The sequence below is a fragment of the Schistocerca serialis genome, chromosome 6, assembly GCF_023864345.2.
Source record: "Schistocerca serialis cubense isolate TAMUIC-IGC-003099 chromosome 6, iqSchSeri2.2, whole genome shotgun sequence".
In the NCBI taxonomy this organism is placed as follows: domain Eukaryota; kingdom Metazoa; phylum Arthropoda; class Insecta; order Orthoptera; family Acrididae; genus Schistocerca; species Schistocerca serialis.
This window is the reverse complement of record NC_064643.1, coordinates 565600858-565672946: the sequence shown is the minus strand read 5'-3', so window position 1 is coordinate 565672946 and position 72089 is coordinate 565600858.

The window sequence follows — 72089 nt, the reverse complement described above, 5'->3', positions numbered from 1 at the left end:
ACACAATACCACAGTTCATCAAGAGTAGTGACTGGCGTCTTGTGACGAGCCAGTTGCTTGGCCACCATTGACCAGACGTTTTCAATTGGTGAGAGATCTGGAGAATGTGCTGGCTATGGCAGCAGTTGAACATTTTCTGTATCCAGAAAAGCCCGTACAGGACTTGCAACATGCGGTCGTGCATCATCCTGCTGAAATGTAGGGTCTCGCAGGGATCGAATGAAGGGTAGAGCCACGGGTCGTAACACATCTGAAATGTAACTTCCACTGTTCAAAGTGCCGTCAATGCGAACAAGAGGTGACCGAGACGTGTAACCAATGGCACCCCATACCGTCACGCCGGGTGACGCGCCAGTATGGCGATGACGAATACACGCTTCCAATGAGCGTTCACCGTGATGTCGACAAACACGGATGCGACCATCATGATGCTGTAAACAGGACCTGGATTCATCCGAAAAAATGACGTTTTGCCATTCGTGCACCCAGGTTCGTCGTTGAGTACACCATCGCAGGCGCTCCTGTCTGTGATGCAGCGTCAAGGGTAACCGCAGCCATGGTCTCCGAGCTGATAGTTCATGCTGCTGCAAACGTCGTCGAAGTGTTCGTGCAGACGGTTGTTGTCTTGCAAACGTCCCCATATGTTGACTCAGGGATCGAGACGTGGCTGCAAGATCCGTTACAGCCATGCGGATAAGATGCCTGTCATCTCGACTGCTAGTGATACGAGGCCGTTGGGATCCAGCACGGCGTTCCGTATTACCCTCCTGAACCCACCGATTCCATATTCTACTAACAGTCGTTGGATCTCGACCAACGCGGGCAGCAATGTCGCGATACGATAAACCGCAATCGCGGTAGGATATAACCCTACCTTTATCAAAGTTGGAAACGTGATGGTACGCATTTCTCCTCCTTACACGAGGCATCACAACAACGTTTCACCAGGCAACGCCAGTCAGCTGCTGTTTGTGTATGAGAAATCGGTTGGAATCTTCAGCACGTTGTAGGTGTCGCAACCGGCGCCAACCTTGTGTGCATGCTGTGAAAAGCTAATCATTTGCATATCACAGCATCTTCTTCCTGTCGGTTAAATTTCGCGTCTGTAGCACGTCATCTTCGTGGTGTAGCAATTTTAATGGCCAGTAGTGTATAAATCACTTACAAACTATGAGAAAAAAATTGAGTTACATTACGGAATTGGTAGGTCGCATCCTGCCTTGCCTCCAACTGAGGCAGCTGGCGGAAGAGCCATCGGTGCGCACCGTTTCTCGCTGGGAAGACCGAAATCTGATTCTGACCGGACCGGAAAGTGGAAGCTGCCGTCGCGAGCAATTACGCGACACGTCCAGTGAAGCCGACGAGCGGCTCTTCCCGAAACTTTCCAACCTGGTTACTGAGGTAACGACGCTCAATTTAGCTCTGGGCGCGCCCTCGAATCGATTGCTCAACGTCTGCGGCCGCTCCGGAGCTCGTAATTCGGCGTGTGCCTGGGGGTGTCGTGCGGGGGCGGAAGCGTCCGTGGGGTTGGGTGGGTGGGGGTGGACGGGGGAGAGAGGGAGATTTACGGGCCTCCATTACTGCAGCTTGTTTATACTCTGTCCGGAGCAAGCCCCAGTTTAGGGACCATCACGCCCCAGACGCGGTCCCGCGTCATGCATATGCACGCGTTATGGCTATTTCGATAAATCGATGGAATAGTTTGCAACGCGATGCCCTCGAGTGGTCGGAGGCCGCCGTAAACATTTCTCGCCCGAGTGCGATTACGCTTCGACAGTTTCCTGGCCCCGCCATAAAGCTGTTGTCCTGCTCGTCAGCGTCGTATCCGCGCTGAACAATGCAGTTTGCTCGCACTTAAAAACGCCCGGCTCCTGACTGCTACCTTCTGCTGTTAACAACATAGATAGCTGAAAATTATATACGTAGGAGCCCAGTTGATAGCGTAGCCAATGAAGTAGCTGCAGCGTAGGGAACTGGGCGCAGGTGCAGATCTGGGAACTGAAATCAGCTTTATCCGGACAGTTGTGACACACTAAATCAGCAACATAGTGTGTAGTTCTCCTTTACGCTGAAAAATTCTCGCTAAACATGTTCTGGGAAACAGGGTGCTAAACCAACAAAATACGCGAACTGGGATGATATGAAGGCTGAGAAACATAGTGGTGTGAGACGCTATAGCAACTTGTCCAATAACGGAGGTTTTGTGTTTGACGCTATAGAAAAATCAGTGGAACATGAAGAATAACTTTACTGAAAGTTTTTAATAGTCTAAATACTAGATTTACGTTTCAAGCTAAACAAGAACATCGTTTTGTACCTATGTATTTTGTACGTATTTTCTTTTGGGGAAAAACAGTTACACTACCGGCAATGTACCGAAATTATTTAAACCACATTGAGGTTGGGTATTAAACAGGGTATTTTCAAAGAGATATTTACGTTTAATAAAAAAAATGGCTCCTAGCACTATGGGACTTAACATCTGAGGTCATCAGTCCTCCAGAACTTATAACTACTTAAACCTAACTAACCTAAGGACATCACACACATCTATGCCCGAGGCAGGATTCGAACCTGCGACCGTAGCGGTCGCGCGATTGCAGACTGTAGCGCCTAGAACCGCTCGGCCACACCGGTCGGCTTATGTTTAATAAGACAATCCTGTTATAATATTAATATACATCTTACGTTTGTAACCTCCCCGCAGAAATAAAAGACAATGATAATGAGCCATGTGTAACCTCCCCACAAAAATTAATGAATAAAAAATGCAAAATGGAACCAAGGTTAAACTCCCCACAAAAATTAAGGAGTGATGATTGATCATAAATCCACAATAACATAACATTAATTAGATAATGAACCATGAACTGAATGTAACATCTGAACAGAAATAATTAAACCTGATAAATTTTATAAGGACAGCAGCGCTGACCTTCGGCCCTGTATTCTGAATAAAAAAGCAAAAATTCTTACCTCAATAAAAACTGCATCTATATCTGCTCTTATTTATCGACACAGCTTCGTGGAATGCTGACGTATATTTAATTTTGATTCTTGGAGGAAATGCATAGGAAATATTCTTTAAATTGAAATGAATGTTTTTCTTTAAAAGAGTTACTTTATAAAAAAAAATTATTATTGGGGCATTTTTTGAACAAATTAATTACAATTAACACACATTACTAGATGTGCGCAATGCTGCTTCATTACCTTCTACAACAATACTCATCGTCCACCACAATCCTGACCAGGGTCGCAAGAAGAGCACGCCGCCGACGCATGCCGACTTCTACTCGGTACAACTGTCCACTCGCTACCACTGACGACTGGCTACACGCAACTGCTTACTCCCTCTGCCGACTCGCCACACACTACTGTACCAGACTGCTACTACTATCCAACTGTCGACTCGCGCGGTCAAGCGCAGACTAGCAACGATAAATAACTCTCTGGTCAGAGATTCTGTCATGCCTCGCCATCGCTGGTAATGAATACATACGTCTTTCAAGTTCAAATCTTTCCTTCGCTCTCCTTGGAGGTCACATCAGGAGATGGGCCGCCGTCTTGTTGGTTATGATTGTTTCTTAAGTTTCTAAAAAAAAGTGTGGTTCACTGCGGGGACATATTTTAGCAAATACAACATAACCCTTTTATTAAGAATTGACATAGCTCATGGACCGCTGTAAAGTTTCTCTTGTTCAATCATTACAAGGCTAAGAGGTAGATCCTGCTGGACAGGTTTTACACCAAGATCTTCAAACGTCATGTCTTCTTTCGGTGTGTGCTTGTACAAGGTCCCCAGCTCGTGGTCTTGCGGTAGCGTTCTCGCGTAAGTGGTCCCGGGTTCGGTTCCCGGCGGGACCATAGATTGTTCCTGCCTCGAGGTGACTGGGCGTTGTTTTGTCGTCGTCATCATTAATCCCCATTACTGTCGGAGGAAGGCAATTGCAAACCACCTCCACTAGGACCTTCCCTAGTACAGCGGTGCGGGTCTCCTGCATCGTCCCCTACCCGTACGCTCCTCGGAGTATGGCACCTCATCCTCATCATCATCATCATCATCATCATCATCACTTGTACAGAGTAGACTACTCCAATTACTTAGAAAAGCGAATCAACTGTATTTTCAACCATTTCATTTTGTCTTAATTTTCTTTCTTTCATTTTTTAATGTCTTTGTCAAGTTTTTAACGGTCGGAAACTCGTCACCTTCAGTTCTTACTAAGAATAATTTGCATTTTCTTCCTTCGTAGTCAGTATTATCATGTAGCTGTCATCCGGGGTGAAGACAATTTGATTTCTTTTTGCTTGCTTTGTGTGACCAAAGTCTGCATCATTAGGCATATATAAGTGCCTTGCCACACCATGACATTTAGGCCAATGATGTTTACAATCCTTTGTTGTGTCAATTTCATTAGGGTTAAAGCTACATTAGCATTATGTTTTTGTCTCGGCAAGTGTCACTGAAAATTATTATCTGTTTACAAGGAATGTGTTCTATGTGATTGTTAAAACAAGCACAGATTTCTTGTGATCTTCTGCTTACTAAGGTCTCATCACATACATACATTTACCCTAAATGTTTTCCCGTATCATGTACCAGGGACCAATGACCTCAGCAGTTACCACAAATTTGCAATATCATGTACCTCCAGGTTATAACATAAATGTTTCTACGGGAGTATGCCTCACTGTTAGCTTAGTAAACGCTAGGGTTTTCTGTAAATCGATAGTTATGGTGCATCATCTTAATTTTTTTTGCCAGTTGCAATCAGCTTTCAATGTAGCATGTGCTTTTGTAGCTCTTGCTAAATGGAGAATATATACCCTTCCTATTTCTGCCCTTGTTTCTGGATATTGCCCCTACCGCAGTTTTTACGTGTATCTTTTCTAGGCAAGTGAAACTCTAAGTTCATAACTATTACAAAGTATACAAAGTATTTCACCACTGTTGGTGTCCATGGTGCTAGTGTGTAGAGGTGCAAATCAGACTCACTTGACTTGAGAAAATGGCTCTGAGCACTATGGGACTTAACATCTGAGCCGTAGTGGCCGAGAGGTTCTAGGCACTACAGCCTGGAACCGCGCGACCGCTACGGTCGCAGGTTCGAATCCTGTCTCGGGCATGGATGTGTGTGATGTCCTTAGGTTAGTTAGGTTTAAGTAGTTCTAAGTTCTAGGGGACTGATGGCCTCAGATGTTAAGTCCCATAGTGCTCAGAGCGATTTGAACCATCATCCGTCCCCTAGAACTTAGAACTACTTAAACATAACTAACCTAAGGACGTCACACACATCCATGCTCGAGACAGGATTCGAACTTGCGACTGTAGCGGTCACGCGGTTCCGGACTGAAGCGCCTAGAACCGCTCGGCCACAGCGGCCGACACTTCACTTGACATTCTGTTGAGATCTCCGAGGAGGTGCTGCTACCTATCGGCTAAAAGTCTAAGACTGATGTACACCACTCTGCTTCCGCAACAGACTTTTTGTTTAGATGTCGGACATGTGAATATCTCAAGACTGATTTTTATTGACTTCCATTACTATGTTCCTAAGGCATTCATATATACTTACTGACATTTTGAGAACTTAGTCGGTGGGTTACAGAGAATGATCATAATGTCAAAAGAATAAAAACATTCATCTGAAAGTTGTCGAACAACTATCGTTTACTATCACTTACGGACTGAATCTCTTCCTTGCCCTATACACAAATTTGTTGGCTTTACTGCCTGTCTGAAGCATACTAAATACATCGTCCAGCCATATTAACGTGACCATCCCCTATGGTCGACGTCAATATGCAGTAACCACTCACGGACAGCAGGTGGCAGTGCTAGCAATAGAGGGTGCGCAAAACGTGTTGGGGCAAGGAGGGGGGGGGGGGGGGGAAGACGCGGAAACAGTGTAGACGTCAGTCGTTATCATAATGCGGAAACATAGTGATTTATCTGACTCGCAAAAGGGCTTGATCATTGCCTTCTTGGCAGAATGTAGAAGCATTTCCGAAACGGCCAAGTTTGTGAACTGGTTAAAGTATACCGTGAATGGCAAAATGCACTATCCAAACCCGATGACAAGGCAGCTGTGTTGCACCATGGGATGGCAGGTGTTGGTTGATTGATTTGAGGGGAGAGGACCAAACAGATAGATCATCGGTCCCGTCGGATTAGGCAAGAATGGGGAAGGAAGCCGGCTGTGCCCTTTCAGAGGAACCATCCTGGAATTTGATTTAGGGAAATCACGGAAAACCTAAATCAGAATGGCCGGACGCGGGTTTGAACCGTCTTCCTCCCAAATGCGAGTCCAGTGTGCTAACAACTGAGCCACCTCGCTCGGCTGATGACAGAGGTGAACGAAGCCTGCAGAGAGCTCTTTGCGGTGTGGGGGAGTAGCCATGTATGTGAAAAACGGTATCCCATTTGAGTCAATTGATGTTTCAAAGTACTGCACTGAAAAGGTGTTTGAATGTTGTGCAGGTGTGGTTAAATTTAGTGGAGCTAAACTTCTTATTGTTGTTATTTATAGATCCCCAGACTCCGATTTCACAACATTTTTGCTAAAGCTAGAGGAGGTTCTTGGTTCACTTTATAGGAAATACAAAAAGTTAGTTATATGTGGTGACTTCAATATTAATTGTATAAGTGATTGTGCAAGGAAAAGGATGCTGGTAGACCTCCTTAATTCATATAATCTTATGCAAACCGTATTCTTTCCAACGAGAGTGCAAGGGAACAGTAGAACAACCATAGACAATATTTTTGTTCATTCGTCATTATTAGAAGGGCATTCTGTTAGCAAAAAAGTGAATGGCCTTTCAGATCATGATGCACAAATTTTAAGTCTAAAAGATTTTTGTGCTTCAACACATGTTAAATATAGTTACCAACTTTTTAGGAAAGCTGATCCAGTTGCTGTACAGACTTTTGTAAACCTTATCAAGGAACAAGATTGGCAAGATGTTTATAGTGCTGATACAGTAGACGATAAATATAATGCTTTCCTCAAGACTTTTCTCGTGCTCTTTGAAAGTTGCTTTCCGTTAGAACGTTTAAAACAGGGTACTAGCACAAACAGGCAGCCTGGGTGGCTGACTAAAGGGATAAGAATATCTTGTAGAACAAAGTGGCAATTATATCAAAACGTTAGAAACAGTCAAAATCTAAATGCAGCAGCCCATTACAAACAGTATTGTAAGGTGCTTAAAAAAGTTATTAGGAAGGCAAAAAGTATGTGGTATGCAGATAGAATAGCTAAGTCTCAGGATAAAATTAAAACCATATGGTCAGTCGTAAAGGAAGTGGCTGGTCTGCAGAGACAGGTCGAGGATATAGAATCAGTGCGTAGTGGGGATGTCCGTGTTGCTGATAAGTCGCATATATGTACAGTACTTAATAATCACTTTCTGAATATAGCAGGTGAGCTAAATAGAAACCTAGTCCCAACAGGGAATCATATAGCGCTCTTAGAAAAAAGTGTTCCGAGACTGTTACCTGAAATGCTCCTCCATGATACTGACAAGAGGGAGATTGAGTTAATAATTAAATCACTAAAGACCAAGAACTCTAATGGATATGACGGGGTATCTAGCAGAATACTGAAGTATTGTTCCACGTATATTAGCTCAGTACTTAGCCATATCTGTAACTTTTCCTTTAGCAGTGGTCGGTTTCCTGACCGATTAAAGTACTCGGTAGTGAAGCCACTTTATAAAAAGGGAGACAGGGATAATGTTGACAATTATAGACCTATTTCCATGCCATCGGTGTTTGCTAAAGTTATCGAGAGGCTTGTATATACAAGGTTACTGCAGCATTTAAATTCACATAATTTGCTGTCAAATGTACAGTTTGGTTTTAGAAATGGCTTAACAACTGAAAATGCTATATTCTCTTTTCTCTGTGAGGTTTTGGACGGATTAAATAAAAGGTTGAGAACGTTAGGTGTTTTCTTTGATTTAACGAAGGCTTTTGACTGTGTTGACCACAAAATATTACTGCAGAAGTTGGAACATTATGGTGTAAGGGGAGTAGCTTACAATTGGTTCGCCTCCTACTTTAAGAACAGAAAGCAGAAGGTAATCCTCCGCAATATTGAGAGTGGTAATGATGTTCAGTCCCAATGGGGCACTGTTAAATGGGGCGTTCCCCAAGGGTCGGTGCTGGGGCCACTGCTGTTCCTTATTTATGTAAATGATATGCCTTCTAGTATTACAGGTGATTCAAAAATATTTCTGTTTGCTGATGACACCACCTTGGTAGTGAAGGATCTTGTGTGTAATATTGAAACATTATCAAATAATGTAGTTCATGAAGTAAGTTCGTGGCTTGTGGAAAATAATTTGATGCTAAATCACAGTAAGACTCAGTTTTTACAGTTTCTAACCCACAATTCAACAAGAACTGACATTTTAATCAGACAGAATGGGCATGTTATAAGCGAGACGGAACAGTTCAAGTTCCTAGGAGTACGGATAGATAGTAAGCTGTTGTGGAAAGCCCATGTTCAGGATCTTGTTCAGAAACTAAATGCCGCTTTATTTACCATTAGAACAGTATCTGAAATAAGTGACATTTCAACACGAAAAGTAGTATACTTCGCATATTTTCATACGCTTATGTCATATGGTATTATTTTTTGGGGTAATTCTTCTGATTCAAAAAGGGTATTTTTGGCTCAAAAACGGGCTGTTCGAGCTATGTATGGTGTAAGTTCGAAAACCTCTTGTCGACCCCTATTCAATAGTCTGGGAATTTTGACATTGCCCTCACAGTATGTATTTTCTTTAATGTCGTTTGTTGTTAGCAATATTAGCTTATTCCCAAGAGTTAGCAGCTTTCACTCAGTTAATACTAGGCAGAAATCAAATCTGCATGTGGAATGCACTTCCTTGACTCTTGTGCAGAAAGGAGTGCAGTATTCTGCTGCATCCATTTTCAATAAGCTACCACAAGAACTCAAAAATCTTAGCAGTAGCCCAAACACTTTTAAGTCTAAACTGAAGAGTTTCCTCATGGCTCACTCCTTCTATTCTGTCGAGGAGCTCCTGGAAGAGATAAAAAATTAAGCAAATTCCAGTGTTACATTCTTGATTTTCTTTATTTAAACTAACGACTTGTTTCATTTTATCTGTTTCTACAATCGTGTTATAATTTCATGTATTGACTCGTTCCATGACCATGGAGACTTCTCCTAAATGTGGTCCCACGGAACAATAAATAAATAAATAAATAAATAAATAAATGTGTGCGGGCGAATAGACGTGCAACTGTTGAGGAACGGGCCTCCCAGATGAACCAAGGGGCCTCTCAACGACCGTTCAGTGAACGTCGCTGCTTATGAGACTACGCCGCAGTTGCCTGGTACATTCGCCCGTGCTGACTGCTGTCCATCGGTGACGAAGTTTGGAATTTTGCACGCCAGTACTGCAAATGGCATCCACCGAGTGGCGACTGGCCTTTCCAGATAAATCACGTTTTATGCTTCGTGGGACAGATGTGTACGGCGTGAAACGTGTGGGTGTCGAGAATCTGTTTCTTTCTTTGTTCTCTCAGTCTCTGCTGCCACCTGCCTTCTCATCTTGGATGAGGCAATTCCACGTGTGGGAGCAAACACCCTGTAACAACCTTCGGAGCGTTACGGTGTGGGAAATGTCTTCGTCGCATTCTCTGGGTGATCCCATCGTCCTGGAAGGCACAGTGGGTCAACAAAAGTATACATCTATCCTTGGGGACCATGTCCACCCCTTAATAACGTTTCTTTTCCCTTTACTTTACTTTTACTTTTCCGTGTCCAGATCAAATTTTATTTTTCCAATACTTAGCCACCGCTACGGCTTTGTCGTTCGCTTGTAGCAGGTCACTAAAACTGCAGGGCTCCGGCAGTAGTCGGCACATGAGCAGATGTGCCTCGTCTTGTACCTCTCCGCATCCGCAAAGAACGTCAATTCCAGCAAGTAGGTACAAATTACCCGTTGGTGTGGGTCTGAGACAGCCTGTAACAATTCGCATTGTCTCATTTACACTTACATCAACCTGTTTAGCATCTGCAGATGCTTCCCACACTGGCGCTGCATAGTCTGCTGCAGAAACACACAGAGCAAGTGCTGATGTTCTCAATGCTGATGGTTGAGCTCCCCATTCATAGTTTGTCAGCCTGCGGATGATGTTATTCCTGGAGCAGTTTTCAAAATGTCAGTAAGAATATATGAATGCCTTAGGAACATAGTAATGGAAGTCAATGAAAATCAGTCTTGAGATATTCAGTTGTCCGACGTAACACAAAACATCTGTTACGGAACCAGAGTGGTCTAAATCGAACTTAGACTTCTAGGCGTTAGGTGGCAGCACCTCCTCGGAGAACTCAACAAAATGTCAAGTGAAGTGCCGGCAGTTGTGGCCGAGCGGTTCTAGGCGCTTTAGTCGGGAACCGCGTGACCTCTACGGTCGCAGGTTCGAATCCTGCCTCGGGCATGGATGTGTGTGATGTCCTTAGATTAGTCAGGTTTAAGTAGTTCTAAGTTCTAGGGGACTCATGATGGTTCAAATGGCTCTGAGCACTATGGGACTTAACAGAGAATGATCATAATGTCAAAAGAATAAAAACATTCATCTGAAAGTTGTCGAACACTTTCCTTCAAGCAGCATTGCCCAAACACCATGTAACGTCGAGCTCAACTCCAGCATCTCTATTGCGCAGATGGAAAGCCCATACTTGGGTTTTGTCAGGGTTTGGCTTGAGGTGGTTGGCGTCGTGGTATTGAGCCAGTTCTTCAAGCGCTCTAGAGAGATTTCCAGGTGTTGCATCAAAATTGGACCCCTGGACCACAGCTGTGTCATCAGCATATACGAACAGTCTTGCATCTTGAGGTATAGGTTGGTCATTAGTGTACACGTTATAAAGGATGGCAGAAAGTACACTTCCTTGTGGTAAGCCATTCTTCTGCAGTCGCCATCTACTGTTCTTACCGTTTAGGGAGACATAAAATCTTCGATTCTGCAGAAGACTACCAATAACCATCGTCAACCTACAGTTCCCTGTGAGGTGATGTAATTTGCGCAATAGCTTTCTGTGGTTTACCGTGTCGTATGCAGCAGTAAGGTCTATGAAAGCTGCTCCAGTTATTAATTTTTTTTCAAACCCATCTTCTGTATGTTGCGTCAGATTAAGTATTTGCCCACAACAAGATCTTCCTGGTCGGAAACCGGCCTGTTCCTTTATGAGCTTTCCATCTATAGTTTCTGCCACCCGGTTGAGAATCATCCGCTCTTGTATCTTATAGAGATGGCATACAAGTGATACTGGTCTGTAACTTTTGGGGTCCTTTATCTCCTTGCCAGGTTTTAATAAAGCCACCACTCTCGCCTGCCGCCATAGTTTTGGAATATTCAGCTCTTTAATACAGGTGTTCATCATTTGTAGTAACCAGTTTCGAGCTTTGGGCCCAAACTGTTTTATCTGCTCCGTTCTAAGCTCATCAGTTCCAGCGGCCTTATTCAGTTTCATTGAATGGCGTCTTCCAGTTCGGTTGCTGTGAATGAAGCATTGAGGAGTCCGTAATATTTTTGTTCTTGGGGTATAACTCTTTCCCTTTCTCTTTTCCCTTTGGTTTTCCCCATTCTTCAGAAGTTGGCTAGCAATCTGATTTGCTGTTACCCCGTTGTTCTTCTGCTGGTGGTCAGTTGGGTCCCCGCTTAAGTTTTTCAGTAATTTCCATGCACGCCTGCTGTTTTGTTTCATGTCAAGATTCTCGACTAGTTTGCACCACCATGATCTCTTATCCTCAGAAATAGCCTGCATTAGTTCCTCCCCAGCCTCCATCGTATCATCGCTGAAGGGGTCCTGAGTGAACAGTTTTTGGTACCTGTCAAGTAAGACCTTGCTGCTGCCGGTCAGACCCTGGATGTACTGGGTACGGCAACCCCATGGGATGTTTTTCCTTGAGATCCCTTCCACAAGATCGATAAATCTACCATATTCATCTGGTCGAGGAGGGATTTTCTCAATCTCTTCTTCCAATTGCTCTTTAAATTTCTGCCAGTCTGCCTTTTTGAAATTAAACCGTCTTCGGAATGGCACCTCCACTGGTTTAACCATGGCATTCACAACACAAATGACGGGTCTTTGTTGTGTACTTGGGATAGGTTCTTCAACAAGCTTCATGCACTGTGCTGCCAACATCCGACTCACAAAGATGTTTTCAGGATTATATCCCCTTCTCCATCTTCTGCTGTTGAACTATGCTGGCTGTTTTGGGTCATGAATGAGTTGTAGGTCATTAGTGTCAGCCCAGGATTCAAGCTGTACACCATTATCATCAGTCTCATTATATCCCCATGCTTCACCATGGCAGTTGAAATCGCCCATGACAAAATTAATATGGTCATATGTAAAATTGTTTGGTTCATGGAAAACGAAGTCCACATCTGGTGGTTTGTACACAGACGTCACAGAGAACTTCTGGGCGCGAATGGTAAGTACTTCAATATTATTTACTTCTATCATTGCGGCTGATGTTACGCTGAGTCCGGGTCTGATGAAAATCGCACTCCCATACTTGTCGTGAGGTCTTTCAATGGCCAAATCCATTCCTGCTATTTTAGGTCTGTGGCTGGTGGCTCCCCGGTGTGTTTCCTGCACCAACAATACGTCTCATTTATGCTTATAGCACATGTCTCCTAATAAAACACTCTTATGACTAGAGAATCCCTCAATATTTATCGAGAACGTCACAAGGGCTGGTCTTGATAAAGGCCGTTGCGTCTTGATTTTAATTTGGTTTTGGACTTTAACTTGATCTGGTGTTAGAAGGGCTAGCCGGTGAAATCTTTCACCGTTTCCAGGGTACGCCCGATTGTGTCTGTCTTCAGTCTTTAGGCTCACAATCTTCTAGGAGGCTCCTTCTTTGTACCCTTGACACCATGGCATCTACCAACAGAATAGTGCCACGGGTCACGCAGCTCGCCGTGTACGAGCGTGGTTGGAAGAGCAACTGGACGAGTTTGCCGTACTACCCCACCAAACTCCACGGATTAACAACCGAATGAGAATCTGTGGGACCATCTCGAGCACGCTGTTCGCCTCACATATCCTCAGCCAATAAACGTAGTGCAGCTTGCCATGGCAGTGGAATCAGAATGGCTCCATGTCCCTGTCGGTATCTTCCAGGACCTCACTGACTCTCTTCTCTCTTCCTGCACATCTGGCAGGGGTCCGCACTGCAGAAGGTGGTAATTCAGACTTTTGACGGGTGGTCACATTATTGTGACTTGACAGTGTATAAACATTTAAATACAGAGGGTGGTCAGAAACCATCTGAAAAGCTTCTAGGGTAAAGAAATAATTATTAAGAAAAAAACTGATATGTTTCGCAGTTTCTGAGTTAATTAGCACTGAATTGAACCAATCAGGCCCTCGCACGCGCAGATTCAAGGAGCCCCCCGTAGACGCCGTCGTCAAACTTATTCTTCATTTGATTTCCCAAAATGACACTAATTGAGTTTGACGGGTATAATTCTTCTTTCACTTTAGTAAAAGCACTAAAAGTTAATTATTTACTTACTAGCAACAAACGAAAGTGCAATTATCTCAATGATGTGAGCTAAAGAAGAATTCGGCGTAATTAGTGATGGCTGATTCGGTGCTGATAGGATGATGCATCACGGTGAATCCCTATTTTAATGCCTGTATGCACTTTCAAATTCAGTGATTGTTTATATGGTATAGGGACTTCGTGTGATAAATTTAAAAAAAATGAAGTTTCTATTAGTGACCATACCATGTTCATTTAGGCCTGTTGTAATGGCGGCCTGTCAATGGCATCACCTTATTAGCACTGCCCAGGTTAACTTGTTGCTTACCGTCACAAAAGGTTGCAAAAGTATTTAAAATCTATGTTAGGACAAGGAATAATGATATCAAATAAGGAAAACACCATCTCTCCTAAAATATGTTATTGATCTGAGAATTACAGAAACTAGGATGTAACCGCCAAATATTAGCCGCTGTGATAGGAGACGCAGGAAAAAAAGGGAGCCATACAGGAAGCATCACTTCTCTCTTAAACAAAATCTCAACGGTTAACTCGGAAACGAAAGAACGTACCAAATTTTTCGTAAATAGTGTTTCTCAGCACAAACTACCCTGTAATATCCTTACAAGCTTTCCAGCTGTTTCTGACCAACATTTGTACATGATTACGGAACAGTCAGGGAGTCACACCTAGTGATACGTGGCTGGCGACCACGGGGCCCCGAGTTGAGTCCTGGCATTGCTTCCACTTACTTATGCCAGGCTCCTCACTCTTATCTTTCCTATCTGGCCACCCTCGGCCAGCTCTTGTTCTTTTCCGACCCTGACGCTATTCGGTTTCGAGGGCTAGGGGTCTTTCATTTTCCAACCTATACTTCTCATGCAGCGTCTGACCCGGAGCGGGCGGCTGCAAAAGGCGTCTGTATCCCATGTTAGGAGCGGCCTCCAGAATTGCGGAAGGTTAGGTTAGGTTAGTGTTTAACGTCCCGTCGACAACGAGGTCATTAGAGACGGAGCGCAAACTCGGGTTAGGGAAGGATTGGGAAGGAAGTCGGCCGTGCCCTTTCAAAGGAACCATACCGGCATTTGCCTGAAACGATTTAGGGAAATCACGGAAAACCTAAATCAGGATGGCTGGAGACGGGATTGAACCGTCGTCCTCCCGAATGCGAGTCCAGTGTGCTACCACTGCGCCACCTCGCTCGGTAACTGCGGAAGGCAACGGAATACCACCGCAGATGATCTTCCCTGCATAATGCAGTCTCCATTTTATGCACAAAAAATGGCTTCCTCTCATGTTAAATCAGTGTCCGGAGGTAAAATAGTCCCCCATTCGGATCTCCGGGGGGGGGGGGGGGGGGGGGGACAACTTGAAAGGAGGCAAAAAATCAAAACGAGAATTGGTACCTGGAATGTCAGAACTCTGCTACAAGCAGGAAAACTAGAAAACCTTAAAAGAGAGATGGAAAAGAATGATATGGACCTCGTAGGGGTTGCTGAGGTAAGATGGAATGGACATGGAGAGTTGCAGTCAGATGAATATGTATTCTACTACTCAGGAGGAGAAGTAAAAGGAATTAATGGAGTAGGAATGATTATGACAAAGGAATTGGCTAAATGTGTGGAATATGTAGACTATGCAAATGACCGGGTTACTGGTGTAAGGCTGAAAGGAGCACAAAAAGATTTACTGATTGTCCAGGTGTATATGACAACTTCAGAACATGATGACCAAATTGTAGAGGAAACGTACAATGTAATAGAGAGAATAATGGACGAAAATAAAAAATGCTGCAAAATAGTAATGGGAGACTGGAACGCCATTGTGGGAGAAGGGAAAGAGGGAAACATAGTAGGCAGTCATGGTCTTGGAAAGAGAAATGACAGAGGTGAATGATTAATTGACTTCTGCAGGGAAAGGCAGCTGATAGTGGCAAACACATGGTTCAAGAACCATAAGAGGAGGCTCTACACTTGGAAATCACCAGGGGATAAATATAGAAACCAAATCGATTTTATACTGGTAGAAGAAAGATACAGGAATGGAATCAAGAAGGTGCACACATTACCAGGTGCAGATATTAATAGTGACCACAACTTACTTATGGCAGAAATAGAAATAAGAATGAAAAAACTTAAAAAGGCGACAATGGTGAAGAAATGGGATCTAGAGAAGATAAGGTCCAACAAAGAACAAATTACAGAAATGCTGTCTCGGGACTTTCTAAACACATTACGAGACAAAGAAGCACCTGATAATGCCAACGAGTACTGGAATATGCTGAAAGAAGGAATCATTAAAGCAGGACAGCAAAATATAGGATATGTAAAAGGGAAAAGGTCAAAAAAACCATGGGTCACACAAGAAATGATTTCCAAGATGGAGGAGAGAAGAAAATTGAAAAACAAGAACACTGAAGACGCAAGAAAGATATACCGAAGGTTAAATAACGAACTGCGAAGAGAAACAGAGCAGGCTAGGAAAAAATTGCTAAAAGAGGAATGTGATGAAATTGAAGAACTGCACTGGAAGGGAAGATACGACTTACTATACAACAGAGTAAAGAGTATGACATGGGAACAAAACAGAGCAGGAAGTGCTACTATGGAAATTTTGAGTAAAGACGAAGAGGTAGTGTATAAAGATCGTGACGATGTCCTCCAGAAATGGGAAGAATATATAAAAGAGCTATATGACTCAAATAGCAAACCAGAAACTCTGGAACTTGAATCACACAACAGTGTAAGTGATGAAGAGAAAGGATCGACCATCATAATGGAAGAAGTAAAGTCTGCCATTGCTGCAATGAAAAATGGCAAAGCAGTAGGTACAGATACAATACCGGGAGAAATACTAAAATGCTTGAACCACAATGGAATAAGAGAAATATTGAGGTTATGTAATAAAATATATGACAGTGGTGAATGGCCTGAGGACTTTTTGACAACAGTAATGATTCCATTACCGAAAAAACAAGGAACCAAGAAATGCAGCGAGCACAGGACAATCAGCCTCATTTCACATGCAGCCAAAATGATGTTAAGAATAATTAATAAAAGACTTGAAAAAGTAATAGAGGAGAATCTCGGCGAGGAGCAGTTTGGCTTTAGACGGAATACGGGCATCAGAGATGCAATAGGGCTCCTACGAATCTTGGGAGAAAGGTTTATTGAAAAAGGAAGAGACCTATATATGTGCTTCATCGATTTAGAAAAGGCATTTGACAATGTGGTTTGGGACAAGCTGGCGACTATTATGAGGGAAAAGAGAGTGGACTGGAAAACCAGAAGACTTATAAACTCATTGTACCTTAATCAAAAAGTTTCAGTTAAAGTGAGAGGAGAAAGTACAAACTGGATCAGACTAGGGAAAGGAGTAAGACAAGGATGCTGTTTATCACCTACTCTTTTCAACCTGTACTTGGAAAATATGATTGACCAATGCTCATTAGATGACAATGGAGTAGAAATTGGAGGAAGAAGAGTAGGGTGCTTGAGATTTGCTGATGACATGGTCCTTCTAGCCGCAGGGGAAAAAGAATTACAGGATTTGGTGGACACCATTGCAACTAACGGAAAAAAATATGGAATGAAAATTAACACAAATAAAACAAAAGTATTGGCAATAGGAGGAAATAAGGAAATAAAAATTGTGCTGAATGGAGAAACACTAGAACAGGTGCAAAATTTTAAGTATCTTGGAAGCAGGATAGACACCGACTGGAAGTGCACCACAGAAATTAAAACAAGGATAGCAATGGCAAAAGAGGCGTTTTATAAGAAAAGGAGAATCTTCTGCAGCGGTATGGACAGAGAACTCAGAAAGAGACTCATAAAATGTCTTGTATGGAGTGTTCTTCTATATGGCGCTGAAACATGGACTATGAGGAAAAAAGACAGAGAAAGGCTGGAGGCTTTTGAGATCTGGACATGGCGGAAGATGGAAAGAATAAGTTGGATGGACAGAGTAAAAAATGAAGAGGTACTGAGAAGAGTGGGAGAGAAAAGGCAGTTACTAGATGTAATAAAGAGAAGAAAAAGAAATTGGATTGGGCATATATTAAGAAAGAATGACGGACTGATAAAAACAGTTTTAGAAGGTTATGTAGAAGGTAAAAAGAAGCGAGGAAGGAAGAGATTCTAGATACTGGATGACATGATGGACGGTACAACATACAGCAGCCTTAAGAAGGAAGCAATGGATCGCAGAAAATGGAGAGGCAAAGGACCTGCTAATATAGCAGATAACTGATGATGATGATGATGACGGAACAGTCATATATATGTACATGACATACAAAAATAAATTAACAAAATTAGGATTAATCGTCAAATGTTCCATGGAACACGAACCTAACTAACAAGAGAAAAGAATTCAGATAGCATTTCTCCAAACCTCACTACATATAAGGAAGTGTCATTGACACGATATAAATAATGTTGTTAGCGTGAAAATGGACAGAGAGAACATTGGCGCGTATGGATGGCTATTTATTCTTGGCCATATTCGCAGTTGCTGTCCTCTAATGTGCTGGTATACGTTCGCGACTTTATGTTATTCTACACATTTCTTTATGATGAGTTTCGCCATAATTACCGTTGGCTCTATTTACAACTGGAACACACAGGAGGCACAAATTTGACAGTGATAAACAGCGTTTGACAACGTTGGGAAATGAATACGTACCATTAACAAAGAGACACAAAAATAAAAACAGATACAATGTTTTTCTTCAAAATGTACGATCTGGTACTGGCGAGCACGTCTTACGTTACTTCCTATTCCAGATGGCCTTTTCTACTTGCCTCTTCCTCATCTTTTGACTTCCTTGATTCAGTTAATTAACTGTATTGATTTTATGATAATATGTATAAGTAAGCTGTTCGTTTGTTAGCCTGTATGTGCAATAATTCGGCTTTGGTCACTTATAAGGAAAGTTTCTTCATAAATTATTTTAATAAAACCTATATTGAAATTTATCTTTACGTGCACGCACAAAATAATTTATCTTTTATTCTCACAAATAATCCAAATAAACACAATCCCATTATCCTATTATCATTTCTGGACTTCTTTCTTTTTAAAAGTGCAGGTTATTAATTACAAAAAAATGAAGAAATACTAATTCCGCTGTACTATTCTAACGTAACGCCATTATATTACTATTTCAATTCTTATATCAACTCTGAGCGTTCACAAGGGGTTTTTTAATGACCGTCGTGCAACAGTGGGTTTCACATTGAACGAGGCCTATCTGGATCACGTCACTAGGTATTGCTTTTGTGTGTAGTTGTCTGCTTGTTTGCGATTCATCCCTGTTTTTACACAGATGTGAAGTCGTACATCACAGAACGAATTAAACTATCTGGACATTTAAAGAAATTATGAGGAAAATATTAGAAATAAAGTAGTTTGAGAAGACATATAAAAGAAAGGACAAAGTAAATCTTGCAATTATAATTATTCTCTATTCACACAGCTGGATTTAAGAAATGACTTATGGAACTTAGTTCAAAGGAGGGGGAAATGGAACCGCGCTTTCTTTATGTTCAGATTAAATAATATGGTGATAGGATGCAAACCCCTCTCATTCCATTCAAAATTACTGCTTCCCTTTCGTGTGCTTTTCATGACCCTTGTAAGTACAGAGTCGGGTTCCTGAACATGTCTTAGCCAACCTTTCGGTCTTTGTATTTTAACCTTGATAAGAATTTCATAGTTCATTCAAATCATCATAGTCAAAAAACTTTTTCTTGCGTTTACAAATTCTACAAATGTGGGTTTGTGTGTCTGTAGTCTATATTCCAAAATAAGTCGTAGAGTCAGTATTGCTTCTCGAATTTGCACACTTCTCTGAAATCCAAACTCGCTTGCCTCCTCGTTGGCCATTCCATTTCTGTGTAGAAAATTGGTATTAGTGTTTTGCGTTCAGGACTTATTAAATTAATGGTCAGTACAATCCTTCTTCAGTATGTGGTTTATTACATCATTATTGAAGCGGGAAGGCATTCAGTCTATCTTGTAAATCCTACATACCGACTGAAACAGTTTTGGCTCGGTTACTGCTCCCAAGAATATTAGTACCAGTAATCTCAGTCCCAGCTCTTTAAAGAATCGAAATACGATAAGTAATTCAAATTTCGATTTCTGTACAAATGTGTTAAATATTTGACGTTTAGCGTATAATAACTTTATGGTCCAATACCCAAAACCATAATTGTCTTGCCGGCCGGAGCTGCCGTGCGGTTCTAGGCGCTACAGTCTGGAGCCGAGCGACCGCTACGGTCGCAGGTTCGAATCCTGCCTCGGGCATGGATGTGTGTGATGTCCTTAGGTTAGTTAGGTTTAATTAGTTCTAAGTTCTAGGCGACTGATGACCTCAGAAGTTAAGTCGCATAGTGCTCAGAGCCATTTGAACCATAATTGTCTTGGTTTTGTTAATTTCGGATTATTCATACATAGAGAGATGAAAAGTCGAATCGAATAGTGGTATGCTTGATGCTGACGTTTCACGTGTGAAGAATGAGCATTTAGTTAGCGATAAATCGTTTTCCCTTTAATAATTTATTGGGCTGTAAGGCAGAAATGATTAGAAAACTCTGAAATTACGTTTAGAGTTAAGAAAAGCTAGTTTTTCTTGCATCTCAATGTTTGACATCGTATCTCCTGAACCATATTTTGTATAGTGACATAATTTTGCAGGTACATTCACTTGTATATGTGGATACTATCTTCAAAATTTGTTATGAACGGAATCAGTAGTAATGAAGTAATAAATTAAAACGACACCCCTTTGGCTGAAGTTTTAATGCATGAACAGCGAAAATGGAATAAGAGACAAACATTTTTCCTTTTGGAGTTAAAATCTTCTGGGTTAAGAGACCGCGTCATGTGTCTTCTAAAATGTTCGACGTTTCGACCCCTCTGCTGGGATCTTCCTCAGGATCTTTTAGTGTTCACTACTGCTAGAACACTCCTTTTATTATCTTGTGCGGGGTGTCAGCGATAGAAAGTTCCCAGAAGATTTGTAATTGAGTCTAAGGCCACTAACTGCTCTTATTCTCAAATACTGGTTGAATATACACTCCTGGAAATTGAAATAAGAACACCGTGAATTCATTGTCCCAGGAAGGGGAAACTTTATTGACACATTCCTGGGGTCAGATACATCACATGATCACACTGACAGAACCACAGGCACATAGACACAGGCAACAGAGCATGCACAATGTCGGCACTAGTACAGTGTATATCCACCTTTCGCAGCAATGCAGGCTGCTATTCTCCCATGGAGACGATCGTAGAGATGCTGGATGTAGTCCTGTGGAACGGCTTGCCATGCCATTTCCACCTGGCGCCTCAGTTGGACCAGCGTTCGTGCTGGACGTGCAGACCGCGTGAGACGACGCTTCATCCAGTCCCAAACATGCTCAATGGGGGACAGATCCGGAGATCTTGCTGGCCAGGGTAGTTGACTTACACCTTCTAGAGCACGTTGGGTGGCACTGGATACATGCGGACGTGCATTGTCCTGTTGGAACAGCAAGTTCCTTGCCGGTCTAGGAATGGTAGAACGATGGGTTCGATGACGGTTTGGATGTACCGTGCACTATTCAGTGTCCCCTCGACGATCACCAGTGGTGTACGGCCAGTGTAGGAGATCGCTCCCCACACCATGATGCCGGGTGTTGGCCCTGTGTGCCTCGGTCGTATGCAGTCCTGATTGTGGCGCTCACCTGCACGGCGCCAAACACGCATACGACCATCATTGGCACCAAGGCAGAAGCGACTCTCATCGCTGAAGACGACACGTCTCCATTCGTCCCTCCATTCACGCCTGTCGCGACACCACTGGAGGCGGGCTGCACGATGTTGGGGCGTGAGCGGAAGACGGCCTAACGGTGTGCGGGACCGTAGCCCAGCTTCATGGAGACGGTTGCGAATGGTCCTCGCCGATACCCCAGGAGCAACAGTGTCCCTAATTTGCTGGGAAGTGGCGGTGCGGTCCCCTACGGCACTGCGTAGGATCCTACGGTCTTGGCGTGCATCCGTGCGTCGCTGCGGTCCTGTCCCAGGTCGACGGGCACGTGCACCTTCCGCCGACCACTGGCGACAACATCGATGTACTGTGGAGACCTCACGCCCCACGTGTTGAGCAATTCGGCGGTACGTCCACCCGGCCTCCCGCATGCCCACTATACGCCCTCGCTCAAAGTCCGCCAACTGCACATACGGTTCACGTAAACGCTGTCGCGGCATGCTACCAGTGTTAAAGACTGCAATGGAGCTCCGTATGCCACGGCAAACTGGCTGACACTGACGGCGGCGGTGCACAAATGCTGCGCAGCTAGCGCCATTCGACGGCCAACACCGCGGTTCCTGGTGTGTCCGCTGTGCCGTGCGTGTGATCATTGCTTGTACAGCCTTCTCGCAGTGTCCGGAGCAAGTATGGTGGGTCTGACACACCGGTGTCAATGTGTTCTTTTTTCCATTTCCAGGAGTGTAGTCTGGATTGTTTGCGCGTCGTGAGTCTAACTTCGACAAGACATACACACAGTTTCTAACTGCAGTACTTGACTTTTAACGTAAGATCATACTTCTTAAAGAGTAGATTATCACAGTATCCTAATTTTTTGAATTACGTCAATAATTATGTGAAATACGGTCGTTCATTTTTGGTTTCTCGTAGAAGCCGACAGATAGGCTACGTCCAACTGGAACCGGCTGACTAGGTGACCAGTTCAGCCCTTTAATAATATAGAAGCTGAAGGATTGTCGTTTGTTTCAGTAGCCTTGAGTGAAGTCTTTCAGTGCTTTGTCAAATACTTCTTGTAGTATCCCCCATCTCATCTTTACCCACCCCTTCTTCACTTTCCACAGTATCGTCTGTAAATCGCTTTTTATAGCCCTACTACGTATTCCTTGCACCTGTGAACCTTATTCTCTTTACTTGCCAACAGCTCATCATCTAAAGTTTTGATATTCAAAGAGCTACTTCTTTTTTCTCCAAAAGTACGTACAGTGTTCCAAAGTGTTATTTTTAAAACACGGTAGGATAGTCCCTCGACGCCGATTCATCTCCCAATAAGTGATTTGACTTAATTCAGGGGTTAATCAAATCCTGCTTGAGTAATGCTCGTTATATCGAGTCCTTTAAATTTTATTAATACGTATGGGAGAGACGCTTGCCGCAATAATAACATCTTGATTGACACACTATTCGTCTTAATTTAGTATTGGATTCTTACTGCTCACTAATCCTGGTATTCTGGTGTGCCCTGGGCTAAAGTCACTAGATAGACTGTAGACCTGTTCGGCGGCTTGGCCAGGGGCATCATAGGAACCGGCTTAGCTGACCAGAGGACAATGCCGGGTTGTTTGACGTATCTTCTCGCTTTTGTCAAAGTACGATTCGGTATTCTTGCTACTTGTGAAAGCTAGTGAACGTGTCAATATGATCTCTGAATGTTTGACTTAGGAACGCAGTCTACAATTTCGCACGCCATCCTGGGCGCAGTGCGGAATGCAACCGGCCGTAGCACAAGGCAGACACAGTTAAGCTGCACGAACTGCTGATAAACATGTTAGACAACTCGTGACAATGTTACCCTGCAGTGGCCTCTTAAATGTCTGATGTTTCCCGACGCGCATGTTTCTCATGAAGTCTGGAAAATATACTTCACACCGGGGTAAACTGAGAGCTCAGCAGCTATCGACCAGCAATATAAAATATTGACTGGTGGCAGAGCAGGCCAGTGGTCTTCCGTTTGTGGGTAGGCCTAGTAATATTGCAAATAATTGACAGTTTAACAAGAATTTGCCCATATTCTTTAACTCGATGAAGGGCAACTTCAATTTAGGAAGGAAGAGGGTAGCGAGCCTTTGAGGTGAGTTGGAAAGAAGTGAGTTGGCATTCTGGTACAGTTTCAGGATGTGTCCGGCAGTATTCTGGGTCAAGTATCCATATGCGAGCTTTCGTATTTCGGCTTCGGACCTAAGTTCTGCAGATTTCGATTTTGATTGGTAAGATTACGCTGTCCAATCCAGAGCGGTTGGAGTGCTTGATTCATTCATTAGGCGCGTTTGACTTTTGGTTTCAGGAAATGAAACAGAGGTTCAGTTCAATAGCGATTGGCTTTGGCTCAGTACAGGTATACAGTTCCTTTCCACATTAGTAGCATTAAGTAATGCGTGCGGCAACTATCACTCTTATTAAAGAACTGATATTTTTCTTACAGTGGTCATCACTCCACATTTCCACCCCAATAGTGCAGATGCTTATTTGTTCAATCTTGTTATTGTTGGCATAGTTTAGTGCTTCCAATGTGTATGGCAAATAATCTGTGAGAGATGGAGTAAGACAAATTGCCTGTTGGCTTCTGCCTCGGGTTCTTCGGTCGGTATTTGTTTGATAATTTTTCTGACGTTTCGCCAGCGCTAATGGCTGGCATTGTGAAAGCTACACCCTCAATTTCTGGTGGAAAAGACTAAAAACTCAGCTTGTCTATTACTTTGTTTACACTCTAAGACAAGAAAACGACAAACCACGAAGGAATTATCCGAATGGGACGGAAATCGGTAGACGTGATGTACATGTACAGACAAACTTCAGAAAAAATGGATGATTTATTCAAGAGAGATTCACCAATTGAGCAACTAAGTAACGCGTTGGTCCACCTCTTGTCCTTAGGCAAGCAATTATTCGCCTTGGCATTCATTGATGGAGTTGTCGAATGTTCCGAATGTCCTCCTAAGTGACAGCGTGCCAAATTCTGTCCTATTCCCTCAATAGATCGTCAAAGTACCGGGCTAGTTGGAGGGACATGCCCATAATTCTCCGAAGCATCTCTAACTGGAAGAGGTTGGGGTTGGGTTGTTTGGAGGTAGAGACCAAACTGCGAGGTTATCGGATTAGGAAAGGACAGGGAAGGAAGTCGGCCGTACCCTGTCAAAGGAACCATCCCGGCATTTTCCTGGAGCGATTTCGGGAAATCACGGAAAACCTAAATCAGGATGGCCGGACGCGGGATTGGACCGTCGTCTTCCCGAATGCGAGGCCACCTCGCTCGGCTTGGAAGAGGTCCGGTGATCTTTCTGGCGAAGGTAGGTTATGACAAACACAAAGACAAGGAGTAGAAAAATCTCACCTTGCGGGGGCGGAAGTTATCTTGCTGAAATGTAAGTCCAAGATGGCTTGCCATGATGGGTAACAAAACGGCGCGTGGAATATCGTCGACATATGTCTGCGCTGTAAGAATGGTTCGGATGACAACTAAAGGGGCCTGCTATGAAATGAAACTGCACCCAATACCGTCACTCCTGTTCGCCGGGTGGTATGGCGGCGACAGTAGGTTTGGTATCCATGGCTATCTGGGGCGTCTTTCCTGGTCGTCGGGTCTCAGTTCGAAGCGGTACTCTTCACCGAGACAGTTCTATTCAAAGTGAAGGAGATTCCAGGTCTAATGTGCCCGACCGCCCTGTAAACGGCCTTGTTGGTGTACGGAGGTCAAGGAGCGCCATGAGCTCAACCCGCTTTTTGCGAGCCTCCTATTATAGGTCCTTGTGGTCACTGAAGCACTATTTGTACCTCGGATAGATTACAATAATGGATCCAAGACTCGGAGCGCCTCTTTGACCATAGCTCGGTCCTCACGTTCTGTCGAGAACTTCCTTCTTGACTCTGTATTCGGCCATGGTTGACTCATTCCTGCCAACATCGTCGAATAATGGCATCGGTCCTATTCAAATGTCGAGCGATTTGCTGATGACTTCTTAGAGCCCAACTAAACGTACTATCTCCAATCCTGACATCTGCATATATTGTTCACGCCACTGTCTGCAAGGCATAGTTACTGTCAAGCTGAGCACACGAAATTCCTGAAGACTTTACGCCCTAGTATCGACATGTCCTCTATTTACCAATCTTGCAGGCAGCGCAATTCATCCACCGGCAACCAAAGTTTACAGTTTTGCATTTTCCGTCGATACCTGTATGATCATTATTTTGTGGCCAATTTCCATAACTCCTTCATGTTGCGTCGATTTTTTTTCCTTGAGTGTATTTGTAAGTCTTTCGGTAATAAATTCTGATTTGTGGCTCTCTTTTAATTCAACAGTAATTCGATGATCCTGATTCACGTTTCTTTGATAATAATGTGCACAGGCGTACATCACGACTCATTTGTTAGGACTATACAATAAATCATTTGAGTTTCCGTTGTGTGCAGTTGTTGGAATCACATCTGAGTCAGCTGGAGGTGGGTGGGGGGGGGGGGGGGGAGGCAGGAGATAATTATTCGAATTGATCCCCACAACGATCAGGACTTCGTTTCATTTAGGACCCCTTCAATAACTTTTTTTTTTCATCCGTCTACTGACTGGTTTGATGCGGCCCGCCACGAATTCCTTTCCTGTGCTAACCTCTTCATCTCAGAGTAGCACTTGCAACCTACGTCCTCAATTATTTGCTTGACGTATCCCAATCTCTGTCTTCCCCTACAGTTTTTGCCCTCTGCAGCTCCCTCTAGTACCATGGAAGTCATTCCCTCACGTCTTAGCAGATGCCCTATCATCCTGTCCCTTCTCCTTATCAGTGTTTTCCACATATTCCTTTCCTCTCCGATTCTGCATAGAGCCTCCTCATTCCTTACCTTATCAGTCCACCTAATTTTCAACATTCGTCTATAGCACCACATCTGAAATGCTTCGATTCTCTTCTGTTCCGGTTTTCACGCAGTCCATGTTTCACTACCATACAATGCTGTACTCCAGACGTACATCCTCAGAAATTTCTTCCTCAAATTAAGGCCGGTATTTGATATTAGTAGACTTCACTTGGCCAGAAATGCCCTTTTTGCCATAGCGAGTCTGCTTTTGATGTCTTCCTTGCTCCGTCCGTTATTGGTTATTTTACTGCCTAGGTAGCAGAATTCGTTAACTTCTTTGACTTCGTGACCATCAATCGTGATGTTAAGTTTCTCGCTGTTCTCATTTCTACTACTTCTCATTACCTTCGTCTTTCTCCGATTTACTCTCAAACCATACTGTGTACTCATTAGACTGTTCATTCCGTTCAGCAGATCATTTAATTCTTCTTCACTTTCACTCAGGATAGCAATGTCATCAGCGAATCTTATCATTGATATCCTTTCACCTTGTATTTTAATTCCACTCCTGAACCTTTCTTTTATTTCCATCACTGCTTCCTCGATGTCCAGATTGAAGAGTAGGGGCGAAAGGCTACAGCCTTGTCTTACACCCTTCTTAATACGAGCACTTCGTTCTTGATCGTCCACTCTTATTATTCTTTCTTGGTTGTTGTACATATTGTATATGACCCGTCTCTCCCTATGGCTTATCCCTACTTTTTTCAGAATCTCGAACAGCTTGCACCATTTCATATTGTCGAACGCTTTTTCCAGGTCGACAAATCCTATGAAAGTGTCTTGATTTTTCTTTAGCCTTGCTTCCATTATTAGCCGTAACGTCAGAATTGCCTCTCTCGTCCCTTTACTTTTCCTATAAAGCCAAACTGATCGTCACCTAGCGCATTCTCGATTTTCTTTTCCATTCTTCTGTATATTATTCTTGTAAACAGCTTCGATGCATGAGCTGTTAAGCTGATTGGGCTATAATTCTCGCACTTGTCAGCTCTTGCCGTCTTCGGAATTGTGTGGATGATGCTTTTCCGAAAGTCAGATGGTATATCGCCAGACTCATATATTCTACACACCAACGTGAATAGTCGTTTTTTTGCCACTTCCCCCAATGATTTTAGAAATTCTGATGGAATTTTATCTATCCCTTCTGCCTTATTTGACCATAAGTCCTCCAAAGCTCTTCTAAATTCCGATTCTAATACTGGGTCCCCTATCTCTTCTAAATCGACTCCTGTTTCTTCTTCTATCACATCAGACAAATCTTCACCCTCATAGAGGCTTTCAATGTATTCTTTCCACCTATCTGCTCTCTCCTTTGCATTTAACAGTGGAATTCCCGTTGCACTCCTAATGTTACCACCGTTGCTTTTAATGTCACCAAATGTTTTTTGACTTTCCTGTATGCTGAGTCTGTCCTTCCGACAATCATATCTTTTTCGATGTCTTCACATTTTTCCTGCAGCCAATTCGTCTTAGCTTCCCTGCACTTCCTATTTATTTCATTCCTCAGCGACTTGTATTTCTGTATTCCTGATTTTCCCGGAACATGTTCGTACTTCCTTGTAATTCGGAAGCTATATTCCTGTAACAAAGTATCGTTTTGCGATTGCACAGAAATATCAAGCTAGGAGTGTGCTGTTTCGATCTTAAACGGAGCGTAGGGGAGGACGGCGATGCGGGAGATAGCGAGGAGCGGCGCCGGCTCTCCCGCGGGAGGTGTCCCCGTTTGTGCCGGGCAGGAGCCACAGCCCCTGTAAATATGCACAGCTGCGTTACGCCAAGTTTACAGACGAACTTCTCCATCGAGATGGCTCAACTTCTCGAGTGGGGTTCGCCCGCCTGAAGGTAGTGGTGAATGTGTCTTGCGTGGCTGTCCTCTCGCGTGTGGCTGTGTGTCGCTGGTATACTCGGCGCTGCTTACCAGCAGAAGGAGCAAGAAATCAGGGCTTAACCTCATGCCAGAGACGAAGTAGTGAAATAAATCGACCGTGCATTTTTCAGTAGGATCATCCTGGCATTCTCCTTAGAGGATTTAGGGAAACCATGGATATGAACCACCAGCCACCCGAATGCCAGTCCACTGACACAATGACGGCACAGCCTCACAAAATAGGACCATTTAGATGGCACAAAGGGTGCTGGAAGTCCAAAAGGATTATGCAAATGCTAAAATAGTGTAGACTCATCAAATCATATTTACCAAACAGAATGCAAAAGGTTGTGCTGAATAAATCAAACAATGTCAGCGAAGAAAAAAAAAATCACAAAGGGACTCCCATAGGGTTCAATTTTTGGTCTACTACTATTCCTTTCACTTAACATTCAACAAGCAAAATTGGTCCTCTTTGTAGACATTACTTATGTTATAATGAGTCCAATTATAGAGAAAGCAACAGAAGATTTTGTAAATGATATTTTCTAAATAAATATTAAGTAGTCCTGTGGAAAGGGACTCTCCCTGTATCTTGAAAAAAAAAAAAACGCACTACATTCAGTTCTGTACAACAAATAGTCATACCAGCGATGTAGCACATGAGCAGAGTCAGTAAATAGGGTACAATGCTCAAATTCTTCGGTGTACATATTGATGAGAATTTGCACAGGAAGAAGCAAATTGCTGAGCTTCTCAAACAGTTAAATTCAACTAATTTTGCTCTTTGGAAACTGCTAATATCGAAAACAATGGTATCAACCTCCTGACATATTTTGCATAATTTTGCTCAATAATGTCTTACGGAATAATTTTTTGGGGTAGATCATCACTTCGAAAGAAAGCGCTGATTGCGCAAAAGCGTGCAGGAAGGATGATAGGTGCTGTTCATCCACGGACGTCATCTAGGTATCTCTTCAAGGAACTAGGCTTTGTAATTGCTGCAGCACAACACATATATTCACTAATTATAAATTTTCCATAAATAATTCCCACCGTAATTTGCGTAAAACATTGATGTCTATACCTACGACACTAGAGAGAAAAAAAGACATTTATTATGCATTGTTAAAGCTATTAGTGGATCAGAAAGGAGTACAATATGCAGAAACAAAAGTTTTTGATCATTTGCCCAATAATATAAAATGTGTCACTGGTAGCGAAGTAAGTTTCAAATTTAATTTAAAAAAGAGAAGGGATCCAAAGTTAATTCTGTGTGTTGAGACATGCTATCACAAATTTTATTCTCTGTGCGGAAACTTTTGTACTTTATATGTATTGTGTGTGTGTGTGTGTGTGTGTGTGTGTGTGTGTGTGTGTGAGTGAGTGAGAGACAGAGAGAGAGAGAGAGAGTCATGCAGAATACGCAAAAACACTTGGCTGGCGGGTCACTTCAACTCAAAAGAATAATTAAAGCCTGTGGAGGAAGATTTGGTGCGGGAACCGGACGGACTTCTCGTTAAGATGTGTTAAGATGGTGGTTGTAAAGTGATACTAATGATGTAAATTCTGAGCAATTATTTTGATTTAGTTGAAGTTTAATTGGTCTCTGGAAGAGCACTTAGACCACACAAAAGACTATACTTACGATTACATATAACTATTTTTAAAGTCCCCAATGTCAGTACATGTTGACCTGCTACACGTGCAACACGGTTGCGAATGTAAGACCAACCAGTCGTCTAATAGTTAGGAACTTTAATACGAGCTCAAAAATTTCGGTCAATAAATCGTAATACTTCTCACAAAAAAATCTTTAAAATGTTGTTAATAAATGGTTTTTGTGGAGAGGGAACTTCAGTCCGTGATTTAATTATTGCAAACGCAGAACTTATTCACTGTACCTGTGAAAAGGAATTATATATGATGCAGAAATCCAAATACTTCTTGGATGAAAGGGAGAGTTCTAGGGAAGAGAGATACTGCTTTTATGTTGACATATAGCTATTATGAACCTCTTGAAACAAGACTTACAACGCTGATGATGTTAAGAGAGTCAGGGGTGATTTAATGGGGAGGGGGTCAGTGTTACTAATTTTTCATGTCTCTTAATATGATTTTATCAGACAATAGCAAGAAGAAAAACAGTTGTCTCAAATATTTTTGTTTATTCAGTATTCAACATGGAGCTGCTCCATACATAATACAAAGTACACATGTTTTACAAAAAATTACACTTGTTGCTATACCTAGTTTTGTGCATATAGTACCACAACATACAAATTAACTAAATAGTGCTGTACCATTCTGTTAACAGTTGTGTGTGACGTAACTATAAGATTAGTATGCTTCTATTGATTGTTGTCTTGCTTACATTTGGTCAAAATTGAATTACCAATAAGTGATCAGTGTTTCTGGGGGAACTTGAAACCATCTGTTAGTCTCTCTACCATATGGATATACATTAGTTTGATGGTTCTTTCTATAGAATACTTTTAGCTAAGCGTACTTGAATATTAATAATCTTCGTTCTGTAAGAGCTCAAAAAGTGCTAGTAATAGTATGTGCTACACTTAATGGTTTGTGCTAATAACCATGGGGCTTTTCTTCCCCCGGAATTTTTCTTTTCGTGCTTCGCCTGACTGGTGGATAGTTTCCCTGTGCTCTGTGTTTTTATGAAACAAGGGACCGATGACCATTGTAGTTTGGTCCCTTTAATCTTTAACCCAACCAACCAACCAACCAACGGCTCATTAATGTGGGGCGGATTAATGATGTCCCCTGTTTGGGTCTGCCGGCTTAATGTTACACAGTTCGTGATTATTGTTTGACTTATTCTAAAAGCGACAGAATAGTTTATTATCTGAAAATGTTTTACATTTCTCGTCACTATTGCACTTACAGTAAAGACCAGACAGCATTTCAAGGTTCAGAAGTTTTATTTTTGATGCCCTACATAGCGCTGCGCTTTCCATTAAAGCCTTGATTTCACTAATAACTTGCGTAACTGTGTTATTGAGGCGGAAATTGCGATGTTCCATGGAACTCGCTTAAGAAAATTAGGAAAACAGCTGGTAGATGACATCTGATATCTAGGTCATCAGTCCAAAGTACATCAATAGGGCACGCGCATTCTGACAGGATGTAGCCAACCACTATAGTTCGACGGATAGCACTCACGTGCTTCACTATTTATACGTCACTTATTTACAGATGGTGTATGTCACATGTCAGTCACTTAAAGAAATGTTTTATCGCAAGGGTAAAAGTAAAGGAAACATCAATATGTTACAGAAGAGTCAAAAACTCATTGGAGAATGGAGTTTTGACAGGTACCATCCAGGTATTATATAGGTAGGATCTATATTCATACATCTTCATCAGTATTCTGCCCATAGGCAGGTTTTCACACGGTAATTCTCCATACTCTCACGTCTCCTGCCATCCTCTTTAGGTTCGTGTAATTTCCGCTTCCCTTGATGTTGTCTATCATGTTGTATCTCATCCTTGCTCTCGATCTCTTCCAACAACCTAGGCCTTCCAAAGCGTCTGTTAGTGTCTGTTAGCAAGAATTCCTGTCCCTGCAATAGTTTTTATCTTTCACCAACACTTTCCGACACGCTTTCTTTACTCATTCTTTCCGTCTAGCATATGCTCTCCATTCTCTTCCACGTCCACATCTGAAACACTTCTAGGTTTTCTTCACACTCTCGGTGCAGTGTCCATGTTTTTGCCCATTGAGTGCCAACTGCCGGCTGGAGTGGCCGAGCGGTTCTAGGCGCTACAGTCTGGAACCGCGCGACCGCAACGGTCGCAGGTTCGAATCCTGCCTCGGCCATGGATGTGTGTGATGTCCTTAGGTTAGTTAGGTTTAACTAGTTCTAAATTCAAGGGGACTGATGACCTCAGAAGTTAAGTCCCATAGTGCTCAGAGCCATTTGAACTGCCAACTGTTTTCCTCAGACCTCTATCTAGTCTCCATACAATAACCTCCTCTTGCTATTGAATGTCTCCTTCGCTACAGCGATACGAGTTTCCACCTCCTGATGACATCTCAAGTCGTTCTTCTAACTTCCAAGATATTTAATTGCTCTCACTTGGTTAATAATAAATTTTCCTATCTTCATATTTGTCAGTCTCCTTACTTTGCTGATCACCATACTCTTTATTTTTCCTGTATTGGTTCTCGTCGAATATTCCACACAAGCTTGATTCAGATCTTTTGGCATGTTATTTACAGTTCGTTCAAGCGTGGTAATTCACAGGTAGTACAAATTATCCAACGCGCCTGCTGGTGAGCATCATTGTTACATTTACAGGCAGGCCCTTCGCAAACAGAGCATGTCTCTTGTTGTTCACTTGTCAATCTAGGGCGGAGGGCACTTGTGGTACCGACATCTTATCCTCATTTCCTTGTTCCGTTCGCGAATAGTGCGCGGGATAGCAGACTGTCATCACTGTCCGTATTAGCTCAAAGTTATTTGATTTCTTGTCGTGGTGATTTTGCAAGACTAACGTGGGAGGAAGTGATACGTTGTCTTGTTGGGGCGTATGCTCTTGGAATTTCAGTAGTAAACGTCTGCGTGATGCACAACTTCATTCTTGTTGCTTTATTGAGGATCAGTGACATTATGAGCCTCTCTTCATTGGCTCTTCTCCATTGTTCAGTTAATCCAACTTCGTAAAGGTTGGAGACTGATGAGCAATTCTAAACAATCGATGGAACGAGTGTTTGTAAGCCACTTCTTTCGAGGAGGAATTAAATTTCCGTAAGATTCCCCCAATCAGTGTCAGTCTACAACCTGTTTTATAAGATTATTCCACTTTACATCACTCTGGAAAGTATTTCAGGACAGTCTACGGTAGTTATTGTTTCCAATTATTTATGGTCAACAGTGTAAGCTAACAATTTTGGACCTCTTCGTCTGTTTATGTCCAAAACCTACACGCCTTATTTACTTTGAGAGTTTACTGCCAATCCCTCCACCAGTCATCGACCACCTCCACGCCTTCTTCCATTTCCTTGTAATTTTTTGGAGGTGCAATCTTATATAGACAGCAGCAACGTCCGCGAACAGTCTCAAAGACCTCCCAAAGTTATCCATTAGGTCATATATGTACTGAATGCTCTGCATAACATAAACACGAGATAGATAAAGTAACATTCCACTTTAACTATTTCTTGGAAATGAATGAAAGAGTGGGAGCATCTTGCCATAGGTATCCCAGTCGTGCACAGAAATCTAGACTTCACATGGCGTAAGGTCAACGTGACTATAGTGTCAAATAGTGGACGAGTGTAGCCCAGGAGTTGGGTACTGCTCACAGCAACGTTTAATGTGCTTGGGGAGCGTTCTGAACCATATGCACTGCTGCTGCCCATTCCCTCCAATTTAAAAACTATCTAGCACGTGTGGGATGCATTGGGGAGACGGATTACAGTACGTCCTCCATCCAGCACTTGTGAACCGCGATGGTGTGGGAATGGAAGGCCCTACCACAACAAATCCTTACCAACCTCTTAGTAAGCAGCACGTTGCAGAGCATGCACAAATGTCCGCGGTGATCAAACACATTACTAACAACTACGTCTCCCGTTTTGTAATATCCAGTGGACAAAATCACAATGACTTCAGCGTTAATTCTGTTGTTTGAATGAAAGTATCATTTCCGTTCGTTTCATTGCGTATTTCTTTCAGTTACCTTCTATACTACACTCATGTTCATAAATTAAGGATAATGCTTATACATGGTGAAACAACGCTCTGGTGGCCGGTTTGCGGGTTTAAATCACCTCGGTATATGACCATGCGGTGCATTTGATCTGCGGTCGTCGCACTGTGGTGCTGGCAGCAGTCCACATACTCAGAGGTGTGTTGGTGCATGTCAAAGTACGGTGCAGCGAGTAAGTGTGCAGACGTTTTCAAAAGTGCTAATGGTGACTATGTGTTGAAAATTGCTCAAAGAACACATATTGATGACGTTATGAGGGGTAGATTGCCGGCCGCGGTGGTCTAGCGGTTCTAGGCGCTCAGTCCGGAACCGCGCGACTGCTTCGGTCGCAGGTTGGAATCCTGCCTCGGGCATGGATGTGTGTGATGTCCTTAGGTTAGTTAGGTTTAAGTAGTTCTAAGTTCTAGGGGACTAATGACCACAGATGTTAAGTCCCATAGTGCTCAGAGCCATTTGAACCATTTTTATGAGGGGTAGACTGGAGGCTGGTCAAACCACAGAAGGTCGTAGCACGGGACCTCCGTGTGCCACAAAGTGTGATCACAAGATTATGGCAACGATTCCAGCAGACGAAACGTGTCCAGGCGCTACAGTACGGGATGTCCACAGTGTACAACACCACAAGAAGACCGATATCTCACCAGCAATGCCCGCAGCCGATCACGGAGTACTGCAGGTAGCCTTGCTCGGGATCTTACTGCAGCCACTGGAACAGTTGTCTCCAGACACACAGTCTGTAGACGACTGAACAGACATGGTTTATTCGCCTGGAGACCTGCAAGGTGCATTCCACTAACCCCTGGTCACAGGAGAGCTCATAAAGCCTGGGGTCAAGAACACAGTACATGGTCATTGGAACATGGTCCCAGGTTATGTTCACGGACGAGTCCAGGTATAGCCTGAACAGTGATTCTCGCAGAATTTTCATCTGGCGTGAACTAGGAACCACATACCAACCCCTTAATGTCCTTGAAAGGGACCTGTATGGAGTTCGTGGCTTGATGGTGTGGGGTGGGATTATGATTGGTGCACGTACACCCCCGCATGTCTTTGACAGAGGAACTGTAACAGGTCAGGTGTATCGGGACGTCATTTTGCACCAGTATGTCCGCCTTTTCAGGGGTGCAGTGGTCCCACCTTCCTCCTGATGGATGATAACGCACAGCCCCACCGAGCTGCCATCGTGGAGGAGTACCCTGAAACAGAAGATATCAGGCGAATGGAGTGGCCTGCCTGTTCTCCAGACCTAAACCCCATCGAGCACGTCTGGGATGCTCTCGGTCGACGTATCGCTGCACGTCTTCAAGCCCCTACGACACTTCAGGTGCTCCGACAGGCACTGGTGTAAGAGTGGGAGGCTATGCCCCAGCAGCTGCTCGTCCACCTGATCCAGAGTATGCCAACCCGTTGTGCGGCCTGTGTACGTGTGCATAGTGATCATATCCCATACTGATGTCGTGGTACAGGCGCAAGAAACAGTGGCGATTTAGAGCACATGCGTTTCGGTCCGGTTTTCTCAACTTATCACCAATACCGTCGACTTAGAGATCTGTGTCGTGTGTGTTCCTTATGTGCCTATGCTATTAGCGCCAGTTGTGTGGCACCACATTCTGCAATTGTCCTTAATTTATGAGCATGAGTGTATGTTGTAGCAGCTGTTTCTATGTGTGGTCAACGTTTCATCGAGCTATGTTACTTAGATTATGAGAAGGTTACTTTGCAAAAAAGCGTACAGAATGTCCCAGAGGGAATAGCCAATATTCAGGGATATGAAAGAAACGGTCATTGGAAGCAAAAAGCCTAGTAAACGTGGATTCTAAAATGCGTACCATAAGAACTACGAGCACTTGTTCATCTTGGCTACCGTGAAATACATCGCTTCTACTGAATAAGTGCTCATAGCTCTTATAGAATGCATTTATTTCTAATTCATCATTTAACACTGACCAGCAACCAGTCACAAAGAGGTGATATTACTACTGACTGATTTAACTGAAGGAAGACACACACACACACACACACACACACACACATATATATATATATATATATATATATATATATATATATATATATATATATATATACAGGGGGTGGTGGTAACAAAGATGGGGTTGGGGGGTCGGGGTGCAGGCGAGGGTGAGGGAAGCTAAGGAAAGACATCTCAAAATATTCTTCGTAACTTTTCTTCTCTGTGCAAACAACCGTCTCTACCTCAGAGGAAAATATCGAACTGTGGAATTTTTAACTCTTTTGCAGGCCATGGCTTTCATTAAAGAAATCTTGAATCTTTTTTGAACGAAGTATCTTTCCTCTGCGTTAAGCGAGAAGGGGTTTGCAATTCTCTACTCTTACGTTGTGAGTCCGAAAGTGCGTTACACGTAACTTCGAACATGAACCTCGTTACCGTAAATGCCCGCCTAAAGCCGAACTTACGCCTGCTGTAATAAATTGAAAATTCATACCTAGGTAGTTTGCATATTGATGGACCATTGGCGGTGATGTGAAAGTATGGCTTTTCGCCCGGCTCCTGAATATTACGGAACTTTTCGGATTCGTCCATCTCGCTTTAAGCGCAGGAACATCCTCCCCACGCAGCCACAGCGTCGAGAAGTCTCCAGTACATCCCGGCAATGGGAAAGAGCGGCTATTAAAACTGTAGACACCGATGGAGGAAAGTGATAAACGGCAGATGCATTATGAGTCTTATGAGTCCTTATGTCCTGTTTCATCATGGCACGTGTATCGCTGTCTGCACGACAATGTGGAAGACATGTGGCACAAAACATGCCTCGGCTTCCCCCGTCTTTTGTTAGGGTAATGGTGGTTAATATGGCCAGTTTTAAGTAGCGTGAAGAAGAGCCAAGTTAACATTAAACAAGCTTTGCAATCAAATGAGAAACTTATTGGCTTTCAATATCGGTGTCAATCGAATTTATTGCATTGAAAAATTAGTAGCAGTAGTACAAAAAAGAGCGGTTCGAGCTACTGTTTTTACTAGAAAGTTTTATATTCTGTGAAATGATTTTAATATTTCTTTAAAATTACTCCTGTATGTATGATTTATAAGTAAATATTCATTTACTATGAACTGAACTTATGAACTTTAACTACCACTTGGAGCTTTCCACACAAATGTCTGCTTGTAGCTCCGAAGATGAAACTTAACATTTGTTTCAATTCATCTTCTTCTGCTTTTACAGCCTCATTAGTTCTTTTCAGTCAGACATTTTCTGGTCATATTTTCAACAAGTTTTCTTTCCAAATTACCCAGTAACTTTTCATTCGTTCCGATCTTTTTCGTCGTTTCTCATCTGTAAATACCCTTTTTATCGTTTATTATAACTCCAGTCTTGGATCACAATGTTTATTTGTAATCAGATAATTAATTTCGGCCGGTAATGACCATCTTCAGACCTTACTGGCCGAAATTAATTACCAAATTACAAGTAAACATTACATTGTGATCCAAGACTGAAATTATAATAAAGCAAATGTTTCCTGGATCGCTGAAAACTTTTTCGTGACTATGTGACAGCATGTAAACTCTTCATATTGTACGTCGTCTGTCTACTTTGAGTTTAAATCTTGTTTTTATGTTTTTAGTTTCTTTAAATTTTCTGTTTTGTTTTGCAAATCGTCTATTATTACAGTTACTCAATTCAATTATTTCACTTTGTCTAGTAGTCGGAACATTGTTGAATAAGATCTTATCTACATGAATGAGTTAGGAAAAATCAAGGTTCGTGCCGCAAAATTGAGATTAAGCACTTATAATGCGAAAACTTCAGTAAACACTTGACCATGAAACAAAACATGACTTTGCCTGAAGGTGGAAGCGGAGGCAATCTTCCGCGGCGATGGGACAACGGGATATGATGATCTTGAAGTAACGTGCTGCGAAAATTTGTTCTTGGCGCCGGAAATGAAACTCATTGCAGTCTAAGAAATCCCATGATTCAACAGCTAATAACAATTTACATTCGAGGTAATTTCATTCCAGTTTTCCAAAAATCATTGCCTCATTGAAGATTCTGAATGTGATCTCTTTGCAGGCTACCCACACTTCTTGCCACACAAGGACTTGGTGCGCTAACTCACACCTGTACGAATACGCCTTTTACATTCCCGTCTTAACCTGTCCGTTATGAAGGGACTTCCCTCCAGCTTTTCTATCACAAAGCTTTATTCCCTAAGCATGAACCGGAATGAAACATGAAACATATTTTACAGTTCAATTTAGTATCTCTCCACTTAAGGGAAAAAAAGAAACACGCACCATAAAGGAATTATCCCAATTGGAGAGAAACCGGTAGATGTGATTTTCATGTAAACCCAAACAAATGATTACAATTTCAGAAAAACTGGATGATTTATTTAAGAGAAAGAGATTCAGAAATGAGCAGGTCCATAACGCGTCCATTACCTCTGGCCCTTATGCAAGCAGATATTCGCTTTGGTATTGATTCTTAGAGTTGATGGATGTCCTGGGGTATATCATCCCAGATTATATCCAACTCGCGCGGTAGATTGTCAAAATCCCAAGGTGGTTGGAGGGCTTTGCCCATATTGCTCCAAATTTTCTCAATTATGAAGAAATCCGGCGACGTTGCTGGCCAGCTAGGGTTTGACAAACGCGAAGACAAGCAGTAGAAAATCTAGCCATGTACGGGCGCATGTTATCCTGCTGAAATGTAAACCCATGATGGCTTGCCTTGAAAGGCAATAAAGCGGGTTTGAAAATAGTCTGGTTGTTATTTCACCGCGGTCCGGGGTATCTCTAGACACGTCTCCGCTGGAAATATTTCTACTCCAGTCATTGACATTCCGGGGGCGAACGTGCCCGACATCATTATAGACGGCCTCGTTTGTGCACCGAAGTCAGTAGGGTGGGAGACAGGGGCACTGTGAGCTCAGCCGCATTTTTGTGAGCCTCCTATTGGTGGTCCTTGTGAGCACTGAAGTACCAGTTGCACGCCAGATCGATGATATGACGAATCCGGGACTCTTAAGACGGTCAGTCACCTTCCTAGGTCGACGCTGTGTTTCACCATGATTGATTCATTCGTGCCAACATCGCCAAATAGTACCATCGCTTCTTTTCAGACGTCTAGCGATCCCCCGATTACTCCAGATGCCTTCTTTGAACCTAAGTACACGTCCTACCTCAAATCCTGACATACGTGTATGTTCTCCGCGTGCCAGTCTGCGAAGCATTGTAACTGTGCAATTCAGTACGGGGAGTGAAATTCGCAAAGACTTCATGCCCTGGTGTCGATGTGTCTCCTGTTTAATCTCCTTTTCAGCTGCACAGTGAAATTGCGCTGCAGCAACACACATTCATGCTTCAGCGACCAAAGTTTACAATTTTGCTTTTTCGGTCGATACATGTATGAATATCAATTTGTGAAGAATTTGCAAAATTCGTTCGTGGTGTGTCGTTTCTTTGGTCTAAGAGTTTATAATATTAAATGACAAATTTGGAAGAGATATTTACACAGTTTTTCAAGATTACATAAATTTGTAGAAGGAGAAAAGGAAGTTATTTACATGTCATGTCAAAAGACTTAAATATTACAGATGTTACGGTATCGATAGTCGACACGAGTGTTGCATGGTATTCTTTGCCTGCAGACAAATGTAAAGCTACTGTTTCAAATTTGCAGCACTAGATAGGTGAATGAGAGTATGTTTATTTTGTGATTGCCAATTTCTGCAAGCTGGCAGATGATGTACGAGAATCGACAGATAAAACACTAGGGACCCTATTTACACAAACGTGTGTAAAGGTTCGTACCAGTCATGACTGATAAACAGAGCCGGAACCGCCGTCACGTCATGAGAACATGTACCCCCTCTTGCATCCTCCCTTATTATCTGAAATAAGAAGCTAATCTGATACTGTTTGCTGATGATACAAGCATATTTATTAATCCAGTAAAAGAAACTCCAATAGGAAATGATACAAATAACGTCTTTGGAAAAGTTACTAATTGGTTATCTGCGAATGGGCTTGCTCTGACCTTTGAAAAAACGCAGTACATCCAGTTTTCTGCTGTAAGAGGTACAGTTCCTTCAGTGAGTATAACACATCAACAGAAGTCAGGTGCCAGGATAGAGCTACCTCAGTTTTTGGGTGTACATATAGATGAGAATCTTAAATGGAAAATCCGTATTTTGGATCTCCTAAAGCGACTAGGTCCAGCAACTTTCGCAATCAGAATAATTGCCAGTTCTGAGTATACCGAAAATAGGAAGGTAACATACTATGCATACTTTCACTATCTGATGTCACACAGCATAATGTTTTGAGGTAACACTTAGGTAAAAACTATTCAATGCTCAAAAGAAACTGATTTAAATAATATGTGCGGCTCATAGTCGCACATCTTGTAGTCACCTGTTTAAAAGGTTAGGCATTCTTGCAACAGCGTCACAGTACGTTTACACAGTAATGTAATTTGTTCCCAACAACATGGGCCAGTTTACAAACAGCTGTGAGATTCATGATCATAATACCAGAAGAAAGACACTATCCTCTGCTTAACCTATCCTCGGCACAGAAATATGCTGCTGCACAACTTTTTGATAAAATATCAGATGAAATAAAATTTCTGAAAGAAAGCAGTAAGAGTTTCAAAAATAAAATCACATCTTTTTGGCAACTCCTCCTATACCATAGATGAATTCTTGAATAGGAATAAATAAATCTATAGGTGTAATATATGCCTTATTTTTGTGCCATTTTAGGGAATGAGGTAGGTAATAAAAATTTTAAGCTTAAAAAAGAAAAAAGAACACTGATTCATGTGTACATTTCTTATTCGCTTGATACGTTCCACATAATAACGGTTATCGTGAGATTGACTGATGGAACACGTAACTGACTAACTTCCCACTTTCCTGTACACACTTAAGATACCCCGTTGTACTGTAAAATTACGAGCTGCATCGAAGATTGTCTTTGATCCGTTAAATGACCCCTTTGCACTTGAAACTGAAGAGCTATATCCAAGATGATGCCTTCTAAAATAGCCGCCATTTTGGTGACGCAGCTTCATAGGTTTGCCATTCTCCTATCTCACATTACTTTAAATATCTGGCGACCCACAAGTTTTTGTTTGCTGATGATACAAGCGTCATTATTATTCCAGTAAAAGAAACTTAAATAGAAAATGATATAAATGATGTCTTTGGAAAAGATACTAATTGTTTATCTTGCTCCGACCTTTGAAAAAACGCAGTACATCCAATTTTCTGCTGTAAGAGGTACAGTTCCTTCAGTGTATATAACACATCAACATTTTTTATGCGCTTGATACGTTCCACATAATAACGGTTATCGCGAGATTGATCGATGGAACACGTAAATAACTAACTCCCCACTTTCCTGTACACACTTAAGATACCACATTCTACTTGAAAATTACGAGGTGTTCAGATAGATAGTAAGCTGTCGTGAAAAGCCCACGTTCAGGATCTTGTTCAAAGACTTAATACTGCCATTTTCACTATTCGAACGGTATCGAAAGTGAGTGATACTTCGACACGTAAATTAGTCTACTTTGCTTATTTTCATTCACTTATGTCGTATGGTATTATGTTTTGGGGTAACTCTTCCCATTCTAGAAGGATATTTTTGGCTCAGAAACGGGTGGTTCGGGCAATAAGTGGTGTGAGTTCACGAACATCTTGTCGACCTCTGTTCACGAGTCTGGGTATTTTGACATTGGCCTCTCAATATGTATATTCCTTATTGTCGTTTCTTGTTACCAATATTAGTTTATTTCCAACAATAAACAGCTTTCACTCGGTTAATACTCGGCAGAAATCAAACCTCCATTTGGATCAGACTTCCTTAACTCTTGTGCAAAAAGGTGTGCAGTATACTGCTGCATCCATTTTCAATAAGCTGCCACTCGAATTCAAAAATCTTAGCAGTAATCCACGCGCTTTCAAATCGAAACTGAAGAGTTTCCTCATGGGTCACTCCTTTTATTCTGTCAAGGAGTTCCTTGAAAAATTAAGCTGATTCTCATTGTATTGCTGATAGCGTTTGCTTAAACTTGTGGACTGATTTTCTTTCAGGTTCATGAACATTTATTTTTATCTGTTATTACTTTTATGTTGTAAGTTCATGTACTGACACGTTCCATGACCTTGGAGATTTGCTCCTCAATTTGGTCCTACGGAACTTGACATGTAAATAAATAAAATAAAATAAAAACGGTGGTTCAGCACCTATAGACTACCCTGCACTTTTTAGCCATGTGGGAGAAAGCGATCTGGGGCAAGGAGAAATTTGTTGTAGAGGAAGGAGGAGCTTGTTGTGGGGGAGGGAAGAGTTTGTTGTGACTAATACGCGCGCAGACTTTGATGAGGGAAGCAGAGGTAGGGGAAATGAGAAGGCAGTGTGGAGCGCCGGTGTGTACTAAACGCGGCGAGGGCCTCTGATTAGGCGGAGCGCGGCAGCTCCCGGGTGATGCAGTGCGGCCGGGGTCCGCGTTAATTGCCGACACAAGATCAAAGGCGCCGGCGGCCTGCGCACCCCGGCCTCCCACGCAGAATTACGCTGATTCACTTAGGTGCCGCTAGGCGCGCCCTGCGCGCTGCGCAGCCCGCAGTTTTCTGCGTTACACGACCTTCGCCACTTTCCCCCCAACTACATCGTCTCACTGCAAGTTCGGGGGAATATGTTTCCTCATTAACCTGCGCTAAAAGTTGCATCGCAAGTGACGGAGGCCACAACTGGAGCGTCTTTGGTTAAAGTACTACACATGCCGATAAACCGGCGTGCGTTGCACTAGTTTAGCGTGCAATCAGGCGCTAACTCACGAAGATCGCTTTCTTTACGTGAACGTGTATAAACTGAGTGAAAATATACACTGAAGAGCCAAAGAAACAGGTACACCTGCCTAATATAGAGTGGGGCCGCCTCGAGCACCCAGAAGTGCCGCAACACGTAGTGGCGTGGTCTCGACTAATGTCTGAAGTAGTGCTGGAGGGAACTGACACCATGAATCCCACAGGGCTGTCCATAAATCCGCAAGAGTACAAGGGGGTGCAGAACTCTTCTGAACAGGACGTTGCAAGGCATCCCAGATTTGCTCAATAATGTTCATGTCTAGGGAGTTTGGTGGCCAGCGGAAGTGTTTAAACTCAGAATAGTGTTCCTGGAGCCGGTCTGTAGCAATTCTGGACGTGTGTTGTGTCGCATTGACCTGATGGATTTGCCAAGTCCGTCGGAATGCACAATGGACATTAATGGATACAGGTGATCAGATCGGATGCTTACGTACGTGTCACCTGTCACAGTCGTCTCTAGACGTTTCAGGGGCCCCAATCACTCCACCTGCACGCGCCCCACATCATTATAGAGCCTCCGCCAGCTTGAACAGTCCCCAACTGACAAATGGTTCAAATGGCTCTGAGAACTATGGAACCTAACATCTTAGGTCATTAATCCCATAGAACTTAGAACTACCTAAACCTAACTAACCTAAGGACATCACACACATCCATGCCCGAGACAGGATTCGAACCTGCGACCGTAGCCGTCGCGCGTTTCCAGACTGAAGCGCCTAGAACCGCTCGGCCACCCCCAGCTGACATGCAGGGTCCATGAATTCCTGAGGTTGTCTCCATACCCATACACCTCTGTCCTCTCGATACTATTTGAAACGAGACTCTTCCGACAAGGCAACATGTTTTCAGTCATCAACAGCCCAATGTCGGTGCTGACAGGCCCTGGCGAGGCGTAGAACTTTGTGCTATGCAGTCATTAAGGAATGGGTCTGCGGCTCCGAAAGCTCGTATCGATGATGTTTCGTTGAATAGTTCGCACGCTGACACTTGTTGACAGACCAGCATTGAAATATGCAGCAATTTGTCTTCCATCGTCGTTGGTTTCTTTCTTGCAAGATTTTTTCCGGCCGAAGCGATGTTGAAGATTTGATGTTTTACCGGATTCCTGATGTTCACGGTACACTCGTGAAATGGTCGTATCATGAAATCACCACTTCATCGGTACCTCGGAGATGCTGTGTTCCATCGCTCGTGCGCCTACTATAGCAGTGCGTTCAAACTCACTTAAATCTTGATAGCCTGCCACTGTAACTGATCTAACAACTGCGCCAGACACTTACTTAGGCGTTGCCGACCGCAGCGCCGTATTGTGCCTGCTCACATATCTCTGTATTTGAATATGCATGCCTATACCAGTTTCGTTGGCGCTTCAGTGTACAAAGAGCCAGGTAATGTATGGAACATTTTTGTTTCTTTTTCTTCTCATTCGCTGGCCGTGCGGTTCTAGGCGCTTCCGTCTGGAACCGAGTGACCGCTACGGTCGCAGGTTCGAATCCTGCCTCGGGAATGGATGTGTGTGATGTCCTTAGGTTAGTTAGGTTTAATTAGTTCTAAGTTCTAGGCGACTGATGACCTCAGAAGTTAAGTCGCATGGTGCTCAGGGCCATTTGAACCATTTTCTCCTCTTTCTTACATAAGAACAAACAGTATTTACAGCAGAATTGAAATTTTCAGTGTTTAATTTAGGTTTTATTCGAAAGTTGTGCTTTATAATGTCAAACAGAGCTACAGTAGAAAACAATACTGGTTTATGGCATAGCGCTAGAAAACGCAATTTCCTCAAGAAAAAGGGAAGACGCAAAAAACTTCAAAATATCGCTTCAGTACTTCGCCGAACTTATATGAAACATGTTTCTGTTATTCATAAAAAAACTTTCGCTTTTATGAGTAATAAGTGGAAACTCTTGTCCTTTTCATGATGATGAACATTCTATTGAGTACAAAATAACAAAAGTAGTTATATATATTTTGGATGTTTATACATATAACGTCTACCTGCATCAAAAGTATTTGATTTGGTTAGATAAAAGTGCAGAAGTTATGCGATGAACTAATTTTTATTATTTATAAACTGCTATCTATATTTCGTAAGGATATAATACACAATATACTGATACTGAACGATATGGGGTCTAATTACGCGCAAAAAAAAAGTCGTCGACTTCCATTTTCCTTCACTCACATTCATTTGTGTTTCACTCCCTACCAGTTCTACCAGTACTACCGGTAATCTTTCAATTTACCAAGTAATTTCTGTAGTGTGCCAAAAGTACATAACTGTAGTTTTGGTAGAGCACAACTCTATGTCTGACTGTCGGCGCCGACCGGTGCACACTAGTCGCTGTGTTCTAGTCTCGAGTCAACACTCTGAACGAAGCAGCAGTCACCTCGTACTGTCGTCGCAATTAGTGGTCCACAATATGCAGGTCGCTGCGCACTAATTGTTCACTGTATCCACACGTATATCGATGACATGGGACACACATGAGCCAAAATTTCTTCGTACGGCAACCTTTTTTCCGGAACTCCGTTTCTACATCTGCATCTAGACGTATACTCTTGTCATCCATGGTGAAGTGAGTGGCAGCAGGTATCTCACATTGAGCCTCATATTATGGCATGTTACCGTTACATTCGCGCATGGGATGATTACTTAAAAGCGTTTCTGAACTCTGGAATTAGTCCAGTCTTATCATTGTGGTCCTTAAGGGTGTTATACATACGGGACTGTATTACAGCTTATCCCTAAATTTCTCATTTAATACTGATCCCTCAAATCTGGTAAGTAGGCTTTTGCGGAATAGTTAACGTCTATCTTCGATCACCTTCCAGGTCAGATTTTACAGTATCCATCTCATGGATCAAACAAACCTGTGACCATTCGTGCCGTCATTTGTACACGTGTCAGTCATATATGGTACGGTTGAGGAAAGTCTCAGAATTTTTTTTTCTGAAAATATGTGGTAATGACAAAAAATGACAGTACACTGTATGAAGGTCTACAACTCTTGTTTCTCATACGTTACGTATACGATGTATAGAACATCAATAAATATTACAACATAAGTATGTTACAATACTGCTTTTTTTTCCTTCGAGTATCCACATCACTGTACTGGTATTAATGTTGGCTAAACAATCGTGGTCTCTTTCCATCTCCATTTGAATTTCAGACTAGGATTGTTTTCCGTGACTAAAAATACTGACGTCTGTGAAGTATTTTGTCCTTATTTTTCCTCCCTACCTCATTGACCTTCGGCTGGACTCTGTTTCTACGCCGTTCGCTAGTCATGAATATCTCGGCATATGGTGGCGTCGGAGGGTCTTGATCGATATAGAAATCCGTCTGTTCGAGAGTCGCTTCTTTTGCCTGCGTCGAAGACGTGTTTTCTTCTACAGGCAGTCTGATTCCGCTTTCCCTTTCGTTTCTGTTTGTTTGTTGTCACTATCTCTTTCGTCGTGTTTGTTTTGTGTTTGGGACGGACACTTCTGTTTGTGGACGTGCACCGTTTCCTTTGTTTCGCTTATCGAGGGGCGGGTCGCACGAGGTGTGTTGCAAGCAACGCTGGAGACTTTCTACCAACGAACTGCTTTATTTACGACTGAATCTATGCGATCAATGTTCCGTATCCCTACAAATTGTTACACTCTGGTTTCTGTATCAGTAGACATTCCAATTGTGGGTCGTTTACTTTTTTACTCATTTATACTATTCTTCGGTTTGTTGAGTGCACAATTTTGCATTTAAGAACATTTGTACTAAGTTACATACCTCTGCAACATTTTGTCTGCATGTGTGCGATTCTTTGCTTAGCTTTTGTCAGACTGTACTTCATTACAGATAGCTGCATCATCTGCAAGAAGTGTGAGATCTGCATATCATTAATATAAAACATATAGTGGAATGGTCCGAAAAGAGATCCTTGCGGCAAACCTGAATTTACTTCTAAATTAATGGTTAACAATGCAAGGTAACATGTTGCGTTCTCCGTACGAAGGCATGCTCGATAGAATAACATACTTCCCTTATATACGGTGAGCGTCAGTGAAGTAAAATGGAAAGAATGTAAGAATATTTTTTCAGATGAAATAGTGTAATATCAGCAGCAGAAGAAAATAAAACGATTTAACGGCAGCACAGTGTGTTATAAATAAGGAGGTACGTTAGAGAGTTAATGTGAATATTTGAGTAATAGGAATATTCTCAGCAGGGTCAGCAGCAAACAAACACCCACATGAGTACTTCATGTGCAGTTATCGAGATCACAAGCAAAAGATGAAGACGTAGAGAAAGTATATAAGGATATCGAACTTGTTAGTAAGTCTAGTATAGCGATTACACAGTTAGAAAACAACAAAAGGAGGCGATATACTTGGTTGGCTCTGAGCACTATGGGACTTAACTGCTGTGGTCATTAGTCCCCTAGAACTTAGAACTACTTAAACCTAACTAACCTAAGGACATCACACACATCCATGCCCGAAGCAGGATTCGAACCTGCGACCGTAGCGGTCCGGCGGTTCCAAACTGTAGCGCCTAGAACCGCTCGGCCACTCTGGCCGGCGTGATATACTTGGTGAAGCCCTTGAACACGGACAGGGTTCGGCTGGATTACATCATTGTGAGACAATGATTCTGAAACCATATATTTAATTATAAGGCGTACACAGAAGCAGAACAGACAAAGACTATTCTCCAGAAGAATTGATCGGGAATGAAGTTGGGTACTGTAGTACTGACTAGTGATGAGACGCGTTTGAAGTTCTCTAAGGCTGTAGATACTGTGATAATGAATACTGTAATAGCAGTTTAACTGAACACTAATGGATATCTCTAAACCGAATAATAGCGGAAGTTAAAGAGACAAACGTAGGTAGGAGGAGGGCAACTACGAGAAACACCTTGACTGACGGAAGGAATACTCCAACTGACCGACGAAAGAAGGAAGTACGAAAATGTTCAGGAAAATACAGCAATGTGGAAACGTAGTAATGTAATAAATAAAAATACCAGTAAATTACAGGCGAAATGGCAGCACGAAAACTGTGAAGAAATCGGAAAATGAACGCATGTCGGAAGGACTGATTCAGGGTGCAGAACATTTAGGAAAAAGAAAAGCATTTAACTGTTCAGTGGATTGATTTGTTTTAAGTAAGAAATGAAATATATTAGATAAGCATCAGACACGTCTTTGAATAATGCTCTAAATGATTTACAAAAAATGAGATGCCACCTGAGAATTTAATGTTGAATGTTTAACTTCAAACAGCAGTAGAATTTCAAGGCCACACGACAGGAGACTGCGCGACCTACGTAATACACCAGACAAATAGCCTGTATTATTCCTTAAAATTCTCAGTTAAACATTAAAATGACTACCAAACAACTATCAATGTTGCTTCGTAGGATCTATAATTCCGTAGACATGCCATCAGAATTTCCACACAGTCCAAAAGTAGTAAAGGAAGACAGGTGCGAGAACTATCGCACAATCAGCTTCATACCTCATACATCCAAGTTGCTAACATGTATATATGTGGAGAATGGAGAAGAAAGTTTGTGGAGGGTCAGTCCGCCTTTAGGAAAGGTAAGGGCGCCATAGAGGCAATCCTGACGTTAAGCTTGATAGTGGAGACAAGACTTACGAAGAACCTATACACGGTAATAGCATTTTTCGATCTATAAACAGCCTTCCGTAACGGAAAATAGTGCATTATTTTCTAAAATGTCAGGAAAGTGCACTATCTGATCAAAAGTATCCGGACAACCCAAAAAGATATGTTTTTCATATTATATGCATTGTGCTGCCACCTACTGCCAGGTAATCCGTATCAACGACCTCAGTAGTCATTAGACTCCTAGCTCACTCATTTGTTACATAGTTTAATTCTTAATTTCTTTGCGTGTTTTTGGTACTTGCATTGTGTAATTCATAAATTTCGGGCGTATTATAGTATTTGAGAGTTGTAGCATCGCGTTTTAGTACCTGAATAGTGTAAATTCGCGTAGTCGTTTGTCTACTGTTTTGTTTTGAACGGCCAGTGTCGGTTGGTCGCAGTCAGTGTGCTCCCTGCCGCCGTTGGATAAGCAGCTGCAGCAGCAAGTCGTATACTCCTAGCTCACTCATTTGTTACATAGTTTAATTCTTAATTTCTTTGCGTGTTTTTGGTACTTGCATTGTGTAATTCATAAATTTCGGGCGTATTATAGTATTTGAGAGTTGTAGCATCGCGTTTTAGTACCTGAATAGTGTAAATTCGCGTAGTCGTTTGTCTACTGTTTTGTTTTGAACGGCCAGTGTCGGTTGGTCGCAGTCAGTGTGCTCCCTGCCGCCGTTGGATAAGCAGCTGAGCAGCAAGTCGTATACTCCTAGCTCACTCATTTGTTACATAGTTTAATTCTTAATTTCTTTGCGTGTTTTTGGTACTTGCATTGTGTAATTCATAAATTTCGGGCGTATTATAGTATTTGAGAGTTGTAGCATCGCGTTTTAGTACCTGAATAGTGTAAATTCGCGTAGTCGTTTGTCTACTGTTTTGTTTTGAACGGCCAGTGTCGGTTGGTCGCAGTCAGTGTGCTCCCTGCCGCCGTTGGATAAGCAGCTGCAGCAGCAAGTCGTATACTCCTAGCTCACTCATTTGTTACATAGTTTAATTCTTAATTTCTTTGCGTGTTTTTGGTACTTGCATTGTGTAATTCATAAATTTCGGGCGTATTATAGTATTTGAGAGTTGTAGCATCGCGTTTTAGTACCTGAATAGTGTAAATTCGCGTAGTCGTTTGTCTACTGTTTTGTTTTGAACGGCCAGTGTCGGTTGGTCGCAGTCAGTGTGCTCCCTGCCGCCGTTGGATAAGCAGCTGAGCAGCAAGCCGTATACTCCTAGCTCACTTATTTGTTACATAGTTTAATTCTTAATTTCTTTGCGTGTTTTTGGTACTTGCATTGTTTAATTCATAAATTTCGGGCGTATTATAGTATTTGAGAGTGTAGCATCGTGTTTTAGTACCTGAATAGTGTAATTTCGCTTAGTCTCCTTCCGCCGCCGAGCAGTGTCAGCAGTGCGCAAGTAGCAGCATTACTGCATTTACTAGGCAATCTTGTATTTTAATAACCGTTTAAATTTTGTCGATTTGTTTGCGCTCTCTGTAGATTAGTTCACACGTTCTTAGCAAAACAGTTCTTAGTATGGATAGGGACTGCAACTGCTGTGTTCGGATGCAGGCTGAGTTGGCATCCCTTCGCTCCCAGCTTCAGGCAGTGTTGGCTTCGGTCACACAGCTTGAGGCTGTTGCCAATGGGCATCACTGTGGGGGTCGGGATGGGGGTTTGTCGGGGACGGCCAGCTCGTCCCACGCATCCCCTGATCGGACTACGACTGTGGTTGCCCGGGATACTGCCCGCATTGAGGCTGATCCCTCACCTGTGGTAGAGTGGGAGGTCGTTTCAAGGTGTGGCAGGGGGCGAAAGACATTCCGGAGGGCTGAACGGAAAGCCTCTCCAGTTTGTCTGACGAACCGGTTTCAGGCTCTGTCTCAGGCTGATACTGATCTTCGGCCTGACATGGCTGCTTGTCCTGTTCCAGAGGTTGCCCCTCAGTCTGCAAGATCCGGGCAGTCGCAGAGGGTGGGCTTACTGGTAGTTGGGAGCTCCAACGTCAGGCGCGTAATGGGGCCCCTTAGGGAAATGGCAGCAAGAGAGGGGAAGAAAACCAATGTGCACTCCGTGTGCATACCGGGGGGAGTCATTCCAGATGTGGAAAGGGTCCTTCCGGATGCCATGAAGGGTACAGGGTGCACCCATCTGCAGGTGGTCGCTCATGTCGGCACCAATGATGTGTGTCGCCATGGATCGGAGGAAATCCTCTCTGGCTTCCGGCGGCTATCTGATTTGGTAAAGACTGCCAGTCTCGCTAGCGGGATGAAAGCAGAGCTCACCATCTGCAGCATCGTCGACAGGACTGACTGCGGACCTTTGGTACAGAGCCGAGTGGAGGGTCTGAATCAGAGGCTGAGACGGTTCTGCGACCGTGTGGGCTGCAGATTCCTCGACTTGCGCCATAGGGTGGTGGGGTTTCGGGTTCCGCTGGATAGGTCAGGAGTCCACTACACGCAACAAGCGGCTACACGGGTAGCAGGGGTTGTGTGGCGTGGGGCTGGGCGGTTTTTTAGGTTAGATGGCCTTGGGCAAGTACAGAAAGGGCAACAGCCTCAACGGGTGAGGGGCAAAGTCAGGACATGCGGGGAACAAGCAGCAATCGGTATTCTAATTGTCAACTGTCGAAGCTGCGTTGGTAAAGTACCGGAACTTCAAGCGCTGATAGAAAGCACCGAAGCTGAAATCGTTATAGGTACAGAAAGCTGGCTTAAGCCAGAGATAAATTCTGCCGAAATTTTTACAAAGGTACAGACGGTGTTTAGAAAGGATAGATTGCATGCAACCGGTGGTGGAGTGTTCATCGCTGTTAGTAGTAGTTTATCCTGTAGTGAAGTAGAAGTGGATAGTTCCTGTGAATTATTATGGGTGGAGGTTACACTAAACAACCGAACTAGGTTAATAATTGGCTCCTTTTACCGACCTCCCGACTCAGCAGCATTAGTGGCAGAACAACTGAGAGAAAATTTGGAATACATTTCACATAAATTTTCTCAGCATGTTATAGTCTTAGGTGGAGATTTCAATTTACCAGATATAGACTGGGACACTCAGATGTTTAGGACGGGTGGTAGGGACAGAGCATCGAGTGACATTATACTGAGTGCACTATCCGAAAATTACCTCGAGCAATTAAACAGAGAACCGACTCGTGGAGATAACATATTGGACCTACTGATAACAAACAGACCCGAACTTTTCGAATCTGTATGTACAGAGCAGGGAATCAGTGATCATAAGGCCGTTGCAGCATCCCTGAATATGGAAGTTAATAGGAATATAAAAAAAGGGAGGAAGGTTTATCTGTTTAGCAAGAGTAATAGAAGGCAGATTTCAGACTACCTAACAGATCAAAACGAAAATTTCTGTTCCGACACTGACAATGTTGAGTGTTTATGGAAAAAGTTCAAGGCAATCGTAAAAAGCGTTTTAGACAGGTACGTGCCGAGTAAAACTGTGAGGGACGGGAAAAACCCACCGTGGTACAACAAGAAAGTTAGGAAACTACTGCGAAAGCAAAGAGAGCTCCACTCCAAGTTTAAACGCAGCCAAAACCTCTCAGACAAACAGAAGCTAAACGATGTCAAAGTTAGCGTAAGGAGGGCTATGCGTGAAGCGTTCATTGAATTCGAAAGTAAAATTCTATGTACCGACTTGACAGAAAATCCTAGGAAGTTCTGGTCTTACGTTAAATCAGTAAGTGGCTCGAAACAGCATATCCAGACACTACGGGATGATGATGGCATTGAAACAGAGGATGACTCGCGTAAAGCTGAAATACTAAACACCTTTTTCCAAAGCTGTTTCACAGAGGAAGACCGCACTGCAGTTCCTTCTCTAAATCCTCGCACAAACGAAAAAATGGCTGACATCGAAATAAGTGTCCAAGGAATAGAAAAGCAACTGGAATCACTCAATAGAGGAAAGTCCACTGGACCTGACGGGATACCAATTCGATTCTACACAGAGTACGCGAAAGAACTAGCCCCCCTTCTAACAGCCGTGTACCGCAAGTCTCTAGAGGAACGGAAGGTTCCAAATGATTGGAAAAGAGCACAGATAGTCCCAGTCTTCAAGAAGGGTCGTCGAGCACATGCGCAAAACTATAGACCTATATCTCTTACGTCGATCTCTTGTAGAATTTTAGAACATGTTTTTTGCTCGCGTATCATGTCATTTCTGGAAACCCAGAATCTACTATGTAGGAATCAACATGGATTCCGGAAACAGCGATCGTGTGAGACCCAACTCGCCTTATTTGTTCATGAGACCCAGAAAATATTAGATACAGGCTCCCAGGTAGATGCTATTTTTCTTGACTTCCGGAAGGCGTTCGATACAGTTCCGCACTGTCGCCTGTCAAACAAAGTAAGAGCCTACGGAATATCAGACCAGCTGTGTGGCTGGATTGAAGAGTTTTTAGCAAACAGAACACAGCATGTTGTTATCAATGGAGAGACGTCTACAGACGTTAAAGTAACCTCTGGCGTGCCACAGGGGAGTGTTATGGGACCATTGCTTTTCACAATATATATAAATGACTTAGTAGATAGTGTCGGAAGTTCCATGCGGCTTTTCGCGGATGATGCTGTAGTATACAGAGAAGTTGCTGCATTAGAAAATTGTAGCGAAATACAGGAAGATCTGCAGCGGATAGGCACTTGGTGCAGGGAGTGGCAACTGACCCTTAACATAGACAAATGTAATGTATTGCGAATACATAGAAAGAAGGATCCTTTATTGTATGATTATATGATAGCGGAACAAACACTGGTAGCAGTTACTTCTGTAAAATATCTGGGAGTATGCGTACGGAACGATTTGAAGTGGAATGATCATATAAAACTAATTGTTGGTAAGGCGGGTACCAGGTTGAGATTCATTGGGAGAGTGCTTAGAAAATGTAGTCCATCAACAAAGGAGGTGGCTTACAAAACACTCGTTCGACCTATACTTGAGTATTGCTCATCAGTGTGGGATCCGTACCAGGTCGGGTTGACGGAGGAGATAGAGAAGATCCAAAGAAGAGCGGCGCGTTTCGTCACTGGGTTATTTGGTAACCGTGATAGCGTTACGGAGATGTTTAATAAACTCAAGTGGCAGCCTCTGCAAGAGAGGCGCTCTGCATCGCGGTGTAGCTTGCTCGCCAGGTTTCGAGAGGGTGCGTTTCTGGATGAGGTATCGAATATATTGCTTCCCCCTACTTATACTTCCCGAGGAGATCACGAATGTAAAATTAGAGAGATTAGAGCGCGCACGGAGGCTTTCAGACAGTCGTTCTTCCCGCGAACCATACGCGACTGGAACAGGAAAGGGAGGTAATGACAGTGGCACGTAAAGTGCCCTCCGCCACACACCGTTCGGTGGCTTGCGGAGTATCAATGTAGATGTAGATGTAGATGTAGACATCGTGAGAAAGCAGAATGGGGCTCTCCGTGGAAGTCATGGACTTCGAACGTGGTCAGGTGATCGGATGTCACTAGTGCCATACGTTTTTACGCGAGATTTCCACACTCCTAAACATCCCTAGGTCCACTGTTTCCGATGTGATAATGCAGTGGAAACGTGAAGGGACACATACAGCACAAAAGCGTACGGCCCCACCTCGTCTGTTGACTTGCAGAGGTCGCCGACAACTGAACAGGTTCATAATGTGTAATAGGCAGACGTCTATCCAGACCATCACATAGGAATTCCAAACTGCATCAAGATCCACTGCAAGTACTAGGCGAGGAAGTGAGAAAACTTGGATTTCATTGTCAAGCGGCTGCTCATAAACCACAGATCACACCGGTAAATGCCAAACGACGCCTCGCTTGGTGTAAGGAGCGTAAACATTGGACGATTGAACAGTGGGGAAACGGTGTGTGGAGTGACGAATCACGACACACAGTGTGGCGATCCGATGGCAGGGTGTGGGTATGGCGAATGCCCGGTGAATGTGAACTGCCAACGTGTGTAGTGGCAACAGTAAAATTCGGAGGCGGTGGTGTTATGGTGTGGTCGTGTTTTTCATGGAGGGGGCTTGCACCCCTTGTTGTTTTGCGTGGCACAATCACAGCACAGGCCTACATTGATGTTTTAAGCATTTTCTTGCTTCCGACTGTTGAAGAGCAATTCCCGGATGGCGACGCATTTTTCAACACGATCGAGCACCTGTTCGTAATGCACGGCCTGTGGCGGAGTGGTAGCACGGCAATAAAATCCCTGTAATGGACAGGCCTGCACAGAGTCCTGACCTGAATACTATAGAACACTTTGGGATGTTTTGGAACGTCGATGTCGTGCCAGGCCTCACCGACCGACATCGATATCTCACTTCAGTGCAGCACTCCGTGAAGAATGGGCTGCCATTCCCCAAGAAACCTTCCTGCACCTGATTCAACGTATGCCTGTGAGAGTGGAAGCTGTCATCAAGGTTAAGGGTGGTCCAATACCATATTGCATTCCCGCGTTAGCGATGGAGGGCGCCACGAACTTGTAAGTCATTTACAGCCAAGTTTCCGGATACTTTCGAACACATAGTGTAGGTGGAAGCTACAGCGACAGAAAGTTAATCTGTACTACTATATGAAGACAAGTCGTTGTTTAACGTTTTTACCAAAACTTTATTGCAACCTTTTACACGATATCTAACAAACTTTTAGACGGAAAGACATGTTTCTACTGCATAACCCACATATATAGAGTGTAGTATATCCCCTTTGCAGATTCAAACTACGCGAAATACTGTCATTGAAGCTACCGTCCTCAGAGATCCAGCAGCAGAAAAGTTCTATCATATCCCGTATACCAATGATCCCAACTATTTTACGCTTTCAATTCAAGCGACTTCAATTCCCAATGAAGATTTCGTTGGCAATAAAAATAAAGACAAGAGTCAGAGACAGGGGCGGGGGGGGGGGGGGGGAGAGAGGGGGAAGGTGATATGGATAAAGGGGTGCGGCCTAACGTTATTCGCTAAAATTTCGAAATTTTTTGAGAGATTTACTTCAGATTTGTACACTATAGTCTAATAAACGTTCAGACAGTTATATAGTTTTTAAACAACAATGTACAGGTTTTCTGCTAAAACCGACTGTGAGGAAGAACATGTTGTGGTCTTCTTTCCAAAGACTTTGCCCTAAGCGATTTAGGGAAACCACAGAAACCTAAATCAGGATGGGCGGACGCGGGTTTGAACCGTCGTTCCTCCCGAAAGCGAGTCCAGTGTGCTAGCCACTGCGCCACTTTGCTCGGCTTAGAGCCATACTGTCGCTATAAAACCTAACCTAGCCCTCGTGCTAACCTGCAGACCATCCGTTACCACCAACTACATTCGAAAGGAAAACACTTTATGATCGTGAAATATTCGTTACTTTCGCTAAATCGCAACTGAACTATCATCTTCCAATCTAACATAGACTTTTGGCTGCATTAAAAATTAATCTGTCACCACGGAATCCGTAAAAAAATGTGCCAATTCAGTGGTCTACGCAGAACGGCAGTACCGAGATTTGCAACAAGCTCATCATCTCCACTAGACCTAAATAATTCTGGGAAACAACCATTTAAGCTACCACCCACTACAAGTAAACTGCATGGTGTTAAAAAAAGAAAAAAAGGAAAAACATACGAATGGCAGCCACAACTGAAACATTCCTAAAAAAACATTGAAGACGTCATCTCCATAACGTAAGACCTCACTGTTCAAAGAACATATCGTTGTTCATTAGACTTGATTTGTTGCTACTATCTATATTACTAAAGGCTAAACCGGTACGCGATTTCAGTAGCAAGTTGCCTATGTAACGTCTTCCGCGGGCACCAAAAATTTTATTTTCAGTACTCCATATAGTTATTGACCAAATTTAAAAATTAAAAGTGCTATCATAAGAACTGTAAACTTATGTTGAAGGGTTAACACAATATTTCGGACGTCACAGTTGCGAAATGTGTATATTATCGAGGCAGTATAACTCACGGCACGCAAATTACCCAGACTGTGCGAAATTTAAAATCTTCGCGGCGAATTAAATGTTCGAAGAGATTTCGGGATAACAGCCGGTCGTCGTAAACTTCACACCACTTCGATGGCTCACGTGAAGTTGACTGGCAGGTGAGCAGTTGAAATATCGTTGAGTGAAGTTTACGACGACCGGCTGCAATCCCGAAATCTCTTCGAATACCCAAACTGTATTCATCCGTATTTACGAATGGGAGCACTTAGCGAGTTCCAACAAACTGCACACAACTTCAAAACTTCTCTAAATCTGTTTCCACGTACATGGCATGCTCAACGTCCATTTTTTATCACATTAACACGCTTGTAAAGTAATCAGAAGTCTGAACTTGTTTTATACATGGGAGTATGTGTTTACTGGTCTGTTACTAACATCCTTACTTTTAAGCTTTCCATGCCCTTTTTGTTGGAAATATTTAGATAATTTATCCTGTTATATACCTTTGTGCTCCTCGATACGTATGCGGTTTTTCACGCGCGTCAGGGGCCCCGGCAATAGCCTTATGAAAATCGTAATAAAATAAGGTAAATCAAATTCATACATGATCTACCTTTAGTTGAGAAATGAAGGTGCAGTACAAGGTGTGCTGGAGGTGTGTCCCCATCTGCATAAATAGTTCAGAACGGCGCAACGTGTTCATCAACTTCGCTGACAGACGGCAGATGTTTTTCCGTAACACATCGATGTGGCAGCATCTGTGAAATGTGGCAACAATGAGCTTCCGCGAGCTGTATGTGAGCCTCGTGTTTCATTGCAGTGCGGCTTTACTATTCGTGATGTTGGTCCTTCCGGTGCTGTTTCACTCTGACGATGGGTCGATACTCTGTGAAAGATCGCGTGGTTCTTGCGAAGCGATACTGGAAAAGTAGTTCCTGTAAGATATGTCAGCGACTGTTTTTAGAACATCTCGGTGGTACACATAATCATCTAAACACTGTGACGAACATGGAGACAAAGGGAAAATTGTTAGATCAGCACGTCGAGGGTGTCCACATTTATTGGAAGAAACTGTGGGTGAGTTAAGACAGAATTGTCGGCGTCGCCCACAACGTTTATTCACCGTTTATGCAGGAATCTGTGGGTTCACTTTAAAGGTAATACGTGTGAACATCTGGCGTGAAATCCAGGCAGTGACTCTCAATACTCTGGCAATGACATTCACGAACGTACAGCACCGTGCTAACCTGTGTATGCAGTTGGGGGTCGTTCACTTCCAGCACCTCTTGTAACGTATCTACATTTCTCAACCATAAAGGTAAGCTCACCGGAGAGAAAATAAGTCATTCCTAGAGAAATCATTACAAACAACATTTAGCAACATGTAATTCCGCCCCTGGGCTTGATAGCAGCCTGGATTCGGTTAGGAAATGAGTCCACAAGATTGTGCTGGTATGTCGCATCCAGGTTAGGCCACACGCTGAGGATCTGATTGCACAATTCCACCAAATTGCGGGGATGCTGTTGTCTGCGTCTTACCCGCTTTTCCAACATGTCCCACATTTTTTTTTTTTTTGGTATTCAACTCAGGTGACTTTGCAGTCCAGCCGAAATGTAATTGGATGGGGAAAGTGATTAGAGAACCAGTCAAATATTGAAACTTCCTGACAGATTAAAATTGTGTGCCGGACCGAGACTCGAACTCGGGACCTTTGCCTTTCGCGGGAAAGTGTATTACCAACTGAGCTACCCAAGCACGACTCACGACCCGTCACAGCTTCAATTCTGCCAGTACCTGGCCTCCTACCTTCCAAACTTCACAGAAGCTCTTCTGCGAAACTTGCAGAACCAGCACTCCTGGAAGAAAGGATATTGCGGAGACATGGCTTAGATACAGCCTAGGGGATGTTTCCAGAATGAGATTTTCACTCTGCAGCGGAGAGAACTTGCCCGCGAAAGGCAAAGGTCCCGAGTTCGAGTCTCGGTCCGGCACACAGTTTTAATGTGTCAGGAAGTTTCATATCATCGCACACTCCGCTGCAGAGTGAAAATCTCATTCCAGTCAAATATTCTTCCAGTCCGATGAACTTAGCTGCTGTCGTTTTGAAAAATACGTTTATCAGTAGCATACTCGTCATGACTGAAAGGCAACTTCTGACCATTCACAATGTTTAAATAAACAAGCCGGTTTACGTTAGTGGTCACTTCATTGAGCGGGCCCAATATATGGTAAGAAAAACACCCCAAAAGCGTGACAGACTCACTTGCAGGACGCAGATGACCCTGCACACATTCAGGATGAAATGTTTCATTTGGTCTTCGGTACGCTTTACTTGAAAATGGGCAAAAACATGATATGTCAGACCACATTACGTTCCACCAGTCAGTTACTGTTCACTTTCGATCGTTTCTAGTCCATTGAATACTCGTACGTGCAGCTTCTTGTGCTTGTGAGAGCGACGGTCTTCTGTGAGGTGACCTACTCCAAATGTTCACTGCATGTAGTTCCCGTCGCAATGTTCTCCCACTAACAGGTTGTGATAGATATTTATACACGGCCTACAGCATTTCTTGTTGGGTTCATAAACTTTGGAACGTGTCTCCAGTCCCTCTCACACAGGATTCTGACGTCTGTTTCGTGCCAACGTTTGATACACCACTGCTTGTAGACCTGACGAACGGTCCCCTGGAAAACACCAAAAAAGCAGCAATTGCACAACTGTAAGACCACTGTTGCCCCTTTTTGCCAACCTCGTCACATCCTTGCGTTTACCCATGTTTACATACCGCGTCACTGTCTCATTGATCGCTACTGTTTTATGCTCGCGTAGAAGCAATACTCGCTCGATTGACTACTTGAATAGTTCGCTGCGCCATCTGTTAAGGCTTAGCATAACGTTTCAACTCTGCATACGCACTGGGGTGTCGAATTTCTTATCCCGTGAGCTTATATCGTGTACAGGGTGGGGAAAATAAAAGTTTCCTGGTCTAGTGGATATGATTGAAGGTGAATCGTGAATGTATGCATACAACCACACTCAGTGACGCGCAGACAACATGTACGCCCGCCACGTGATCGACCCGGCGTGTGATCAACGCCGGCTCAGAGCATAGTGCCGGTTGTGTCAATGTGAGTGCAGCAGCGTAAAGGTGACGATGGTACTCACAGTGGAACAGTGTGTGTTCGTTGTCGAAAGTTACGTGACAGCGAAGTCGTGGAAACGATGTGGTCAGTTGTTTGCTGAGATGCTTAGAGGTGTCAAAGTGCCAGCAAAGAGTTCCATACTACACTTAGTCAGAAAATGCCGTCAGACAGAATATGTTTTGAACAAGTCACAAAACATTCCGCAGCGTGCCTTCACACCAGGAAATGTGGGTGCTGTTCACCGTAAAATGCCTCAGAGTCGTATCAAATCAACCCGACGCCTCTTGCAAAAGACAGGCATATCACATCGAACATTCAGACGAATATACATCTGGATCGTGCATATGCATCCCTACTGAGTCTGTGTGTTGTGTTGTAACTAGCTGATGCTCCTCAGTGCCTCCAGGTTTTGTGAGTGGATAGTCACTGAGATAATAATGAATGACTTGGCCATGGATCTGTTTTTTATGTCTGATTAATCCAGAAAATCAGCATAACTGAGGAACACCACTGCATAATCAGAAAGGTGGAGTTTGGTTTGGAGTGTCTGCACGCCCTGTTCTTCCATCAGAGACTGACTTCCATATGTTACATTGCCAACAGTTTGGAAACATTTATGGCATTATTAAGGGAACAGGAAAAGACATACAGTTACTTCCAACAGGATGGTGCAACTGCCCATACACCTGACTGAACCTTGGAACACATTTACACAATCTTCACAACTGGCAGAGTTATCAGCAGACGTCAGTCTGACTGTGGCCCTAGCTAGCCACCCGCATCACATGATCTGCCAGTGTGCGATTACTTTGTGTGGGGAGCCCTCATGTCTAAGGTGTATTGCAACAATCCTCATGGTCTTCATGAACTGCAACACAACATTCTGGAAGAGATTGCAGCAATTCCAGCAGTGCAGCTTCGATCTGTCTTCAGATATTTGCTGACCAGGGCCCAAAAGTGCCAAGAGATGGGTGGTGATAATTTCAACATCTGTTAAGGGCAGGTTGGTACTGTATTTCCTTTCCCATACTGTGCTTCTTTCTACCCTGGACTACTTTTATTTGCCCCAATATGTAAAATTTTGGTTGCATATCCTCTTCTTTTTATTAAGATGTTTATAAGACTTTTCCCAAGGCCACTTACGGACAGTATATCTGTTACATGCAGCATGTAGTAGTGCAATAGCTAGTGTAGTATAAGAGGTTGTGCTGTCTCTGCCATGTAATATTCTGCAGAGCGTTTTATAAAAGGCGTCGTGGGGAGAGGCGGTGAGTGGTAAAGAAATTAGCTTACGGCTGGAGACACTTGCCAGTATGAGGCGCTGAAGTGGAGGCAGGGGTGATGGTAATGAGGGCCAGCAGCTCTCGAGCTCCGCTGCGGTGTTGTGTGCCAGAGTGTCGCGTATCCCCCCCCCCCCTTTCCCCCACTCCCACAAGACAGATGGCCGCGTAATGGCGGGTCGGGGCAGGGAGCAGGCGGCGACGAGCGGAGCAGGTGTCCGCAGCCAGCCAAACACAGACACCACCCACGCAGCGACCACCATACTTAAAGTGTCCCGTCTACGCCTCTGCCACTCTTACCAGGGCGACACTTCAACATGAAGAGAGACAACAGGATCCCCAGAGTAGGTCTAGGCGGGCAATCCAATTTATTTCCACATCGTTGTTAATTTTTCTCAGACAAAAAGTTCTGTCTCATTTCATACTATGACATTTGGGGGCAGCAATACCTCCACAGCAACAGGACCGTATCTGGGCTCTATCTGCAGTGTGGATCCTACCTGGGGAAATTTTGTGTCAACTGACTTGCAAAAATAAGATTTCAAAGCAGTTTTCGAATTAACCCCAGAAGTGTACACCAGAATCACTCTGATCCTGGAGTTCTTTGTTCGTCACTGTGCATGCGCCACTGCACATTCCCAGCCCGCTACCACCGATGTAAATTCAGTTTTGAGTGGGACCTAGTAGAGGACGGACGTTCGAGGTTGTGAGACACTGTTGTTTAGTTAATTTGACATAAATATTTTTTGAAGTGTGACTGTGCCACTGGAGCACTCATCACGTAACAATACTGTCGCCTAGTCTGAAGTATTTTTATGTGAAAATGGCACATAGGAATGACATTTTACTAACGAAAGATGTTATATTGTTAGAAGAACTCCATCATGAAAGTGAAGTAAGTGACTTCCTTCATGAAAACGATTCTAAAGCTGCTGCTCCTGCAGCGGCAGTAATGGACGATGGCGAAACTGATCAGTCTGCCGAATTTCCGACAGCGATGAAGAAAATACAGTCGTCCACGGTAAGAATGGTTGTTGGGAACACAGATGTCCCTAATAGAAGAGGCGTGCCAATTATAACATTGTAGTCCATATTCCAAACATGTGGAAATAATGAATGGATCGATTTACAAATAGTTGAGAACATCTAAAATATTTGTGTAATATGCATGTTGTATTAAATGGAAAGCATCTTGATCCAAATAAATTGCAAATAAAGTTTTTAAATCCGGATGACTTTCAAGTTTCATCACTGATAAGAATGCACGGCAGTTTTTACTTAGCCTCGAATTTTGGATGTGTTAATACTAATACTGATTGAAATAGTACATGACATAGGTGAAATAAAAAGCGTTTAGTGTATGAGACTCCAATTTCATTATAAAATATTCTATATTCAGATAGTTTCTCCAGCAAATATGTGAAGGTCACTGTGACCGTGGTGTACAGTTCGCGTGACAATTTCAGAGCCATACACTACTAAGAATAAGAGTATATAAAGCAGCTTATAAGGTTACTTATTTAAAGGTATAAATTTAACTAGGCAATTTATGTTTACAATGATAGCTTTACCTTACTGTTTTTTCCTCTCTCTTCTTTCGAGTCATCAGTCTTCTGAATGGTTTGATGCTGCCCGCCACGAATTACTTTCATGCGCCAACCTCTTCATCTCAGGGTAGCACTTGCAACTTACGTCAATTATATTCTGGATGTATTCCAGTCTTCCTTTACAGTTTTTTCTCTCTGCAGCTCCCTCTAGTACCGTAGAAGTCATTCCCTGGTACCTTAACAGATGTCATGTCATCCTGTCCCTTGTTAGTGTTTTCCACATATTGCTTTCCTCTCCGATTCTGCGCAGAACCCCCTCATTCCTTACCTTATCAGTCCACCTAATTTCCAATATTCGTCTGTAGCTCCACATCTCTAATGCTTCGATTCTCCTCTGTTCTGGTTTCCCACAGTCCATGTTTCACTGCCATACAATTCTGTGCTTCAAACGTACAGTCTCATAAATTTATTCCTCAGATCAAGGCTTGTGTCTGATACAAGTGGACTTCTCTTGGTCAGGAATGCCCTTCACGCCATTGCTAGTGTCTTTTGATGTCCTCCTTGCTCCGTCCATCATTGGTTATATTGCTACCTAGGTAGCAGAATTATTTAACGTCATCTATTTCTTATCATTCATGATGTTAAATTTCTCGCTGTTCTCATTTTTGTACTTTTCATTACTTTCGTCTTTCTTCGATTTACTCTCAATTCATATTCTGTACTCATTCTGTTCAGCAGATCATGTAATTCTTCTTCACTTTCACTCAGGATAGCAATGTCATCTGCGAATCGTATCATTGATATCCTTCCTTTTTGGATTTTAGTTCCACTGCTGAACCTGTCTTTTATTTCCATCATTGCTTCTTCGACATACAGATTGACCACTACAGGCGAAAGACTACATCCCTGTCTGACACCGTTTTTAATCCGAGCACTTCGTTCTTGGTCATCCACTCTTGTTGTTCCATCCTGGCTCTTGTACATATTGTATATTACGCGTCTTTCCCTATAGCTTACTCCTATTTGTCTGCGGATTTCGAACATCTGGCACTACTTTACGTTATCTAACGCTTTTTCCAGGACGACAAATAGTATGAACGTGTCTTGATTTTTGTTTAGTTTTGCTTCCATTATCAACCGGAAGGTCACAATTGCCTCTCTGGTGCCTTTCCTAAAGCCAAACTGATCGTCAACTAACTCGTCCTCCCTTTTCTTTTCCATTCTTCTGTATATAATTCTTGTCAGCAATTTGGATGCATGAGCCATTAAGCTGGTTGTGCGATAATTCTCGCACTTGTTAGCTCTTGCTGTCTTCGAAACTGTGTGGATGATAGTTTCCTGAAAGTCAGATGGTGTGTCGTCAGACTCATACATTCTACACACCAACGTGAATAGTCGTTTTGTTACCACTTCCCCCACTGATTGTAGAAATTGTGATGGAATGTTATCTAACCGTTCTGCCTTGCGTGATCTTGAGTCCTCCAAAGCTCTCTGAAGTTCTGATTCTAACGTTGGACCCACCATCTCTCGTAAGTCGACTCCTGTTTCTTCTTCTATTCTACCACATCAAAAAAAAAATCTCCCCCCCCCCCCCCCCGCTCTCCCTCATAGAGGCCTCCACGGTACTCTTTCCATCTATCCGCTATCATCTCTGCATAAAACAGTGGAATTACCGTTACACCCTTAATGTTAGCAATATTTCTTTTAATTTCACCGAAGGTTGTTTTGACTTTGCTATATTCTGAGTCTGTCCTTCCAACAATCATTTCGTTTTCGATTTCTTGCTGTTACGTTCTTATTACTCGTCTACAATGGCGAATAATAATAATAATGTGGCATCAGTAGCCAAGGTGCTCAACTCAGAGATACGTAGGTCTGAATCCTGATGTTGGATGAAATTTTCACTGCTACGATTCGGCCAGGAAAGGGGGGAGAGGAGGCGACATATAGCTTCTGTTCACCAGACTTTGCAGACATGTGCTGGATTACAACACTGCTACGTACAGATTATTATGGCTCAGTTTAGCGACTTCTTGTTCCTGGCACCAGTCGGTTGTTTAACGTTTTCGCTGCTATCGACGTGCACTCTGCATTCCATGCTGACGGCGGCTATTGTAGTGTCTGTACTGCTTGCCAAATGCTGATGTCTGTGCTCAGAGGCGTAGGTCTGGCCGATGTGAAATACTTTTCATCCGATTTGTCGAAAACTATTAGGTGAAGGAATCTGATTTCTGCACGTCTTACAGTCTGATATCGACTTGTTATTTACCCACTACAGATACCTTCAACAACTGCTTAGCTACAAATATTTTCCCTGAGACCTGGAAACAGGCATTAGTTAAGCCACTGCGTACAAAGAACGCATCCACAGCACCCTCTGATTACCGACCTATTTGGATTTTCCTGCTGTGTTCAGAGCCTTAGACTATAGTCCACGAAAAGTTAACAAACTACCTAACTACAAACAACATACCGGACGAATATCAATCAAGTTTCTGCAAACATCGCAGCACATCTGATATAAAGGTAACAGATGACCTGAAGCTCGCCATGGATGCACAAGAGGCAAGTCTCATGTGCTTCTTAGACTTCAGAAAAGCCTTTGACACTGTCGACTTCGACATTTTACCTTCCAAAAATAGCAGCCTAAATATCTTGCAAAGTGCAGTGCAATGGTTTCGCTCTTACCTGGCGTCTCGTCAGCAAGGCGTCATGTGCAGTTCGCTACCCGCAGTTCTCGGGACTACAGATCCCGCCACTTCAACAGGGCACAAACGTGTGAATTTCTGTGAAGGACCAAGTTCGGAGTTTTTCTAGTGATTTTAAGGTGACAACAAGCTTTAGTTTCTACAAGTACAACGAAGGAATTGACCAGTGACCACATCGGAAAACTTACACAATCGTACTACGAACTCTGTGGAAACTGACACATGAACATTACACGAACAATAACGTAAAAAACTGTAGACGATAGTGATAATTATAAATGTTAGACAGAATAGTGTGAACAAAAGACAGGTGTGACTTCTGAATAAGAAAATTATCGACGATACAGACTCACATCACAATTTAATAGTGATGAAGAGTAGGCTGAAATTGAAGAGACTAGTCAGGAAGAATCCCTAAGCAAAGAAGTGAAATACGGCAATACTAAAGAATCAAGAGATACGATTAAAGTTCTCTGAGGCTATAAATATTGCGATAAGGAATAGCTCTGCAGGTGGCTCAGTTGAAGAGGAATGGACATCTATTAAATGGGCAGTCAAAGAATTTGGAAAGAAAAACGTAGGTACAAAGAAGGTAACTGCGAGCAAACCATGGGTAACAGAAGGAGTATTTCAGCTGATCGATGAAAAAAGGAAGTACAAAAACGTTCAGAAAATTTAGGAATACAGAAATACAAGGTACTGAGGAATGAAATAAATAGGAAGTGCACGGAAGCTGAGACGAAATGGCTGCATGAAAAATTTAAGGAAGACGAAAAAGAAATGATTGTTGGAAGGACTCACTCAGCAATCAGAAAAGTCAAAACAACTTTCGGTGTATTTCAAGGTAAGGGTATTAATATCAAGAGTGCAATGCGAATTCCACTGTTACATGCAGAGAAGAGAGCGGATAGGTGGAAAGAGTACATCGAAGGAATCTATGAAGGGGAAGAACTATCTGATGTGATAGAAGAAGATACGTAAGGCGATGCAGAAGAGATAACGGATCAGTATTAGAAAAAGCACTGAAAACAACTATGGAAGACTTAAGATCAAATAAGGCAGAACGGAAGGATAACATTCCATCAGTTTGCAGTCTTTCTGGGCGTATTCCAATGATGAATTCTTCTCGGCTGACAACCCGAGGATAAGTCATCAACATTCCATCAGAATTTCCACAATTATTGGGGAAATATCAACAGAATGACTTTTCACGTTGGTATGTTCGAATGTATGAATCTGGTGATATACCATCTGATTTTCGGACAAATTTCATCGACGCAATTCCGAAGACTGCAAGAGCTTACAACTGTGAGAATTATGCATCCAAGTTGGTGACAAGAATCATATACCTAAGAATACAAAAGAAAATTAAGGATGTGTTAGATGGCTATCAGTTTGGCTTTCGTAAAGGCATCAATGAGGCAGTACTGACGTAGCGGTTGATGATGGAAACAAGACTACAGAAAAATCAAGACGCGTTTACAGGATTTGTCGGCCTGGAGAAAGCGTTCGACAATGTGAAATGGTGCAGGATGTTCGAAATTCTGAGAAAAATAGGGATAAGCTATAGGGAAAGACGAATAATATACAGTATGTGCAAGAGTCAACAAGGAAAATTAAGAGAGGAAGACCAAGAACGAAGTGCTTGCATTGAAAGGGATGTAAAACAGGGATGTAGTCTTTCACCCCTACTATTCAATCTATACATTGAACGACGGAAATAAAAGAAAGATTCAAGAGTGGAATTAAAATTCAAGGTGAAAGTATATCAGTGATAAGATTCGCTGGTAAGATTGCTATCCTCAGTGAAAGTGAAGAAGAATTACAGGACCTGTGGAATGGAATGAAAAGCCAAATGAGTACGGAATATGGACTAAGAGTAAATCGAAAAAAAAGAAAGTAATCAGAAGTAGCAGAAATTAGGACAGCGAGAAATTTAACATTAAGATTGATGGTCACGAAGTAGATGAAGTTAAGGAGTTATGCTACGTAGGCAACAAAATAGCCAGTGACGGTCGGAGTAAGGAGGACATAAAAAGCAAACTAGCACTGGCAAAAACAACATTCCAGGCCAAGATAAGTCTGTTAATATCAAATATAGGCCTTAATTTGAAGAAGAAATTTAAGAGAATGTACGTTTAGAGCACATCACTGTACGATACTGAAAGACGAACTGTGAGAAACAGCAAAAGAGGTGAATAGATGTATTTGAGATGTACTGCTTCAGAAGAATGTTGGAGATTAGGTGAACCGATAGGAAATGAGGCAGTTCTCCGTAGAATGGGCGAGGAATCAGATGTACGGAAAACACTGACAAGAAGAAGGCACAGGACGGTAGAACATTTCCTAAGACACCACCGGATAACTTTGATGGTACTACAGGGAGCTGTAGAGGACACAAACAAGAGTAAAACAGAGACTGGGACACATCCAGCAAATAACTGAGGACGTAGGTTGCAAGTGTTACTGTGAGATGGAGAGGCTGCCACAGGAAAGGAATTCGTGTCGACTCGCTTTATACCACTCGTTTTCAGAAGACTGATGACTCGAAGAAACATTAGCATCTACCGATTACCCTACCTTTCGGATACTTTCTTCGTGGTACGTCGTTCTCTTCTTTTTTTTTGTAGATTTTTTTAAATTTGTGATCAGAGTTCTGCCTATAAAATGTCTGCACATGTGCTAAATGCTTTTTACGGAAATGAAATTTATGACCTTTCAACATTCCTAATGTATACTTACAAGGGAACCTCCCCATCGCACCCCCCCTCTGATTTAGTTATAAGTTGGCACAGTGGATAGGCCTTGAAAAATTGAACACAGATCTATCGAGAAAACAGGAAGGTGTGGAGCCAACTTTTAACTAAATCTGAGGGGGGGTGCGTTGGGGAGGTTCCCTTGTTAGGTGTGAAACAGAATCACATACTCAACGAGGTGGTGCAGTGGTTAGCACACTGGAGTCGCATTCGGAAGGATGACTGTTCAAACGTTCGCCCGCCATCCTGGTTTAGGTTTTCCGTGATTTCTGTAAATCGCTCTAGGCAAATGCCCGAATGGTTCCTTTGAAAGGGAAGGCCTACTTCGTTCCCCATCCTTCCCTAAGCCGATGGAACAGATGACTTTGCTGTTTGGTCTCCTCCCTCAAATCAAGCAACCGAACAACCAGAATCAATTGCTAGCAGGAGCGACAAGTCCCATTTCATCTGCATTCAGCAAGAAGCAGGCAGCCGCAAAAGGTCTAGTCGGTCAAATACATTAGACGTTTACCTCTATGGTAATAGTAGGTCACAGTCGTCCGTCTCAGGCTGACCGGTTGGTTGGATGAGCACCGTTCCAGTTCACAGCCAGCCTTAAAGCGGTCCCTAGACAGCCACTAAAACTAGGCACTGATTTTTTATAGTATATCGACGAAACGTGGCAGTTATAAGAGTCGAGGGGCACGAAAAGGAGGCAGTGGTTGAGAAGGCAGTGAGTTGTAGTCTGTCCACGATGTTATTCAATCTGTGTATTGAGCAAGCAGTATTGGAAACAGAAAAAATTTGGGGTAGGAATTAAAGTCCAGAGAGAAGAAAAAAACAATTTGAGGGTTGCCGATGACACTGTAATTCTGTCAGAGACAGCAAAGGACTTGGAAGAGCAGTCGAACGAAATGGCCAGTATCTTGAAGGGAGAATATAAGATGGTCATCAATAAAAGCAAAACGATGATAATCGAATGTAGTCAACTCAGATCAGGTGACGCTGAGAGAATTAGGTTAGGAAACGAGACACTTAAAGTAGCAGATGAGGTTTGCTATTTGGGCAGCAAAATAACTGATTATGGTCGAAATAGGGAGGATATATAATTTAGACTGGCAATGGCAAGAAATGAGTTTTTGAAGGAGGAAATTTGTTAACATATAGATTGAAGTGCGAGAAGGTCCTTCTGAAAGTATTTGTATAGAGTATAGCTACGTATGGAAGTGAAACGCGGACAATAAACAGTTTATACAAGAAGAGAATAGAGGCTTTTGAAATGTGGTGTTACAGAAGAATGTTCAAGATTAGATGGGTAGATCGCGTAACTAATGAGGAGGAACTGAACAGAATAGCGGAAAAGAGAAATTTGTGGCACAACTTGTCTACAAGAAGGGATCGGTTGGTAAACCATTTTCTGAGGCATCAAGGGATCACCAATTTAGTACTGGAGGGAAGCTTGGCGGGTAAAAACCGTAGAGGGAGACCAAGAGATGAATACAGTAAACAGATTCAGAACTGTGTAGGTTACAGTTGTTACTCGGAAATGAAGAGGCTCGCAAAGGATAGAGTAGCGTGGAGAGGTGACCAAACGAGTCTTTGGACTAAAGACCACAACAACAACAACAACAATATTGACGATTGGCTCCAGAGAGCGAATGCGCTCGCGGGAAGGAAAGACGAATCATATATACCGGATGTCTCTCCTATCGGTGATCAGACACATTTTCTTTGAAGTTTCGACACGTATTTGCACATTCGTATTTGCAAAAGAAAATAGCTCTGACGTCATCAGTCCCCTAGACTTAGAACTACTTGAACCTAACTGACCTAAGGACATCACACACATCCATGCCCGAGGCAGGATTCGAACCTGCGACCGTAGCAGCGCGGTTCGGGACTGAACCGCCTAGAACCGCTCGGTTATAGCGGCCGGCTTTCGTATCTGCAACCTGTAACTGGATTCAGTCGAAACATATCCTGCCCACCATGTCTTTCATACGACGGCCAGCTGACAAAGGTGTTCGTTGTTTGACAGAAGTTATACAGTACAGTAAGTTTGCACGATAAAAAACCAATTTCAGTAGCTTCTTCAACACATTGTACAACATATTGGCCGCCCAGTGTGGCCGAGCGGCTCTGGGCTCTTCAGTCTGGAACCGCGCGACCGCTACGGTCGCAGGTTCGAATCCTGCCTCCGGCGTGGATGTGTGTGATGTCATTGGGTTAGTTAGGTTTAAGTAGTTCTAAGTTATAGCGGACTAATGACCTCAGATGTTAAGTCCCATAGTGCTCAGAGCCATTTGAACCATTTGAACAACATATTGCACAACCTTCAGTCTTACCCATAGATGCTCAATAATATTACGCAATCGAAATATTGCGTAATATCATTCACAGCCCATGGGCCTCTTAAAGCGAAGGTGGCCTGCGGGGTGGGTATTTAGTGGCGATGAGAGCGTGTGGCCACTGTATGTTGGACATGTAACGAAACATGTCACCACAGAAATGTTCGTCGGATCATGGGTTTGAGATTTACGGTATTTTGTTCCTATTATTTCCTGATATAATCGGATAACTCGAACGAAAATTGAAAAATTTGGATTCCTGCAGTTGCAAGATACGTAGAATTAAAGTATTAAGTTAAAAAGGCAAGTAAAAGAAAATTTAGTCTGTCCATCGTTCGCCGCTTTTCTCTAGAAGTGGTAGGTGGTCGACTACTACAAAAAAATCACTGGTATTCTGCTACTGATCCTAATTTTTGTAACTTTGTTCAAAAATCATGTTGTAATCGAGGATCATATCAGTATGTGTGAATTAGGAATAGTCAGTGCTAAAGAATGAAAACTGAAGTTGAAGAACTTTGTTTTTCGTGTTAAGTTGTCCGTTTTCAAGGGCTACAAATGGATGAAGGTATATTGAAGACACAGGCAGCAGGATCAGCTACTTTCTATTTTTATAGTAAACTATGAATGAGTTGCTAAGTTTTAAGTTTTCTCCACGTACGACGTCGCAAGTTTGATGTGGATCCTCCCGTTTTTAATCGTTTAAAGCAAATGGGGCATTGTACTCCGTCGATACCAGACTTTGTAAAATACTAGCAGGCCAGGGATGGTGCCATTCTGTAATACGAGGGTAATCCCAAAAGTAAGGTCTCCTATATTTTATAAGTACATAGGCCAGTTTATTTCTACAATGGCTTACAACACTTTACAGCTTGAACATTTAGCCATTTTCGACAAAATCACCATATCTGTCGATGCAATTATGTAAACGCTGTGGCAGTTTTTGTATGCCCATGTCATACCAGCTCGCTGCCATGCTGTTCAGAAAGTCATGAACCTCTTCATTCACCTTGTTGTCGGAGCTGAATCGCTGGGACCACAATTAACGCTGACATGTACTGTGAGACTCTGAAAAAACTTAAAACGGGCAATTCAGAACCGGAGAAGAGGAATGTTGAGCATGGGGGTACACATTCTCCATGACAACGCTCGCCCACATATCGCTCGGCAAACCGTTGCTCTCCTGCAGAAGTTTCAGTGGGACATAATGACCCACCCACCCTATAGTCCTGACTTGGGACCCAGTGACTATATCCTGTTCCCTAGTTTAAAAGAACATTCGGCCGGAAAGCGATTCAGCTCCGACGACGAGGTGAAACAAGAGGTTCATAACTTTCTGAACAGCGTGGCGGCGAGCTGATATGACATGGGCATACAAAAACTGCCACAGCTTCTACAAAAAGGCATCGATAGTAATGGTGATTATGTCGAAAAATAGCTAAATGTTCAAGCTGTAAACTGATGTAAACCATTGTGGAAAGAAACACGTCTATATAAAAAAAATAGGAGACCTTACTTTTGGGATTACCCTTGTACAACTGATGTCCGACGACGACAGTGAGAAACTACCATACAGATCGGACGGGGCAAGTCTTGCAAGCTGGATGTACAGGCGTAAAATCTTGCCACGCCACATCGTAACAGGTACATTATTGTCTCAGCAACGCTGTACCAATTCTTATGCTGTGTGTTGTTCCTCGTTTCCGTCAGCATTGTTATTAAAATTGAACTGATCGTTTTTCCCATATTCTATTATAAAAATACTCTTTTCCTAAAAAAAGATTTATTTAAAAATCAAAAATTTTAGTACTGCTGCTATGAGGAATTTATATTTCGGGTTTTTTGGCCGGTTGTTAGTAAAAAATAAAAAACATCCGTTATAACCGAGGAGAGACGAATACCGAAAAGTACCGGTTATTCAGAACCGTATTACTGGTATCGGTCCCCACATCCGGCCATCCTGATTTAGGTTTTCCATGATATCCCTAAATCGCTTCAGGCAAATGCGAGGATGGTCCCTTTGAAAGGGCACGGCAGTTTTCCTTCCCGGTCCTTTCCTAATCCAATGGGAA